Here is a 72,089-nt window from a genome sequence, read left to right as displayed (position 1 = left end):
AGGAGACTGGGTCCTAGCAGCATTTGGGTTTGAAAGCGAAAACAAAATATTCATTGCTGTGATACCTGCAAAGTTGGAGGGTTACCTCCTATTACCTATTAAAAACCAGAAGAAAACAAAAGAAGTGGTCTTAATTTTATACATTTCCATTTCCAATTGTCTTAATGGCTTTTTGTTAAATATATGTATTTCTGTGGTAAGTAATTTTTGTCATTTAGCCAGCATTTTTTAATTCACTTGTGAGCTAACCCATCTTGACCTTGCAATTAAATTTTTCTCTGTGAAATTTCATAACTTACATAGAAAAATGACGGGAAAATTCTCCTTTCCAGAATTTGTGACTTGTATTATGCAAAATCTTTATATTCCCAGCTGGGCATTTATATTAATTAGACATGAATGACAATGATGTAAGTGAATTATAATAGCTAATGTAGCTATTCAGAATAAATTTCCATACAGCCTCTGTAGATAATTTGAAAAAAGGAGGATGAATTAAATACATAACCTACACTGACTGTTTCCAACCCAAAAATTTTGCAATACTTGCCAAATTTGATTATCCAGAAATTTAGGTTCATCTGTCTCAAGTTCTCAGGCTTTAATACATGAAAATGGATCCTTTTGTTTTATTGCCTCTAGAAATCACATTTTCTCTGCAACTATAAAGGATAATTAAAATTGCATCACATATATAATTATTGGACCCTGGGAGCTTTCAGAGAAACACCAAAAGGACTCAAGAAAACACTGGGGGACCCAGGCTTGCTTCACTATGCAGCAGGGTGCTGAGATGGAAGCCCATTGTTATCAGTTGCAACTGCAAATTATGCAAGGAGAAATATAAAACCAGCAAGCACCCTTTCTTGTATCAGTGCCATAAAAAGGGTTTTCACCTTTATTGGAAAGGATTATGGAAAACGCAAGGCAGATAGCTGTTAAAATGAAATAAAATTGCCTGTTGCAGAAGGAAATACACGTTGGCTTAGACTGAACTTTGTTTCTCTTAAAGTTACAAAGGCTGCAGTGATCTTCCAAAATTAAAACAACTTATAAAGAACTGCTGATCTCAGTGTAATATATTTAGTTTCCTGCAAATCTACCAAACACATAGTCATTTCCTTTGATGGTGATGTCAGCGCAATATCCATAATTGTGACTGAAATGGTATGGAAATATTACTATATCAGTTTTTTCTTAGTAAGTATTGTATGTACAGTATTATACCTGTGCTCTAGGAAATTATAATGCTCCTTTATTAAAAATTACATAATGATTTAACAGAAAAAAATTCTAAACCTTTCTATCTCACTGTTTATCCTAAGAGGTTTTCTGCTATCTTTCATTTATGGCTCTTTCTATGTTGTACTAGCTAATTCTCATTCTCATCTAATGACCCTTTTCAGGTCTTGCCCATTTAGAAAATAATGCTGTCTTAGCATAGGAGACATGTGGAAAGACTTTCTAAGACTGCACTAAAAGAATGGCAGTGGACTGTACTGCTCTTGTATGTTACTGAATTTGGATTGTTACTGACAGCATAATAGGCATTACTTGTCTTAGATCCTAGACAGTTACAATTAATTATTATAAAATGAAGAATGAAAGAAAAAGAAAAAAGCTCTCTTTAATCATAAATACTGCAAGCACCAGCTGTAACCCTTTCTTTTGAAAGAAGAGGTGTGGAATCCTGAACATCTTTGTGCCTAATACTGGTGCTGTTAATGCAATTGTCATGGAAAGTATCACAGTATCACAGTATGCTAGAGATTGGAAGGGACCTCAAAAGATCATCTAGTCCAATCCCCCTGCCGGAGCAGGAATACCTAGATAAGGTTACACAGGAATGTGTCCAGGTGGGTTTTGAATGTCTCCAGAGAAGGAGACTCCACAACCCCCCTGGGCAGCCTGTTCCAGTGTTCCGTCACCCTCACTGAGAAGAAGTTTCTTCTCAAGTTTAAGTGGAACCTCTTGTGTTCCAGTTTGTACCCATTACCCCTTGTCCTATCATTGTTTGCCACTGAGAAGAGCCTGGCTCCATCCTCATGACACTCCCCCTTTATATATTTATATACATTAATAAGGTCACCCCTCAGTCTCCTCTTCTCCAAACTATAGAGACCCAGCTCCCTCAGTCTTTCCTCATAAGGGAGATGCTCCACTCCCTTAATCATCTTAGTTGCCCTGCGCTGGACTCTCTCCAGCAGGTCCCTGTCCTTCTTGAACTGAGGGGCCCAGAACTGGACACAATGATAACATAACCCTCCTTAATAATGAAATACAAATTAAAGTAAATAATTTTTGTTTGTTTCACCAAGCATACATAAGAATGGAAATGCAGAGTTTCTTTGAAACAGTTAATCCTGTTGAAAATATGGTAACACCTGAGGATTTTCTTGGCTAAATCTGTATTAAGGAACAAAAAAACCCTCTCGAGTCAGATTTAGTTTAATAAACTTCTGATTTAAGGACACTTTGCATTGCTACACTGGAATAAAAGAAATTTAATCTAATTATGAATATGACCTTTATATTTTCTTTTTTATAAAGTCAACTGAAATGTACTTGGGCTGAGTCCTTAACTCAAGTCCTGTCTGCTAGGGCACCATGAAGCCAGTGCCTTCCCTCTGGGCCAGGGAATGTAGGCAGGTGTGCAGTGCAGGTCCTTGCTGGATAGAGTCTATCCCATCTCAGTAGGCAATTTCTAAGGCTTTCCCTTTTGGGCCATCATTTTCTGTTGTTCATCTAAAAGGGTCAACCTATGCATCTTAAAAGTGTGGTTATTGATTGTGTGGCTGCCAGACTCAGGGAAAAACTGTCAATAATCCAGTGGCTGAGAATGGCAGCGATAGAGCCAGTAAAATGTTCGACAGTTTTATAGTGAGTTATACTTTCCTTCTACAGTAGAGTTGCTCCTTGGTTAGTTAGTACCCAGTGTAAACAAGACAGAAAATCTCGTCTTTAATTTTCTGCATTGAAAGACAAGGGTTTTGCTGTTTCACAAAAGTGAACAATTCCCTGAGTAATTGGAAGTAATTTATTCTGTACTCCCTGCCTTTAAATTAGGGGGATGTACTGCAGGTAGCTGTTCCCTGATTTTGGCAAAAAAGCTATCCTCTTTGCTGTGGTGTCACAGTAGGAATAATGGCCCTAAAACGCAGATCAGAACTTGTTTGAGGGCCTCCTGAGTGACAGGTTCCTTTCAACATGCCGTTGAGGTTTGCTGAGAATCTGAAAATGCTTTTCAGAATAATCACAACTGCAAGGGCATCTTATCCAAGTATGAAATAGCGATGATAATTATCTCCTTCCTCATGAGATTATAGGTCTGTTAGCAAATAGTTTGTCTTTACAGAAGTGATTCTGTAGACCCAACTGTTGTTGCTGAGGATGGATATCCACATTATATTCATTTAGTGGAGTAGGAGGTTGGTTTTTTTTTAATTGGCTCTTGTTCCCTGAACTGAACACCCCTAAACTGTTGGAGTGCATTGGATGCACTCTTGGGCTCATCTTCTGATTTATTTTCATCTAAAAGGTATTAATTTCCTGTCCTCCAGAATCATTCCATGATCTGATCCAGATCATTGTAAATGGGGATACTTGAAAATTTGTTTGAAAAGTGTGTCCAGCTCCAAACTGAAATGCAGTATAAATATAAATGAACCTCATAAGAGTCTCTGTTCCAGGGCACTAGAGGAACAGCACACTATTTACTGATTTGCTTTGTCATTCACCCGCTTGTTGTGCTCTACCTCTGCTACATATTATGCAGCATGAGGCTGGGTACAGACTTTAGGAAGTGCAGGTTATGACTGGCTATTTAATGAGCTCCTTGCCATATTAAAATGCTATTTCAAGGCTGGCATAGTACATGACGAAGTGAGTGCATTGTTTATGAAGGTATACTTGGATGAAACTCAGGTTTGTGTGGTCAATATAGATCTTATATAACTGATGGTACTCTTCAAAAAAGGGTGTTTGAATAGCAGCTGGGAAATTGATCTGATTTTTCAAAGAAGACCGGGTGTCATTTAGATACTTCAGCCATCATTAAGCAAATCTTGACCTGGCTTGAATCCATTCATAGCAAGCCACCACAGGAATATTCTGGTTTTGTTTTTGTGGGTTTTTTCGGGGTTTTTTTTTGGTGGTTTTTTGTTTGTTTGTTTTTAATTAATAACTTCTTATAGTTTCAGAACACTGATGAGGATGCAGAGACTGAGAGGAGACTTCAAATTTGTGATAGTGAATCATGATAGCGTGATTCTCAAGACAGCATTAGTTTTGTAGTCTATGTAATAGATTAGGTAGCATACCAGGACCAAAAAAATACCAATATTTGATAAAACTCTGCTCATAGACAGGAAAGCTGCTGAAATTTTCTACAAGTAAGTTAAAAATTCAGATTTGCCTTGTGTGCCTACATGGGTGTATCTCCACGGAGCACAAGGCTCTGTATCTGGATTATCTGCTGGACTTTGGTTCTGCTCCTTGGCTGGTAGCTGAAGATTGTTTGTACAGCCTGGCTTCCTTTCCTTAGCATCCCTGTGAGTGAATGAAGTCTTTACCTTTGTGCTTGCTCAGGAGCAGAGATTTGTTTTATGTACCAGATCCATACTTTGAAGAGCCTGGACTAACTTCTGTCTCACTCTTCTCTGGAAAAGTCTGTTAGGAGTTTACATTCAAAGAATGGGGGAATGTGTTCCAACTGTGCTTCAACTAGCTTTACTTATATTCGACAATTCTCCTGTGTTCCTAGTGTGTTATGTCATCTCCTAGAGCTATTTTGGTCTCTGCACAAGCAAGCTTCATACTTTCCTGTGGTTTAAGCAACCTGTCATTTTTTATTTACACTTGAACCTTTGCTTTCAAGTGTGGCCCAAAATGTGTAGACATCAGGTATAAAACATAGACTGGGCTCAGACCTACCTATTATTTGTCGGAAGTGCTACTCTGCCTATTGACAGATATAATTGTCATGAAAATAGCAGGGGGAACTTAGTCTCAGTCTTGCTCCCCTGTTCATCTGCAGTGGTCTGTCACAGTGTTATTTACCAGTAGAATTCTTTGGAAAAGACAAAATTTAACCTTCAATAGGGATGTAATGCATTAGAACCTGAATGGTTCCTGTCAGCATACAAAATTCCGGGTCCGGCAAGATTGTGTAATATAACACTTCATCCATATTCTTACATCCATGCAAGAATCCCAAAATCAGTCCTCCAGTATTGCTTGAAAGACATTATGTTTAAGGTGGTAGTCACTTTAAATGTATATAATAATAAGAAAATTTTTAATGTATTTTTAATGTTTTTTACATTTAAATTTTTTAATGTAATTTTTTAGGTATTCACACTTCTAAAATGCATCTAATGGTGTTGTTTCTTCTGTTTTTATCTTAAAATGCTTAATTTATTTCTGAAACTACATAAATTTTGTTGTCTACATTTGGAGACTTTCAGAAAATAAGACTTCATATCTTGACGATTGTGATGCTTGCAAGTTTTACTTTTCCATGATGAAGACTGATAGAAGAGTGAGTCTTAATCATGGAATAGTCACCCATGCTCAACAGTACGACTTTAATTCACTGAAGTTAATCAAAAAACAATGTTTACTGAATGGTCCACCAGTACAGTACTGTGACTGTTGGGGTCATCTTAAAGTTTGTGACACAGAGATGGTGCTTATGCCTTGAGGATGTTGAAAAATAAGAAGGAATATTCATCTTAATCAGATGTTCAGCATGGCCAATTTTGAGTTGAACCCTGCATGGGTTCAGGTTATTAGTGAGGAGCCTTACAGTTTTTTCCTCATAGGGTATCACAGAGACAAATGCTGTGACTTCTGGGTTTTTTTGAAGAGAGTGAAATGACTTAGAAAAAAACACTAATGCACTTGGAAAGAACTTGCTTACAGTTTTCTTCTTGAAACACTAACACTTGACTTCCTGTACTAATATACAAAAAAGGAATCATGTTATCGATGTAGAGACAAGACTGGAAGAGATTTCCTGAATCACTGAGCTGAGTGTCCTTATCCTGGCTCCTGGCAAGATAGCATCTATTCAATTTCTTATGGGCATGTTTCTTGCCCTCACCATGTTTATTTCCTTTCCTTGGTGTTGTGGTTTAAACCCAGCTGGCAACTCAGAACCACGCAGCCGCTTGCTCGCTCCCTCCTTCCTCTTTCTCCCCCCACTCCTGGAAGGATGGGGAGGAGAATCGAAAGAATGTGACTCCCATAGGTTGAGATAAGAACAGTCCAGTAACTAAGGTATAACACAAACCACTGCTGCTGCCACCAATAATAAGAATGATAAGGGAAATAACAAGGGAAGAGAACACAACTGCTCACCACCTGCCGACCGATACCCAGCCTGACCCGAGCAGTGATCTAGCCCTTCTGGGTAACTGCCCCAGTTTATATACTGGGCATGACTTGCTGTGGTATGGAATACCTCTTTGGCTAGTTTGGGTCAGGTGTTCTGTCTCTGCTTCCTTCCGGCTTCCCCTCCTTCCTGGCAGAGCATGAGACTCAGAAAGTCCTTGGTTAGAGTAAACATTACTGAGCAGTAAACAACTAAAACCATCGGTGTTATCAGCGTTGTTCCCAGGCTGAAAGTCAAAACCACAGCACTGCACCAGCTACTAAGAAGGAGAAAAATGACTGCTACTGCTGAACCCAGGACACTTGGTGTCTCTGTTTCTCTGCAGCCTTTGCTTTTATTTCTTTTCCTAGGTCTCTCTGTTTTCCTTCAGCCTTTGCTTTGTTCCACAAACCAAGCTCTTTCAAGCTCCTGTGGTAGAGTCTTCATTCCTGTGACTCTTACAGAAGACTGTCCTCATATGTTTTGTGGGTTCAGTTTTTCTTCTGTGAACATGGTTGTCCAAAATTGTATAGATTCATACTTGTCTTTCTGTGTCTTTATTATATCATTTAGTAATTTATAGGATTTGTCTTTTACACAGCCATCTTGTGTCATATTGATACTGATGTGCTCTTGCTGATCAACTAAAATAAACTAGTTGTTTTTTACACATATTGTTTCAAATGGTGAATTCCCAACTTCTAGTGGAAATGTTATTAATCCCTGATACTCTCTTTCAGTACTACTTGCTGTTATCGCACCTGGATCTACCTTTCAGTTCTTATAGTAATCCACGGAGTCGTTGGCTTAATATGTAAGCTCCGGAGTGACATTGTAGAAGATACTTTATCTAAATCCAGACAAATTATGTCTACTTCATTTCTTTGTCTGGAAAATCAGTTATTATTAAAAAAGCTGTCAAGGTAGTCTGGCACAATCTACCCTTGGCAACACTGCTACATTTTATCCTATATTCTATTTACTTCTCTGTCTTTAATTTCTCTTTTTCTCCAAAGCTTCTTCTAAGCTCTTGCAAATTGAAGAGGTCAGACTAATAGGCTTATGCTTGCCCAGATCATTTTTGTCGTTGCTTTTAAATATGGGCACTCCAGTTACCATTCTCCACTAATATTTGATGATTTGGAGGCTTATCTCTACCGCTGCAATGGCCTTTATGAAATCACAGTATACCTAGTGATTCAGGTCTCAGTAAGACATTCTGTTCAAAGCCTCTTGAACAGTTATCCTTTTTTCCCAGTTAAACTTTGATTGGTTGGTGAGATATGAATAAAGAAAATTCAAATAACCATCTGCAAGAGGATTACATAGAAGATATAAGCAAATACTACTGCCGTGATGATTAAGTGAATAGATAGTACCCCCTACAACTTAAAGCTCCCTTAAGCACAGAAACTGGGAGAGGAAGAGTTTAAAATGGCATAATATTATCAGACAAAATTATGTGAATTGGAGCCTAAGTACTTTCTAACACTGAACACTTAACTGCAAAAGCTTATTTCACAAGGGTGTAAGATACCACTGGACAGATTAAAGACATTAGAATATCTTAGCTGTTTAAATAACCTGTAATGTTTTATGTTAGCACTTAAAACCACAATGGCATATGCAGGTCTAGTGCTAGCTTATTTTATATTTTCAGAAATACATAGAAGTACAGAATCTAACCCCACAAAAATTTGTGAAATTTTCTTTCTATGTACTTAGTAATATTTCAGCATCAATGTTTATCAGGTGAATACTCTTTTGCTGGTCCTGATGAAATGGTCATGAAAGAAATTTAATGTATACTCAGTTAAATGCATCTGTATTTTTTGAGTTGAAGCTGTCTAGGAGAGCACTGCATTTCCTGTTTACTCTGTGCTTGCTTTATTGCTTTCAGTTAGATGTTGCATCTGAAAATTAATGAAGGTGAAAGTTACAATCAGTTATGTCTAGAAAGAACTGGTGATAATCCAGATGCAGGCGAGATGAACAGTGATAGCAGTTTAGAGGGAAGGCCATTAATCAGTATCATCCGAGTTTTCAAGGCAGTATCATTGCAACCATACATACCCTTTTGGAAGAAAAAAGTTTTCTCCCTAAACTCTCAGGGTTTCTGGCTGTGAGGTAGGATGCAGCTAGGTGCCTAAGCATTTTATATGCCTGGCAATTTAAGCATTCATGGTTATCAGATTTTGGAAACAATAATATATATGTAAATTTCACATCCAAGTCCTAGGGATACTGGTGGCAAATGTAATTACCTGTATGTGCATCTCTCTCCAGTTTCTTGCTACTGGGAAACTAATTGCAGCATGTTAAGACGAATGGTGGGTTTTTTTGTTTATTGTGTATTTTCATATATTCTATAACTTGTTTCCCCCAGATATTTGAGATATTTTCTTTTCTTGAAACTGTCTCTTTTTACAGAAGCACACTTACTAACCCACTAATTGTTTTTCAAGAACTCACTTTGGTACATACATCTCTTGGATAGTATGAGCTTAAATTTAAGTATGTGCTTTAGTCACACTGATTTAAATAAAAGACAAGTGTGGGCATGCATGCCAATCATATGCTTAAGCACTTTCGGGAAGAAGAATTCGTTTTCCTCAGTGTCTTCAGTCTTAGCGCAGTAGCCTTTCTAAAGCCCTCCTTATGGCACTAAGCCTAAAATTCTTCAATCTGCTTCCCCTGGTAACACTTCAGCTGAAAGTAACAGTGACAGCCTTACTGTACTGCTCTACCAGCAATGGTTTAACTGTTTCTGAATATTTCTCAATGGTGGGACTAAGCTCTCTAGGGCTACTTACTCTGTTATTTAAAGATCCGTGCTGGTCAACAACAAATTTTGGAACAGCCCCTTTTCCCTCTCTCCAAAACCCGACAACACCAACCCCTTTTTCTTTGCATACAGAGATTTTCCGTGTGACTCCTACATAAGACCTGCATGCTTTGCTAGGTTAAATGCTTATTCTCTTTTTTTCCTTGCACACCTAGATCAAAGAGAGTATCTTATGAGAACAGGTCTGTGTTTTACCCTCAGATTCATTTCAGAATCAGAATGCACTTTGTGTCTGTTACAGGCTGTGATGTATGAAGCAGAAAGAAGATTTATTTTCACAAGCTACCTTGTACCTGAAGTAATGAGAGTGGCAAATTACTTGTTCACTGAGCAAACATGACGGGAATGTCATAGAGGGAATTTATATATACGCAAACACACAGGGGTCACATCGGTGGTTTACAAAGTGACCTTACCCACCAGAGGGGCATTTTTAAATCTGCTTTAACTTACACAGGAAAGGCTAAAGAAAACTGCAAATACCTGCAATACGTGGGATGTAGAAACTAACAAAACTAATAAATAATGTAAGATTCAACAGAGTACAGAACATAATTTAAATGGCTGCATTATTTCTGTACAAGAGAGTTGGGGTCAGAAATCAGTAGTGATTTCTACTGCTCATTTAGGGTTTCTCTGAAATAGCAAAATATTTGTCATGAAAAGTAAGAGAATGTGGGACTAATCTTCCATCTATTTTATAGCAGGTTTTTGTCTCTTAAACGTTTCATCAGGATTCAGTAGAGAAGTAGGCTTACACTTCTCTTTATGAGCACTTGCATTCACAGGGTATATGTGTTTGCAGAAGACAAATAGATCTTACTGACACTGAAAGTTTCTACATATGTAAAACATTCTATGAATGAATTTTGAACAGTTTCACAGAAGCTAATGTTTGTAAAGAAAAGAAAGAAAAGGAGAAACAGGGAAAAATGCTGTTACTCCTAGGAAACAGACAAGAATTTTATTTGTGTATAAGCTCCTAAGGGAAGAATTAAAGTTGTTATTTCTGTTGTGGTTTTTTTTTTTTTTTTTTTTCCTTCAACAGTAAAGATTACATGAGGTTACACTTCACTTAGAATAGGAAGGCAAGGCAATTCAGCACTGGCCATACAATGTAAGCTAATTTCCATGTGATTGTCCTTTATTGCTGAGCTGTTGGAAAGATGGCTGATCTCAAGCCCAGCAGCAAAAAAGGAAGAAAGTAGAAACTCGGGAGCTTATGGATGCTACACTGCTGCAGTAAAATTGAAGACAAGCATCTGCACATGGCAGTTTCTGTACAGCCAAGTAGTTAGGACTCGTCCACTGTTGGAAGAGGCCTGACAATGAGGAGCAGCAGTGATGAGGAGAGCCTGTGCAACCTATTAGTGTATTCACAATTTGCTTCTGATGACCCATGGAGGCCAGGGGGAAGGATTTCTGCTGACACAGCAGTTTGGGAAGCTTCTCTTCAGGTGTGGTTTCACCCTGAGGAAAAAGTCCTACTTTTTTAAACCTATTTTTGTCACTGATTACTGCAACAGTTTATTCTTGAGTCCGTGATACCAGACTGGTGATGGTCTCGTGGAGTGTTCTTCAGGGAAAAGGAATCTTAGGGAGCAAAAGTAACAAGTTCTATGAATTTATTCATTGTGTTATGGTGTTAATGAAGAGCTGGTCATGGCAGAGTCATCTCACACTCAGCCACTGCCCGTCTGAATTATGTGGGTGATGTCTTTTTGCTTTATTCTGAATGTGTCCCTGGAACTACAAAATCATCTATCTTGCTTTTTCCTTACCTTGAAGCACATTAAAAAATGAGCTCAAACATGATAGCCTTTCTTATCCTTTTTTGCATGAAAGTGCTGAGAATTCCTTGGATTTATTTCCAATATGTTGGAGTTAGATACTGAGGACATTTTTGTTACACATAAAGTTTGTATTTTTGTGCAAAATTTATAGTCAGATGTAGGCATCTCCTATAGCATGGCTATTCTCAGTTTTGATCACCTTTGGCTCACATGGCGCTACTGAAGGCTGTGAGGGTCACATCGAGGGAGAGGTTCTGCAGAAAAGAAAGTAAATAGAAGAGGAAAAAGTCTTACAGAGAAAACCATTCAGGTTAATAGCTATAGTTTGTCTGTGGAGCTCTGCATCACCCCTAGTAAAAGCAGACCTCATTTCAGAACTCATTTGTTCTGTTTAACACAGCCTGTTATGTTAGTGTAATAACAGTACAGTACAGAAATGGACAGAATTTCCCTGATGCGTTTACTTGACATGGATCAAGGTTGCAAGAGACTAATAGTTAATTTCAAAGCAAAGGTCAAATACTGTTTAGTTCCAGTGTCTTCTCAGTGCTCTATCATAGGCTGTTTTGCAAATCCACAAAAAAATAACCGGTTTCTCAGCCTAGGTGATAATGCATGCACACAGATACTGAGCATATCTTCTGGCCTCTCCTTGTTATCTAGCTGTTTGCCTGCTTTGCTGATGATATGCATCCATCCCAACCGTGAGTTTCTTGGACTACAATCCCTTCATTTTTTATTTCTGGGGCTGTATTGCTGCAGTGTGGCCTCTGTAGCAGGACTGCTGGGAGCAGAGTGCTTTGCACCTACTTTGTGCTTATGCAGCCACTCATCTGTCCTTGGACTGACCGTTGTGAGTAGCCAACAAACACAACTGCAAGTCTAGTGTTATACTGTATAATTAGTTTGAAATTTAACATCATCTTCCAACTTTTTATTTGAGCTCCTGTATGTTATGAATACTTAAACTGCTGAGGTAGTTATTTTGTACTTCTGCTGATGGTCTCTGAACTATGTCCCAAGCTAGAACTGCTACTTTCACTGAGTTTTCTGTTAATTGTGCCTGTTATGGGACTGCTGTAAGGAAAAGTTATGATTTTTGTCCTTCTAAAGGTGAATACCGCAAATGAGTAATGCAGAATAGTGCAATAAGCTTGCAGTACAGAAATGGTGTGTTGTTTTTCTCCTAACTGAAAAACCTGGCAATGGCATTGAGCCCAGGTTTTCTGTGTTAAAGCTGAAACTCCTTCCTTTACTTTGCAGAACAGTCTCTTCTGTATTCGGTGTTGGCTTACTCCTCATTGGTGTTCTGAGCTGAGGGCAGGGGTTTGTATTTCATTCTGCCACCTACCCTGAGGGGCTTTTGTTCAGAAGCAGATAGGTTGGTTTTCTGTCTTTCCCCCTACTGCTACTAATTTTCCTTATATATCTGCATTTTCTACCCTGCATTTGTTGCCAGCCTTGCAGCACATTGAATTAATATGGCATCAGCAGAGCACTAGAAGGAGCAGTGTTAGATTCAACTTTGTTTAATGGTGCAGATCCCACTGGGTTTTTAGCAGTGTTGGGTAGGTGAGGAAGAATTATTTGATTTTAATGAGATATGACTTGGCACCAGCATCACAACAGGTACAGCACAAGGATCCAGGAGGGAAAGTGTTAATTCATATTCTGTTCACAGAGACAGCTGTGGAAGAGCGTATGCTGAATGTGCATTCCAGTTTCATTTCTTTTGTTCTTATTTACAGTGACAGTGTATTTCCGTTTAGCTTTGATTACTTCATAAACCTGGAGCTGATGATGAATATGCAGTTTGCACTCCAAAGGCACTGGAATCCATGCAAGAAGACAGACCTTGATGTGGTTCATAGCGCGCTGTGACCTCCACCCTGTTTATTAATCAGTCAGGCTTTTGAGGGCACATCCACCATCCTAGATATAGCATTTGCTTACTCCTCTCTCTTTTTCCCTGATAAATGTGATTATCTCAGCCTCTGGGAAAAACACTGTACATGTGTGACTACTGTCAAAGGATGCTGAATTCTCTTTGCTCTGAATTCAGGTTTAAAAGGGTTTGGTGTATTCCTCTGTGGGTTCTTAATTTGTGTCCTAGTGTTTTGTTACACACAGCCTGGTGTGGAAATTTGTCAGTGCTTAACAAGGTCTCATCAGTCTCCTGAAGAGCAAGACTGGCAATTTTTAGGGAAGTGGCCTGGTTACAATTCTGGAAATCATGACTGGAGTTGTGAGGTGTGAAGGGAGTTGCCTTATCACTGTATGGTGTTCTGTTAGAAAGCAATTTGCTGTGAGGCAAGGATTTGCTTTGAAGGAATGGAAAAAGATTTGGGACTTTGAACAGTCTACTGGTTAATTCTGTATTAGAGCAGTCTGACTTTCACAGATCTGTGGTTGCCCAAGGTGATAGTGTTGTACATGAACAGAGCAAAAGAGATGCTCTTAAAAGCTTTTGGGCTTCTTACAAATGTGATAGGAGACAAATGTGCAACCATAGTGAACCAATGCAGTTTATTCTGCTCAGAAAGGCACCCTAGTTCCAGGCATTACAGGAATAATATTGTGTAAGTGATCAAATTTGAGCTTTTCTGGTATAAGTGATTTGAAATAGGCATCATTGTCCTATTGACCTATCAGCAGAAATATGATCATTGTGCCAAGCTGTTTTGTAGCCAGCTCCTTAAAGCACTTCTACAGAGAAAAGTGAGAGAAGGTTTCATTATTATACCCTTGCCATTCTCCACACAACTGTAATCCTTAAGCACTAGCACCTACGTTCCTGAACTTGTCTTTTTGTCAAGTAGAGGGGTATTTTATCTTTGGAGGAGGTTACTGAGAAGTAAGTGATGTATTACCTTGCGCTTGAACCACCAACGGTGGCTTGCTGTCACAGTGAAAACATCACTAAACAAGATGAGGGTAGCTGTGTGCAATTTCCTTTGGTGCAGTAAATCAAATCTTTTCATTACCCAAAGATAGACAGGGGAGAGACTAGTGAATCCGCAGTGCTTAAGTCCATGTTTCTGAACCACTCATGACTTCTGTACAGGAGGGTTGGTACATGTACTGGAGGTCTATTCAAATCTGTTATTGCTTTATGAATCATGGGCACAATCCAGAAACAGCTGCAGTCCCAAAAGCTAAAAACTCCTCTGCATGGTCAGAGAGAACCACATTGACCATGACTGGCTCTAAACACACCAGTGGAACTGCTCTGCTCATCAAAACCTGCTGCATAGCTGCTTGGATTCATCCTTCTTGCCAGCTTTGGGGTCTGCTGTGGTTATGAACACTCCTTCCTGCCTTGGAAGAAATGTGATGAGTGCAGGAATTATCTCGGGTACTGACCAGAGTGAAGGAATGCTGGTGGACCAGGAACTGAGGTTATACAGATGCTCTATATCATGTACCTCATTTAGAGCTAAGCAGAATTTAAGACTAAAGGGTTATCAGCCAGACACTCACAAAAACTTCTTGAATTCTCCTTAAATTAGGTAAAAAATGTTTTTTAAATAAGTATCAAGATACTTATTTTTGTGCATTTTTTTTTTTTTCAGGATGAATAAGAGGTACTTACAGAAAGCAACAAAAGGAAAACTGCTAATAATAATATTTGTTGTAACACTGTGGGGGAAATTAGCATCTGGAGCAAATCATCATAAAGGTAAGAAATTCAGTTCTGTTCTATTATACTGTCATATCTGTGGCCTCTGCCAACAAATTCAGAAGTGTCCAGTTTATGTGAGCTTTTTCTTATGTGTATTTGTGTCTCCTTGTATTGTTCCACTAACCAGTACCAAAGGAGGAGTCTTTTCAATGGATAGACTTCTATTAATTACTTGAGAATTTAAGTATATCAGTCCCATTTTCAGCATTCTCTGATTTTAGGTCATTTTGTAATGATGGTAAGAAAAGATGGTAATGTAAAAAAATCAAATAATGAATACTGCTCGTCTCATAAATACACATACATGTGCTACAAATGAATTCCTGAAATGAACATTAGAAACAATTGTTTTTTTGGTGTGTTTCTGTAAACCCCTACTGCAAGAAACGAGCTCTCTAGATTCATATACTAATATCTTTTTAAAGACTAATATAACTTGAAATGTGATTTGCAGTGATTTTGATGTCTACTTCTTATCTTCATATAGTGTCTATTGGCTGTTTATCTGCTTACTCAAGACAAGAATAAACTCTTAACAGCTTGGGTAAAGAAAGAGTGGAACATGAACATTACCAAGATCTAAGGAGTTAAATACTGGGAAAGGATTACAATAAAACCAGTCATTTCATCTCTCTGTGTTCATGTACGTTTTATAATGTTCCCTCTGATGACAGGATTTCATGGCAGATATTTTACATATCTGGCTGCTAGATATTTTTCTGCTGTGTGAAGATAGCTTTTTTAAAATACCTCACATATTAAGGACTTCAGGAAACAGGGACTTTCTGCAAAGTCTTTTAGTGAGTTACAATTTGGCTGCAGATGAAACATATTCTGATGTGGTCCTTCAGGCTGCAAAAGATGGCCATCATGCCAGACAGGAACCATGCTGACACCCTTTGCTTAGCTTTTGTCCCCCTCCAAACCTGCATATGCATTTGTGGCGTGGCTTGCCAGTTTAGTTGGCTACTGGAAAAGAGCCAACACATTCTAGACTGGATTCAGAATTCTTTCACCTTTGATTGTCTTTCTTTAATAATCAGAAAGCCCATCTCCAGACCATTTTGATTCCATGCACAAGGGCTGGTCAAGCTGTGTTTGCCTTAATTGAATTCAGACTTGGCCAAGTTATGCTTGCTACTTTTATTTGTTTGTTTGTTTTTTAAAAATAACCTGATGGATAAAAGTTGTCACCAAGTATTTCATGGAAACAAATTATAATCTTAAGGACTCTTTGGGGAATTAGTGCTTCATAACTGAGAATCAAATGATACCACACCAATTTTAGCTTTCCAGATATATTTATGCAAGGGAAACCCCAGCAGAGCTATACCATTAATTATCTGAACAGTACCTGGCATTTCAGTCCCAGCCTCAGAGTAGAAATAACTTGAGAAATATTGAATTTGATGTTTTTAAACTAAAAAAATAAGCATATGAGCTCCCCTGTGAAATCAGGTTATTAGCTGTAGGGACTTCCTTATATCCCTGCAAATTAACAGAAAATTTAGGTTCTTCCTTTTCTTTAATTTGTAACTCTTCACACCTTTAGCAAAATATATGAATTCTGGCAGGGAACAATAATAATAAGCATCATGACTTGAGTGTTTAATTTGGGAAAGCAGTTATTGTACATGTTCACATTGTTTTGGAAAGCAAAATATTCAGAAGGATTTTGGCTTGTGGATTTAGTAGGTCTTCAAATCAGTTGCACTCACTGTATATGGGGGATTATTTTATAAAGCACAAATCACAGTTACGCAGCTCAACTAACATTGATTTCCAAAGATACTGGGAGTTTAACTAACCCTTGTGTCACAGAAAATCTTCCCCCTAGTCTCACAGTAGTAATGGAGCTAAGGTCCATTCAAGGAGAACTGATGCGGTTCACCTTTGAATGGAGTTTCCAAATACTGAAAAATATGAGTTTCTCCAGTGATAATTATCCCTAGCATCATTAATCTTCATTTATAGAAGTCCTTACTAACATATTCACATGACAAACGCTAATGACTTTGAAGGAGCCCCTACAATTTCAGAAATCAATAATCTACATTTGAAAAAATCTTTACTTTCCTATTGACTTAGTCATATTATTCATTAGTTGCAACAATTCCTAAACCCATATAACTTTCAGAAGGCTATTGCTAAAGAAAAGAAAAAGAAGGAAATATAAAAAATGTGTGAAAAATTGTTTAATGTGCACTCCACTCTCCAGACAGACTTCAGCAGGGATATAAACAGCTCACTCTGACAGGCTGTCCCTAGGTTCATTGCTCTTATTTCAGGGGTATGGCACAAATGAGAAATCTCAAGTCAGCAGCCAGAAAAACAGGCTGAGGAAGGGCATGGGGAACCAGGCTCTGAGGTCCAGTTGAACAGCCACCAGGGTTACAAACTGGGATTTCAGATGACAGCTTTTCTGTGTCAGGTGTGTGAGTGCCAAGTCCATCCTTCTTTCTCTTTAGTTGACTGCTTTGAATACACTTCTGCCCCCTTTATCTTGACTGATTGTCAAAGTTTCATCAATCTGGACAGAAAGTCCAAGGGCTAAAATAAATAAGCACTCAACAGTGTTTGAAACAAAACAGAAAGCTCACAATTTTTTTTTTTTTTGCCACACATAACATTCTGAGTTCTCCTGCATAGTTCTTGTGTGTGCACATACTTATATTCAATTTATCCTGTCTTCTGGAAAGAAACAGGAACTCTGCTTTTATTCTGCATTGTGCTGGGGACCCTGATGTGTGATGTGTGCGTTACCAGAGCACATGCACTGGGAATCAGCCTGCAGTACCAGATCCATTTGTGCTGCAGTAGCTATGCATGAGAAGACAAGAGTGGCATATCAGCCTCCAAAAGGATATTATCAAGGTTATGAGTCTAAAACCTGATATACCTTGAGGGTGGTGAAATAAATCTTTAAGGGTATTTTATTATAAGACTGATCCTGATCCTCTTACTCCTTGCTCGCCTGTGGAAAACAAATAGACCTGTGCAAGCATATAGTGTTCACTGACAGGAATGGCAGGCAGGCATCAGTTCAGCATCACTACCTGTTTGCTGTTCCTGTCATAGGGAACATGAATTGAGTTGGTGACCGTTTTATCACAGCCCATGTTTAAGGTTTCAAGTGTTGGACTGGTCCTTTTCAGAAAGAAATATACTGATAGCCCCTTACAAGCACTCCTTTGTAGACAAGAGGCCGCTTCAAGACACAGTTTCTACCCTAAAACTCAAAACTTTTTCAGAATTTGGATTTCTTTGAACTTCTTGTGATTACTAAGTTTTTTTCTAGATTTATAACAATAAGATAATCTAAGTAAATTATGGGTGCTTTTGAATCTGAGAATAGTTCACCATGCCTCAAAATACAAACCAATAAACTTTATGCCAGAAGGAATTCATTATGGAACCAGAAAACACTCCAGGTAGCTAAATAAAGTGATTGAGTATTTTTGGACTTACTAGATGAAAAATCATGATAATTTATTTTCATTTTAGAAATTTCATGCAGAAGCTGAAATTATTCATCTGATGCTTATCATATAGTTAAACCAAACTAAACTCTTTATTGTTTGTGATGCAGAATTGCTGCTCCTTATTTGTGACTTTGCACCAAATTATAAGCCTGAGGGAATGTCTTTCTGTTCACAAGCAGAAAATGAATCTTGGTTTCTCCTTGCAGAGTAGAAGCTGTTCTGAAGCCCAGTCAAATGAAGGAGCCACTGAGCTCCTTTGGATTGTAGCATTTGGCAGGGCTCTCTCAGCAAGCGCAGTAGTGCTAACGCTGCACTGAATCAGCATATGACAGGCTCCTGACTATGCCTGACCTCCAGGCTATGGAATTGATTTGTCTTGAGGAGAGATAATACAACACTTTGTTAAAAGCTACGGTAATGGCCTGTGTGCATTGCCTCAGTGCCCTCATGCTCATTTCATGCACAAGGGGTGAAATTCACTGGTGAGTTAGGACAACTGCTTAGACAGCTTAATAGGTGATTTATCATAGGATCATGAAATCATAGAGTCATAGAATCATAGAATAGTTAGGGTTGGAAATGACCTTAAGATCATTTAGCTCCAACCCCCCTGCCATGGGCAGGGACACCTCACATTAAACCATGTCACCCAAGGCTCTGTCCAACCTGGCCTTGAACACCACCAGGGATGGAGCATTCACAACTTCCCTGGACAACCCACTCCCACAAGCCCAGGTAGATGACATTAACTGCCCTACCCCTGTCCATCAGTTCTGTAGCCCCATCATAGAAGGCCACCAAATTGATCAGGCAGCATTTCCCCTTAGTGAAGCCATGCTGGCTGTCACCAAGCACCTCCTTGTTTTTCATGTGCCTTAGCATGCTTTCCAGGAGAATCTGCTCCAAGATTTTGCCAGGCACAGAGGTGAGACTGACTGGTCTGTAATTCCCCAGGTCATCCGTTTTCCCCTTCTTGAAAATGGGGGTTATATTTCCCTTTTTCCAGTCATCAGGAACTTCACCTGACTGCCATTTTTCAAATACCATGGACTGTGGCTTAGCAACTTCATTCACCAGCTAAACTTCATTTGCCATCATAGAATGGTTTGAGCTGGAAGGGATCTTAATGATCATCTACTTCCAACCCCTCTGCCATGGCCAGGGACAAAAGCACATCCAGATTATACATCCAAAGAGCAAAATTTAAACAAATTAGGTTAGAAGAAATTATTTCTAAAAGTAGTTTCAAATAATCAGCTAACTATGCCATACATGTAGCTAGTGAAAACCATTATATGCATTTCAAAAGCTGGCAAGTAGTTTTCATTTGTTCTATACTTGCAGCAATATTACATTCTACATATAGATGACATGTCAGGGCTATTCCAAACCTTAATGTCTCTCCAGTATTTGGGGTTCTTTTGCATCACTACAGCAGTATGAGGGACTTAAGGCACGCTGGTGAATCTGGTGCAATGCTTTCCAAACTCTTAGTGTTATGAATTATGACTTAAAGATGTCATTGATTCTCTGATCCTTGCAATAGATTTTCTCCTAGCCAGACTTTTTCTTACAGTTACCCACTGAATGATATTCATCTAGTAGCCTATGTGTAAAGCTATTGCTGCATGTGTGACTTTGTGTTCGATATCAGTATTTAAAGTCCAGTATTGGCTTGCACTCCTTAGACTCCCGGGACAAAACTTCATTATCAGAAGTACTGTATATTATGATGTGGGCAAATGTACCTTGAACTTTACTAAAGGCGATGCCTAAGTGGAGGTGCTTATGAGCACTTATGATTAGTTCTGCATATTTGACTTCCTGATTTGCTGTTTGCTGTGTGTTTAAATTTGAAGCAGCAGAGCAGAAGACCTTGTTTTTCTTGTGATGACTGCTTGCTATAGACCAAATGAAACTGTCTTGAGTGGGCTGGGAGAAAGCCTCCAGAGAACAAGGCTGGTCAGGTAGAAAGGAGAGAGGCTAGTTGTCATAAAGCCTATATATAGCAGGAGCAAAGACTGAGGGACAACTTAGAAGTCTGTTGAAAAGACAAACAGCTAGCCTTTTGAGGTTATGGAAGGAAAGGGACTTAAGGAGCCAGATGTGACTGTGTTGAGGGGTTCTGGTCTGAGGGCAGACTTAGAAAGAGGAATCCAACCCACCAAGGGTAGATTTTTAAGATCTTCCATTTCTGTTCAACTTTACTCAGCACCACTGAGTTTTCTTTGTTTTAAAATACGTTTGTGTCTAGTTTATAATAATGACTTGAATTGTTAGTCTTAGTTTTAGGGTACTCTGTAATAAAGATCCACAACAGACCTCTGTCTGACTTTGATCTTACTGCATTTTGTATGAAAGAAGTTCTTGAACTTCAGCTGGAACATTCCAGAATATATGTAACTGGTTCTACTGCAGGGAATCACACTAGAAGTTTCAGTCATTCAGAAGGACTTTATCAGCCCCTTACTGTGGTATCTTTTTATTGCACTAAGAATGTTCACATTACTGACCACAGTGTTCAGAAACTTGCATAAATACCTACAACATATTGCAGCTGAATAATGTTGTCTAGTTAAGAAAATTAGGGGATTGCCTGTAATTTTGTTGTTTAAGATCTACATTCCTAGAGTTTTTTTCTTCAGTTTGCACTTTTTTGAAGTGCCTGTACCATAATATTTGGTAATAGATCTGACCATGTGGAGAAATTGTATGTGTTCAACATGCACCTTTTGTTTGTGTGTGCCTGTCAAAGGATAAGAGTTGTTCTGCGTATTCCCATGTTCTTTACTGGATAAATAGAAGAAAACTGATGAGGGCAGTTGCAAACACACAGATGTGTGTGGATGCCTTAAGAGCTACCAGGTGAGGCTGGAAGATGTCGGTGGGTTCTGTCAGAATATTAGATGGAGGCATCCACTACTATTGATCTGTCAGTCTAGCTTCATCAAACTTTTTGGTCATATTTGCTAAATGTCTCAAACATGGATAATCTTATCTCTTGTGGAAGTTCATCCCAGAAATAGATTCACTTAAATGAGAATGCTTTGTGTGCAGCTTTCACTAACTTAATTCTGAGTGTAATTAATGTTTAAATATAGAAACAAAGGAAGATAATAGTTATTTTAGCAGACATGGGGAAGAAAGATATTAGATGTTCTTATCTAGCTTGGGCATTAATTGAAAGTTTCAGTTATATCAGGATCAGAACCTGATCCCAAAATTGCCATTTGCTTGAAGATAAAATAGAACAGTCGAACACTTTCATACCAGTATCTGTCACTGCAGTCTAAAATGTTAATACAGTATCTGTTAGAATTCAGTAAATAACTTTTCTTGGCATTCTGCCAGGGTATAAAGGAAAATAATTTTCTCTGATTGCCAAGATGCCAATGGTTTGGATGGTTCACTGCCACATGAGTGCAGAAATCATGGCAATAGCAGAGTTATGCCTATTTCTTCTCTGTGCTCCTTTATTCTTCCAGCGAGGGAAACACAGTGCTTACATTTGCATGCCACAGTTTTGCCTCAACCCATAAAAATAGTAAGAAGGAAACTGTTAGCCCCTCTAGATGGCCATCTCTATTCAATTAGTGTTGGTTTAATAGTATCATTCTCTTGGATCTGTTGATCAGAGTTTTCCTTTTTGTTTCATTAACTTAAGTGCTCAATTAATGTAGCATATAGTGTATATTTTTGTTAGCATTTCCAAATTTAAGATATTATTTTCTGGGCTTACAGTTATATTCTGAGTTTTTAATTTGCCTAAATGTATGTCATGTCATAGATAATATCTTAAATAAACTTTTCCTTAGAGTAGAAAAGGAAAGCAATGAATGTTAGATCCAATTGTGATCAGAGAGGAAGAGAAGGATTGTTTAGTCATGTGGAGACTCGTATGACACCTAATGAAGCAGGATGCTGTGTCACAGTAAGGTGATGGGGTTGCTGTGTCTGCCTGTGCCCACTCCCTAGACCCATCTCCCTTTCTGGAAACATTTTTCTCATTGACTGTATTGGCTACACTGTCTTTAAAGAGGATCCTTCCAGTACAGATGGGTAGGATAGGAGTTGTAAATGGGAAAATTATTACAAAATTTCAATGGTAAGTATCAGAGTGAGTTTTTACAAATCAGACCTTTTGAGGAAATGCTATTCTCTGTCTATTTATATAAATATTTAATGCTGGTAACAACAATCTACAGAGTTATTCCAAAAGTGTGGAACCTTATATTCAGGAAAGCTCTGAATGTTCCTTCTGGTTGAAATTTCAAGCCTTGGAATTTGACATGCATTGTTGGAGATGTGTTGGGGACTTCCAACAGCTTTGCAGCTCAGATGGTAGGATTATCTTGAGGTATATTGGAAGGTCGTGACTAGTACAAAGTTTATGTTTAAGACTATGAAGTCAGATTTCTTTGGCAAAGAAACCAAGCAGTTTTTTCTTCACTGGTGTGACAACTTTTTCCCCCTTCTTTTTCCTCAGAGAAACACTCAAAAAATTGTATTAATATCTGGGACTATCAAACAAGAATATAATTGAAAAGAAAATCTGAACAGTTTACAGTTTCCCTGACATTATATTTTCCCCAAATACAACATGTTAAGATCATGTCTTTTTTATAGGTCAAATATAATGAGTCAAATATTACATTATAATTAGATCCTTAACAGTATCCAGATATGTAAAATTACTGTAATTGCAGGATTAGGGCAAATTCTTCAAAGTCCAGATCTGGTTTCATGTATGGAGGCCATGTATGACAGTACTAGTCTTAGGGTTGTCTGCATTGTCCCTCAGGCTCTCCAATATACATTCCATACATGCAGTATGGAATACCTGCCCAATATGTATGCTGGTATCTACTGCACACCATCATTATCCAACTCAGGGGATTTCACATACTCAGGTTGGGAAGTTTGTGCCTGGAAAATCACATCCCACGTGGAGATTATTTCTATAGCATTCAGGGGATATGTTAATCTAATTTTCATCTGCATTAATTTTCTGCTGATTATGTCTAAAGACTGTGGCCTAATCTCTTGACAGGCTTCACTGAATTTGTAGCAGTCTTAAGTGATTGATTGTACAATGTCGTATTTTAGAACAGCTGTTCTTTGGTCATGCAAGTGCCAAGGAAATATTCAGAAATAGTCAGCTATTCTGAGGAAAATCAGGAGAAAAATCCTTTCTGTGTTTTGGGTTGGAATTTATGAAGTTCCTTCTGAACAAAAATTTTTAGTTCTGTTCTGAGGAGGATTTACCATTTTAAGGTTCACTGGGGCAGTCTTCCACTGTTGTAGAGATTTAGAATCATAGAATCAGTTAGATTGGAAAAGAACTTTAGGATCATTGAGTCAACTGTAAAGGACTTGATATAAATTTGTAAAAGGGTCTCATCTTTTCAGAAGGTAAGAGAATTGATCTGAGCCTAAGCTCCACAAACCAACAGCTCCAAAGCAGCAAAGCCTGTGTATGTATGTGGGCATATGAGCATGCCTATGCACACAGAGGTATGAGAGACTTGGGTGAAAGAAAAATACACAAGGTCATCATCACTGATGAAATAGCTTATGTGGACCGTTGTAGTGTTTTAAAAATGCTTATCATTTATTCATGGGAGCTTTGCAAAGTACTAAGTGCTTTTCAATCTTAATTGAAAACTCAGGGAATTTTCCACAGTGTCCAGTTTCAGGCATTTCTCTTAGGTGCTCTGAGTCACCATTCAGAGCTCATTCCTTTCACAAAGTGGGAAATAAAGCCTTCAGTGTAGGTGTGAATAATTTCCTGAATTCATATACTAAAGAGTTTGCAACCTGTTGGAAAGCTTCTGGAACTTTTGGGAAGTCTTTTAGCAGGAGGACTCACTTTGGATATTGTTCTTTTGTCTGCCTAGTAATTCTTCTTCTGTATCAGGGTCATAATGTTGGAATAAAATTGTAAAGGTCTAATTTTATTTCTACTGTTCAAGTGGAGTCTCATGTTGCAATTCAGAAGCCAGTGAAATTTGGTCTGTGACAGATTCATTTATATCTGCATATCATTCTGCAAATGTCACTCTGTTATGTTAAAAAAGATTTGGTTGTAAAACTTGGATTTGATGTTTGCTCCATTTCTCCTTGTTGAGCTGAAATACATAGAAAGTCAGGAAGAGTTCTTGAAATTTGAAGAGGTATAATACAAAATTTTTGACCTTCCCTTTGAAGTGTGAAAGTACTATTTAACTGTGACCAAGAAAAAAACTCTTCTTCACATAAATGGGAGCAAATCCATGGTATACTTACAGGAGAATGGAGGCTAGCTTGGGGTTTTAGATGACAGAAAACAGGAAAATCATAAAAAAGCAGTCTGCTTTGTGCAGCTCTCTTTTACCAGGCTGAGCAAGAATTCTGTCTGTAGTGATGAGTAGGCAGAGGCTGGAGCTGCCAAGTCAGTCTTGTTCTTTTTTTCCCCATAGATTTGTATAACTCTTGTACCCAAATTGTTCTCAAGCAAATACAGTAGACTTAGAATTCTTTTTGCAAAATACTTCTGGCTTCTATTTCAAGCATCCTTGAATGACTGAAGTATAAAGTTGAATGCATGGGTTATTCTGGGTGAATGCAGAGCTGTGGAAATGATATGCCCAAGAAAAGCATTCTGTTAAGGCCAACACAAATCTTGGATGCATTGTGTCACTGTATTTTTAGGTGTAAGGTATTAGAATTGCTTCAGATGAGTGTGTGATCCAGGACCATGTGTGGAGGAGAGATAGGTGTTATAGGAGACTAAGTCCCTGGGAAGGTCAGAATTTGTAGGATCCAGAATTTGAACCCAAGATGATATAATATATGTCTATCATGAGAGGAGAGCAAGGATGAAGCATTTAATCCTGTAATTCAATCTCAGTGAAAAGAATGAATCATAGAAAACACTGAAATCATCGTTAGATTCCTTCAGTGAGCTGGAAGACTGAGGAAAACCAAAGTAAATTTTTAAAAGGAAGACAACAGAAAGTATTGTACCTATGAACAGCAAAATGAAAAGTTTTTTACAATAAATACTTATTTAAAACTTTGCGCAGCTTTTTTATGGTATGAAAATTTACTGCTGATAGAAATGAAAGATTACGGCTGCTAAACTTTCATCTAAGATGCATTGGCATGTGTCAGATTAACTGTGGAAATTTTGTGAAATAAAACCCAGAAGGTGTGCTAACTGCTATACACCACAGAGTGGAAAGTAAATATATTTCCAGTGAGTGAATATTGAGCAAATAAGCATCTGGAAGAAATAGGAAGTGAGTGAATATTGAGCAAATAAGCATCTGGAAGAAATAGGAATTTTGGTTTCTTAATTGCATCATTCACCCCAGTGCATCTTCCAGAGATATTAAGAGCAAATATAACTGTATTTGAGAGAAGATGCAAGTTTAAATAAGGAAGGAGGAAGAGTAATATTGTGCCTTTTTGTTACACTGCTGCATGCTGTGCACATGAAGGCTGTGTAAATCTCTCTTCTTTGAGTTTTGGTTCAAAACCACCTCAGGAGAAGAAAAATATTGTTTGCATGATTATGTTTACCTTTTCAGAGCATGGGAAAATCCAGAAACTCTCATTTATGATAAGTTAATTATCCATATTTTTGCATATTTTGTTCCTCATCATAATAATACATAGTATACTAGAAAGCTGGGTTGCAGAAGACAAAAGGCATCCTGCAGAGAGTATGTCATTGGAATCTTCAGAGAAAAGAATTAAACTTTCATCCTACTTATGCCACTCCTGTTCATCATATAGTTTAAATGAACACAAGGGCTTCTTTACTATTTACTGTCACACCAGCCTGGAAACTGGTTTTTGGGGATTGCAAGAATGAAGCGTAGGCAGGCACTCTGCCTAATATTAGGGAAGAAGGTGTGACGGGATGGGATGTAAGCAGCTAGAAAGTGGGGAATTAGGGTGGTCACCTAACATCAGTGCAAGTACAGTGCTCACCAGCCTAATCTCGTGCCTTCTTCATTTTCAGTTTTTGTCCTGCATCATTAGAGGCATTTTCTGCTAACTGATTTAAGGACAGGATGTATTTCTCACCCTCTTTCAATGTCACAATATCACTGTCATTACGTTTTCCTGGGTTGTCGAAAAACAGTTTGCATAGAGGAAAACAACTGAAGAAAAAAGGTTAGCTATCAGAGAGGGGTTGGTATATTGTACTTCACAAATCTGACTTAAAAACTACATGTTAGAGAAAAAGAAGGAACTTTTAAACTGATAGGGTTTTTTTATTTTTCTTTAAAAAAATTAAATTAATACCAGAAGGATCACTGCCTACTATTGCCTGTAAAAATGTCATACTCTAGAACAGCTGGTTTTTAGGTACAGAAATATCCCAAAAATTTTCAGAATCAGTAAGCTGTTTTTGGAAATAGCAAACCCCAAAAATCTTTTAATTACTTTGGACCAAGACCTCCACTAATAGTTCATAGAATCAAAGAATCATAGAATAGTTAGGATTAGAAAGGACCTTAAGATCATCAAGTTCCAACCTCCCTGCCATGGGCAGGCACCTCACACTAAACCATGTCACCCAAGGCTCTGTCCAACCTGGCCTTGAACACTGCCAGGGATGGAGCATTCATGACTTCCATGGGCAACCCGTTCCAGTGCCTCACCACCCTAACAGTAAAGAACTTCCTCTTTATATCTTACTCAAACTTCCTCTGTTTTAAGTTTTAACCCATTACTCCTTATCCTACCACTACAGTCCCTAATGAAAAGTCCCTCCTCAGCATCCCTATAGCCCCCTTCAGATACTGGAAGGCTGCTATGAGGTCTCCATGCAACCTTCTCTTCTCCAGGCTCAACAGCCCCAACTTTCTCAGCCTATCTTCATACGGGAGGTGCTCCAGTCCCCTGATCATCCTTGTGGCCCTCCTCTGGACTTGCTCCAACACTTCCATGTCCTTCTCATGTTGAGGACACCAGAACTGTACACACTCCAAGTGAGGTCTCAAGAGAGCAGAGTAGAAGGGCAGATTATCACCCTGTAGTAGGCATTTAGAAATAGAGGATTTTTTGCTGAAAGTCAGAAGAGGACTAAATTAGAATAGTCTGAATTGCACGTGGAAGTTATACTCATTTCTTGTAGTTCATGTGGGTTATGTGGAACTCCCATTTAAAACTATCACACTAAATAGTGGTGTATGGAAAAAAACATGTAAAAAGTCCCACTTCAATGGATCTTGGCTGTCAGGGAAGCTCTCCTGTAAAGGGTAAAAGAAGGTAAAAGAATGTCTCCTTCATAGGTTGACCACCCAGGAAGGAGAAAAAAGATGTATAATTGCTAAGCACTTGTATTATAGATAAAGTACTGGCCACTTTTCTTGTTCAGCAATATCCAGGGCCAGCTGGATGGCTTTCACCTCGGCAAACTGACTCGATTCACCCTCTCCTTCAGCAGTTTCTGCAACTTGTCGTTGAGGATTCCATACAGCTGCCTTCCATCTCCGATGCTTTCCCACGATACGGCAGGACCCATCAGTAAACAAGGCATACTGCTTTTCACTTTCTGATAGTTTATTATATGGTGGGGCCTCTTCAGCACGCATCACCTCCTCCTCTGGTGACATTCCAAAATCTTTGCCCTCTGGCCAGTCCATGATGACTTCTAGAATGCCTGGATGACTGGGATTTCCTGTTCGAGCTCGTTGTGTAATTAGTGCAGCCCATTTACTCCATGTCGCATCGGCTGCATGATGTGTAGAGGAGACCCTGCCTTTGAACATCCAGCCCAGAACGGGCAACCGGGGTGCCAGGAGGAGCTGTGCTTCAGTGCCAATCACCTCCGAAGCAGCTCGAACCCCTTCATAGGCTGCCAGTATCTCTTTCTCAGTTGGGGTATAGCTGGCCTCAGATCCTTTGTATCCCCGACTCCAAAAGCCGAGGGGTCGACCTCGAGTCTCCCCTGGAGCTTTCTGCCAGAGGCTCCAGGTAGGACCATTCTCCCCGGCTGTGGTGTACAGTACATTTTTTACATCTAGCCCGTTCCGGACTGGTCCAAGGGCTACTGCATGAACTATCTCACGTTTAATTTGCTCAAAGGCTTGTTGTTGCTCAGGGCCCCATTTAAAATCGTTCTTCTTCCGGGTCACATGATAGAGAGGGCTTACAATCGAACTGTGATTTGGGATGTGCATTCTCCAGAACCCTACAGCACCCAAGAAAGCTTGTGTTTCTTTCTTCCAGATCAGTTTCATGATCAATTTTTCTATTGTATTACAAGTCATTACCATAAAATACAATGAGACAATAACCTTAGCCCAAGCCCCACACTTGAAAAACACTAACACAGCAAATACCGGCTCTAAGTAAGCTACGGCATATTGAAACTGTGAGGTCAAAAACAACAACTTTGAGAGCCAATAAATCAGCATTGTGATGAGTGACTATTAATCCAAAACACTGAATGCTTATCACAAATACGATTAGACACACTCCGGTCAGATCTGTCGTTATCTCAACCCTTCGTGCCCCACGTTGGGCGCCAAAAATCTGTTAGATTGTCCAAACATATCTGTAGGAGTGGTTATAAACTAATTTGCTCTTTGGCTGAATGCTAGGTATACAACAGGCTACACTTAAACAGCGTTATGACTCACACTAAAAATATGAGAAAATGCCAAATTATGGTTTATCCTAATAAAGTTGTTGTAGGAGAAGGAATGTTAAACTATAAAATATCACTCAATTTTTCATAACAGTAATCACTGGGGGGTAACAATTTCAATAGGTTTTAATGAAGTTTTTTATGTTTGGCATTTATTTTGTATTTTATTTATTTTATGGAAAAATCTCCTATGTTCATGAGTAGCAAAAATGAATAATTAAGGAGGAGATAGATGGGACACATGAGATTTCTTTCTTAGAGACCTAGAGAAAAATGTGGAAATGTTATTTTACAGCTATAGAGTGGGATTTATAAGCTTCAGACTATTTCTGTGTCCCTTTATTAAAGTGAATTGTCTACAGCAGGGAAATAAATCAGTGATGTATTTTAAATCTAGGAAGTCTGTCTGAGTCTTCTAAGTTTCTTTTTTCTTCGAAGGAGAAAGTTCACTGTTTAAAAAGCTTTGAAAATAAGTCTAGATTCCCTGCTACCGTAACTAATAACATTCTGAAAACTGAAGTAATAGCTAGGGGAGTATGTTTCTCAAACGTCCTTTTGCTTCTTCCTCTGACTTTAGTGTTATATTTGGACCTGCAAGTCACTCCTCTGCTGAGCCCTGGCAAACGTCTGAGATCTTAGAGGTCAGCTTTACAGTGGAGTATAAATCAATGGATATGTTTTAGCTTGGTTTAGTGATACATATACGTTATCAGTCCTAGAGCAGACTTGGTCACAGAGAGCTGACCTTCTCTTGGGCCTGTTTCAGTGTTGTGGTAGTGTCAGATCCTCATGAGGGCAATCTCCCAAAATAAATGACTAACCAGGGGCCAAGTCATGTCACTGATGTAGCTCTTTTCCTTAGAGAGGGATCTAATCTTGAATGCCTAAAATTCAGGGTGTGCTTTTTCCTCTAGCTCTGCTTTGATTATATAGGTATGTCCAGCTTAGATTAGATGCCAAAACTGTAAATATTCAAAGTGTGGTGACAAGTGTATTTGCTTTTATAGAGAACAGTGGAAATCCCAGTTTTAAATTGTTTTAATAATCTAATAAATGACGGTATAAAGATTCAGAAAGTGAGCAAAAAGTCAAGATGCATTGCTATGTTAAAGTTTTCTTCTACTTAGAGATACTTTCTTACATGTCCTTGACTGTATATATATGTATGTATGTATGTATGTATGCATGCATGCATGCATATGTATAATACCTGGAAAAAAAATAATCAGGGACAAAACTCCATCAAGTCTCTCTAGTTTGCAGGTTCAGACTCTGCTGTGCATTGCTTTTGAGGTTCTGAACCATGAGTGCATTGCTGAAATTTGGTTTCTGTTCATTCAGCTGACAACGTATTCAGGTGTTGATACACTCTAAAAATGTCTATGTGGGAAAGGAAATGTAGACTAACGTGCCATTCTCTTGAAGAGGTGAGACAGAAGATCAGAAATAATCAGATGGCATCCGTATTATGCAGCATGTTTGCTAAAGTAAAAATCCAAGTGAAGAGCCGTCCCAAACCACAAGTATCAGAGTAACTGCATGTGAAGTAAAAGGAAATTCACAGTGTTCATGTTCACTTTTTTATTATAGATCTTGTTCCTTAGAAATTATAGGTGCCCAGTCATAATATAACTCCTATGCAATGCAGCAGTTTCATGTAAAGAATTAGGTGTTAAAGCAGAGCTATATCACTGAAGTCAGGAAAGGCTGGCTCACTCTGCTGCATCTTCAGTTTCTGATTTCCTCATCTTTTTATTTTGTCATACAACACTCAGCTAACTACAGCTGCACCTGGAGGATACGTACTAGGATTATTCTCAAGATTTCCCTGACTTGTGAGCCTGGTGAAGATAAAATTCCCACTAGATTTGTGTGTGTGATCAGACAAGGTATCTCATGAATGGCGTTTTGTCAGATCCTACAGTGTATCCCCTTGCTGTTCTGCTTTTAAGACGGTGAATTGAAGGGGAAGGCAATTCTTGTTTTGTGACAGACTTTCACATGCTAAAGAAGATTATGCTTGGCTCCCTTCACAACATATCAGTGCCACATACCTGGACAGCTATTTAATGCTCATCTATTTTTTCTGGTGTGCGTTTTAGAACTAAAGCAGTAAAAATATTTGTTGTGAGTCACTGTAGATACTCCTGAGGAATTGTGGGTGGTTGATTATTTCCCTGTAACAATTTCATCTAACCTTGAAATGAGGCACAGCCTTCCCGATATTTATAAATGGCCGCTCTTCTGTTGTCATTTTTGACAGGTTGTTAGGCATTGGAAGACAAATACACCACACTACTGTGTATTGTATGTGGCATTCAACTTTGCATTTGGGACTTTGAGAGCAGAAGCAAACTAGCCCACAGAAAACATCTGCTCCTCAATCTACTAATGTTTCAGTTATTTAACTAAAATGCACTCTTCAGAGTGATCTGAAGGTTGAAGTTTTGAGGTTCTAATGTTGATCACCTTTGGGAAAAGCCTATGTTAAAGTAGCAAAAAGATAAAAGACTATGCAGCCATAAAAATGTATATAGCCATTATATGGGTGCTGTAATTTTATGTGCAAGTGGTCATTTGCCTATATATAAGCGCTTCCTTGCAAGTTCCTATTAGCAACATTTGAATTAAAATTTGACCATTCAATTTTTATTTATTTATCTATTTATTTATTTATTTAATTAATTAATTTTCACTGGTCCATGAGGGGCTACACCTCTCCTTGTTCCCCTTTGCACTTTCACAATGGTGAGAAAGATGTAAGAACTGTGGACGCTTCTTCAGACTGTCCCTTTGGCATGAGCAGTTTCTGGCATCTTGGAGGGTGCCTCATTCCCAGCAGCTGCGGGAGCATTGCTCCAGCTGTTGTGGGGGAAGGATGGATCTGAGTGTTGGGTAGCATGGCAGAGGAGGAGCTGTGGAACCTGGACCCAATGAGGAGTGGGAAGTTTGCCTTAAACAGCAGCCCATTCACCAGCCCTGTAAGCTCAGCAGCACAGCACAACAGCCTTCCTCCTGCTCCGTGGTAGCAGGCACGGTTGCATGGTCGGCCTGTTAGTCTCATGTTTAGTGCAGGAGGCTTGACCTCTCTGGCGTAATGCAAAATTAGTTTACTAATTAATTACCTACATCCTTCTCCAGGTATGCTTTTTATGGTCCCAGGAAGCTTATGCCCAGGAACTGCCAAGTTCTGCTGCGCTCTTTGCTTGTGTCTCAGCAGTGGTCTAGATACAAAAGGTGCCTGGCTTATTTCAAGGATAGGCAGTAATGAAAAGGGATCCTGAGCTGGTATGGCATGACCTATTGCATCCCTGGGTGCAGTGTATGAGCTTCCACAGAGATACAGGGTAAAATGCAAAGCAGGAAGCCATGTCCTTATACTCTGAAAAAGTCCCTCAATAATTATGGTTTCCCCCCATCTTGGTTTTTAATAGGTCTTTCTTGAAGGTGTGAATTACTTTGGATGCTTTCATTACCTGCCAGCTTTTACACAGTGTGCTTCTGGAGTTCTGGGAACTGTGATATTTTTGCAACTTCTGACTTTTGATAGCAGTGAGAGTGGTATATATGTTTCCTATCAACAGCTTCTATTAACCAGAGTTCCTTCAGAAACAAGTGCCAAGGAGTCTGCTGGGAGCATCTTAAAAGGTACCTTTTCAACAAGAAGAGATATCTGAAAGTATTGTCTATTGGGAATCCTTGAGCAAAAGTATCCTTGATTGCATAGCTCTGAATGGCTCTTCTGGCAGTTTCTCCTCTTTTACTTGTTGAAATGTGCTTTCTTTTCCTCTGTCTTGAAGAATAGCCAGCCTCTTCCCAGGCCATCCAGTTTCAGTTCATAGACTCTTGTCTAGATACTTATTGATTCATCATGCCCATGGCTTAGAGACTTGCTACTTATATGGAATCAATAATGTAGAGGGAAGTTTGTAGCAGGGGAGATCACTCTAAAAGAGAGGATTTCACAGGACTAGTCATGTGCTTTGTTAGCAGTTTTTTTCTAAAGGCCGGAGTTAAGTTCTTCCCCTGACTCTGCACTTCAAAGAGCTTGCCTGGGGCTCTACAGAAGCAAGCCAAAACTTAAAATTAAGATCTTTCTTTCAGATGGTGAACTGTGTGCTGGGACATCCTACAGAGTTACTCTTAACAGAAGTGGGGGAGTCCAAAGCACTGTGGGGAAGTCCTAGAAGGGAAGGGTGGAAAAGAAAAAAACCCAAACAACAGTTACATAGTTTTCAAAAAGGCAAGTGTGCACATATGTGCCTGCAGTTTATGAGAGGAATTTTCCAAGGTATAAATGTGTAATTTACAGATTAACTGAAAATGCATTACAGAGTTGCAAAATGGAATGTGATGCATTATAAAAATACATTACAGAGTTAAAGAAACTTCAAATCAGCACAGAACTCCAGTCATGAAAATAGATAAGACAAAACAAAACAAAGCCAAACCAAACCCCTAAAGAAGGAAAATTGACATGCCAACTAAAACTCTGTCTGTAAGAAGTGACTAGCCACATGGCCAAGCAAGCAAGCAAACAAGCAAAAATCTTGGAGAGGTTTTAAAATGTGGAATTTCAAAATTAAAATGTCTTTTATAGATAAGTTATGTTAAATTTCATCGTATTTTCTATGTGATGAATATGCACACACAAGTGAATGTAGAAATGTACTTTCATATTCCTATGGTATACTTTTATTTAAATATCCTTTCTAAAGGAATGGGTGCACAGGTGTGCATAGCTGCCTTTCTGTTTAGAAGAGGTTTACAGAGTGACTCAGTATTCTGAGTGTTATGTTTGGAAAGATCCTGCACAATGAGAATCTTGAAGTTGGCAGAATTTTTGGAAGTCCGCCTTGACCTCGCTGTGTGGTTTCTATCAGGTTATCACTAGAGTCCCGAAGTCCTACTGTTATATTGTATATTCTAGGCTTGATCAGCTTAACACTTCTTTGATACAGATATTAGGCAATGTTCATATGCATCCTTAAAAATATTTCTTTGTGCTGCTTATTTGGAAGTCATTGCTTTCTCTTTACTCTTTTGTGGAATTTATTACTTTCCAAATAAATCTGTGGGGCTGTTGCTTTTCTAACCTTGAAGAATCTTAGCATGGAATGAATAAGGGGTGCTGAGCATAAATTTTCAAAAATAACAGTGGAATAAAATACAAATATTTTGATGATGGAACTCATAGTGGCATTCAGGTGCTTAAATATGAAATGACCTTCTTGTTACTGTGACCTATTATCTAAATAAGTTTCTTCACCTTAATAAATAAATAAATAAAAACTTCAATTGTGGAAACAAGGTTGTGCATAAGCTACTAGACGTGTGTTGAGATGGAAACAGAGCATAGGGACCCAGCTGCATCCTTCTTTGGGGAAACCATTATTGTCCTTCCCTACGCTTCAGTCATTGTCTCCACAGAGCACCTGAAGTCCACTGAGGTGCTTGAGCTATTTTCTAATAACCATGAGAATTTTGAAAGCAGCCCATTTAAAAGGACTAGTGAGTTTGCCTCTCCATCTTGTTATACTCATCCTATTTCATAGAGATTCCCATGCACAGGACTTTTCTTAAGATGTTACTTCAGGTGAGGGTTGTGTGCCAGGGGGTCATGCAAATATGTAGGGGTAGAAAAAACTTTATTATCTTTTTTTCTTTCTTACGCATCCCTGAGAACATGTTAATTTGTCATCCGGTTCAATGTGCCCTGAGACCAATTGGGTCAGCTGGAAAGAAAAGAATATTAATAATGGGAGTCATCTAAGGAAACAAGGGAAATGTATTTCCCATAATGGTGTAAACTACAGTCTTCTGAAGCCCTGAGACTGAGGAAAAATGTGGAGGTTTTTGCATTCTGTCAGATGCTGAAGGCTGCTCTGAGACATGTGCTACTGCTTCTTGCTGAGTCGAGATATTTGGCAGAAGGCCCATAAAGAGAGTAGGAGAGAATAAAAAGTCTTTGTGCCAAATGTTCTTTTGAGTGCCTGAGAGCTGGATTGGTCTTTTTTCTCTGTGAAATCATATAATTAGTAATCTCAAACCTCAGCCTGGTAATTTACAAAATGTCTGCACACTTTAATATATCGTTTGCTTAACATGTTTGATAACAACCTCAGAGATACTTGGGCTTTTGACTTCTTCTGGTATTTATAAACTGCGCCTTGCCCTGGGTGTTTCTCTGCCAGCTCTACATAAGCTCATCTTGTGGATGGTGTCAGCCTGCAGCTGTTAGAGAAGAAACATGGGAAGCGTCTTGCCTGCAAAAAGCAAAGCATCTCCATTTTGGGCCCATAAGGAAACATGGAACTTTTGCTGCCATCAGCATCCTCTCATCTGCTCCACTGCTCAGCAGGGTGGGGTGGCTATGGTGGAGTGGCTCTTCTTTGGGCACCTGCGGCGGGAGGTGTGAGAGACCAAATGGGCTGGCTATAGCCAGGCAGCTGAGCTTGTCATGAGGACTGGGCAAACCTGCAGAAGCCTCCGCTCTTCCTCTTCCAGCAGGTGAACATAGAAAGAGCTGCAAGATCCCAAAAGATCACCGTTCCTGATCTTGTCTGAGTCCTCTGTGGTTTTGTGAACCTAGCGAGCATCTGATTTCAAAACTGAAAGCAGGTCTAGAGAGGGCAACGCTCCAGGCTGCGAGGGGGTTGTACGAAGAAGAGGGAATTATCCTTCAGGCTATTTGAAATTAGTTGTGTTTTGAGTCCTGTGTCTTTGGCTAAAAATTTGGTGTGAAGGCATCATTTATAGCCATTGCCATAAACAGGTTCTGGCTTTTGTGAGAGGAGTTAAACTTACTTGAGTAAGACTACCTCACTCCTGCCAAAGGACTGATTGAATAAAATTCTCAGTAAGGCCAGGAGGATAAAGTCGGATGGCTGTGAGCTTTCCAGGTCCAAGGGATCCTACATGAAGTGCTCCATCTGTGGTTTTATGTTTGTAAAGATTGTGTGACCAGCTGGGACTGTGCCAACTTGCTGCGTTACTCCAGTCAGTCTTTTTCTGTCTCAGTGGAGAAAACTCAATCCTTCAGCCCATTTTGGTGCATAGGTTTTGCTATGGGAATATCTGAAGCTTGATCTTAGAGGGTCATTAGTGAGCTCTTCTCAGAGGAATGCTAGTTTTCTTTGATTTTTTTCCAAAAGAGAAAAAGTCTTCCCGCACAGATGGCTATAACTGGTGGCTGGCAAGCAAACTGATGGATGAGATTTTTCTTTGGCACTGTGCAGAAAAGTATACTTGGAAATGGGACTGTGGCAAACCATTCGTTAGCTTGGCTTTTAAAGGCTACCGGAGATGCTGTTAGCCGGGTGTTGTCATATGAACTTTGCTTAACATCCTTCCCCCACGTGGACTAACCGGGTTAATTGCATGGTAGAGGCAACCCAATGAGAGGAGCTGAGCTAACATTTGCTAACAAGAATCACTTTTTTAATTTAAAATGCTTCTCTCAGAAGAGAAAACACCACATCGAAACCAGGAAGGATAGGAAGGGCTGCAGTTAGCAGGATCTTTTGAGTATGTGTTGCCTACAGGCAGCATTGCAAAGATTATCAGTCCAAGCAATGAGCTCTGTTTTTTAACAATTCGCCTGAGAACCTTCCCCGAGATGCAAGAGACATCAGAGTAAGAGAGAAATGAAAACCAATGCTGTACTTTTAAGGTAAACTGATTCTCCACAGGTGTAAGTAGAGTGTAGTGGGTGATCTGTCTATTGGACTTTTTTAGTGCCCAAGGTGACCAAGTGACTTTTAATAACTATAGCTGAGATGCATGGAAATGTGAATGCAGTAAATAAGACCTCAAAGTCCTGTCTGTAAGGTGTGTTTGTAGTTCTTTAGGAAATACTGAGTTGTGCACATCACAGCATTATCCAAATCAAGCAAAAAAAAAAAAAAAAAGGTTGCATGGGCCATACTGTGGGATGGACTGCTGTCATCGAACAGGGCAACTGCTCTGCTTGACTCACTGCAGTGTTTTGGCGTGTGTCTCTCTACAGCTATTGGTCTGCTGACCTAGAGGTAGCCTGTCTAATATGAGTGAATTACCTTGACAGTCTGTGTACATTTATTTCTTAGAAGAAAAGGTTGAGGGTTAGATGTGATTTTGCCAACTGCTGCCTCTGTCTTCCTTGCCTTTTTTTCTTTTTTTTCTCAAATATTTCTAATGCTCACATCTCTTAGAGGTCAGTGAATGCAGCAGCTGAGTAGATGTGAGGCTGATGCAGCTCCTTATCCCCAGTTTCTGCCAGTGGGGAGGCTGAGCATGTATGCTCTTCTTAGACACATATGGATGGACATCTAGACTCATATATGGGCAGTACAAACAGAACCAGCCACACAGATCAATGTATACAAAACAGAAGGCTTTTCCTGGCACCCATGTTAATGCACACAGTAATCATACAATGGATGGAGCAGTCCTCTTCCCTGGCTAATTAGGACTGAAGTCTGCTAATGGAGGGAGATACATTTATGTATACAAATACACAAAATAGATCACTCCAATAGCCGTTCTTAGACACAGCCTGACTGGTAGCTGGGCTGAGGTGCCCGATATTGCCAGTTGCTTTCACTTGGATTCACGAGCCCATGAGGTTTGTGATCCCATGCCAGTTGCAGGTAATCATGATCATGATACCTTAATCTATCACCAGCTAGTCTGGTTTAAATTTCCCTAGCTTTCACGCATACCCACTCAGAGAAGAGAGTTTACTCGCAAAAAAAACATAGACATGGGATTTACTGTGAGTGGAGGATAACTTGATGTGTTCAAGCACAAGTCTTAGCCAGGCAAGTGTACTGGTCAGTTGCTGTTTGTACTTCACCGGCCCCTCTTACCCTGTCCACTTTACTGTTTTACGCTTCTTCCTCCCAAGTCCACCCTGACTGCTTCCCTCCCATTCCCTTCCCCTGGTCCTTCCACTAAGCATCCCATAATGAGTCTCAAACATTTCCACAAAATGTCTGAGGGCAAATACTAAACAATCTCAAAATTCTGCTCCCCCTTCATCTGGTAACAGGTCCTAGAGCCCTGTCTGCAGCACTCCCTTTAGTCTGCAAGGCTTTCTGGAGAGCCAGTTTCTTGTGTTGACTCACTTAGGTGGGTTTCACATGGGGCCCATGGGCAGGTTGTTCCCTGGAGATGGTGCTGGGATCACCAGGTCAGGGTGCTCTGCTGGAACTCATTAGGATGCTCCGGGGTCCTCTGGACACCCAGGGCATTTGTGTTTAGTCAAGGGCCATACTAAGGTGAGGGTTATTCAGCACATCCTCAGTTCTAGGTATTTGGAAACAGGACCATCAGGAGACACAGAGAGCTGCTTTTCACTACAGTAAATTCTCTCTTTAAAATTAAAATTTTAAAGAGAGAATTAACTGCTGGTTTTAGTTGTGTACTACTTCTAAACTATGTGAATGTTTTAATATGCATGGCATCAATGGAATAGATAGCTAAATAAGGTTTCAAGTAGCCATGTGAAATGTAATGATAGTGTAGAATTGCCATTTTTTCCTGCTGATTCTGTAGTGCAACCTCGTGTATCATCTGGAAAATAAAGCAGCATGAGTGCCTTTTCTGAGATGCAGCACAAACTGCCATGCTTCATTGTCACCATTGAGGACACAGGAGTTACTGCTGTGTCTGCAATTGATTTTTCACTTCACTGGCCAAACAAAAATAAAACCCAAACAAAAACCAATAATAAAGCACAAAAAAAAAACCAACACCAAAAAACCCCCCTAAGTAAGGGTTTTTTCCAAATAAAATAAATCTTGCTTTTTTTGAAAATTTTTACAGTTTTAAAAATCTCTGGTTTGTCATAGCAATAAAAAATGTTGTATTAAAATACAATTAAGAAAATGTGGAGACAAATTCTTTTGACCCCCCCCCGAGCATTTTTGCTTTTAGGTTCAAAGTCTAACCAAATTTTACTAGATTTCAAAAACAGTTGCACTGCTTGAATACTGAACATTTAGTAAATGAACTGTTTGATGAAAAACACGACAGCTGTTATGATGGTTTTAAACATAGAATCAAAGAATCCTTGCAGAAGGAAGTTGTCTTCCACACAATTGAGGAACCTCGTGGATTGCTTGTGCCAGGCCGTACCTTCACTCCAACAGGGTGGTTGAAGTCTCTGTCGTGGTTTAAGCCCAGGCTGTAAATCAGAACCACGAAGTCCACTTCCCCCCCCACCTTTCTTCCCTCCGCTCCTGGAGGGACGGGGAGGAGAATCAAAAGAATGCAACTCCCATGGGTTGAGATAAGAACAGTTTAATAACTAAGGTATAACACAAATCACTACTGCTACCACTAATAGTAATAATGATAAAGGAAATAACAAGGAAGAGAATACAACCGCTCACCAACCGGTATCTCACCCCCACCCTGCCATGATCCAGCCCTTCCGGGAACTCTCAGTTCTACCTCCTGGGCATGACGTGCTGTGGTATGGAATACCTCTTTGGCTAGTTTGGGTCAGGTGTCCTGTCCCTGCTTCCTCCCAGCTTCTCCTCCTCCCTGGCAGAGCATGAGACTCTCAAAGTCCTTGGTCAGTCTAAACATCGCTGTTATCAGCCCTGTTCCCAGGCGGAAAGTCAAAAACACAGCACTGCACCAGTAGAAAAAATGACTGCTACTGCTAAACCAGGACAGTATCCACTCCTTATTCCATACCATTCACGTCATGCTCAGATCCCACATTTTCAATATACCATCACTCTCATCTCAGTGCACTCTTATCGTCATGCACAGACCAATCCCTATAAAGCGCTGAGTCCATTCGGTCCATGATGGTGGGCTCCATCTCTTGTAACAGTCTTTCAGAGTAGGAGAGGCCCATTGCAAAGTCCACCCCTCGATCATGAGTCCATCTCTGTGTTGCATCTCTGCCCTGATGGCCTGAAGTGCCATGGGCCCATCAGGCTCAAAATAATTCACCCTCCCCTGCAGCAGTCTCTGCAACTTGTCGTCGGGGACTCCACACAGCTGCCTTCCATCTCCGACGCTTCCAAAGCACTGGAGGGGCCCAGTGGATTAGATACTCGCCCATACTGTCCCACACACCCTGCCCCTCATGACTGTCCAGCCTTGGGGAAAACCTCTCAGTCCCCCTGTATTGTCTAAACCCAGACAAGACTCAAACCTGACTCTGCTTAACTCTCGGGATCAGACAAAATGGTCGTGGGTAGAACACACTCTGTGTGTGTGCCAACATGGTGATCCCCATCACAATCAGCAGGCAGGTCCCAAGGGTACCCAAAGGCCATTCAAAACCTTCAAAACTCTCAAATGCTGCTGCTGTACTTGTCACTGGTGCTAGTATAGCTGTTGTGCTTGAAGGCTTTCTCACCACCAGCTTCTCTTTTTCCGAGTCCAGATCTTCCTCCTCTGCCTTGCTGGAAAGTGCTGCGGGGTCTCCTGCATCCTCCTGCGGCTCGGGCTCATGAAGCTCGGCGGGCTGCTGCTGGGGAATGCTCTCGGCTGCCGCGGGGCTGGGCTCGGCCGTGGGGCTCGGCTCCTCCGCCGCCTCCTCCCGCTGCTCAGCTGCTGCCTCCTTCCCCTCCTCGGCAGCCGCCTCCTTCCCGGCCTCCGGCCCCGCTCCCACCGCCGCTTGGTCCCCGGGGCCGCTCCTCCGGGCCGCTTCGGCCGCCGGCGGCTCCCGGGGCCGCTCCCCCTCAGCTCCCCGCAGTCTCACAAAGACGGAGGCGAGGACGAGGGCCAGGACAGTGAAGAGCAGCGGGACGGCCAGGTACAAGTCCACGGCCACGTCCATCCCGCCCTGCTGCCGGAGCCCCCCCGTATCGCAAGCCATTACCATAAAGTACAATGAAACAAGAACCTTAGCCCAAGGCCGACACTTGATAAACACTAACACAGCAAATACTGGCTCCAAGCAAGCTACGACATACAGAAACTGTGACATCAAAAAGAACAACTTTGAGACCCAATAAATCAGCATTGTGCCTTGGTCAGTTCTGTCGTTATCTCAACCCTTCCTGCCCCACGTTGGGCGCCAAAAAGAACTGTCGCGGTTTAAGCCCAGGCTGTAAATCAGAACCATGAAGTCCACTTCCCCCCCTACCTTTCTTCCCTCCGCTCCTGGAGGGATGGGGAGGAGAATCAAAAGAATGCAACTCCCATGGGTTGAGATAAGAACAGTTTAATAACTAAGGTATAACACAAATCACTACTGCTACCACTAATAGTAATAATGATAAAGGAAATAACAAGGAAGAGAATACAACCGCTCACCAACCGGTACCTCACCCCCACCCTGCCATGATCCAGCCCTTCCGGGAACTCTCAGTTCTACATCCTGGGCATGACGTGCTGTGGTATGGAATACCTCTTTGGCTAGTTTGGGTCAGGTGTCCTGTCCCTGCTTCCTCCCAGCTTCTCCTCCTCCCTGGCAGAGCATGAGACTCTCAAAGTCCTTGGTCAGTCTAAACATCGCTGTTATCAGCCCTGTTCCCAGGCGGAAAGTCAAAAACACAGCACTGCACCAGTAGAAAAAATGACTGCTACTGCTAAACCAGGACAGTCTCTCATAAGAACAAGGGCCTGTGACATGATTTAATAATCTTAATTCATCATACTTCTCAGTCTCGTAGACTAGACTGTATATCATCATTTGCTCAATCATTGTAATAGGTGCTGCAACTGCAATCATTGGAATAAATATCTCAGTTGCAAACCCAGATGTCACCTTTATTGAAAATAAAGAATTTCATTTTATCATTGAAGTTGTGATCCAAAACCATTGATCAAACCAACCCACTGATTTCAAAAGGATTTGAATCCGATCTTTAAATGTCATGTTCACTAGGATTCCTCTCAGTGTGTGTCCACCAGTGCTTCTCTGGGAGTCAGTGGCTTGGTGCATGCCAGAGGTAGTAACTGTAATGAGTATATGAGATGCCTCTGCTTTCCCTTATGTCTCAACTGCCAGTTCTCCCTCTGGCTTGTTCATACAAGCAAACTGAAGCTCGTGTTCCCAAAACCTTGTCTGCTTTTTTCCCAGTTACTGTAATGACCGGTCAAATCAAAGGTTTTATGTTTAACAAAAAGCTTCACATTGCTTATGTTCTTAGCTACACAGCTGGAGCAATATCAGCACAGTTGCGGATCAAATATGAATAAACTAAATTTAAGTTTTCCCTTACCAGCTGATAGGTGGATATAACAGAATATATTAAAAAGAAAAAGGAATTAATTGAATGAAGGAACTGTACAGTGTATTTCTTTTTATATATCTGTCTGATGTTTAAACAGTAAATCCTGGTTTTGCTGTGGTTGTACAAGATTTTGATTATTTAAATGTGGCAGCTGCTAACACTTATTGAACTATTGAAAAATGCAGCAATACTGTATGAGTGTGTTCTTGTGTGTGAGAAATTTTGCAAGTTTATTTGTATCTTTACTATCTACAGTGACACACGGAGACTGATATGACATTGAAATTGCTGAAGTGTAGCAGAAAGATAACCTACATTTCTTTTCCATGTCAATCAGTATGAACAAAGCAAATAAATAGACTATGTGAACAAAAAACCCCGCTTTTTTCCTGGTCACTTAAGAGTAGGACAGTGATTTAGAGCCTAATCTGGAAAATGTTACATTATCACCACTAATTTTATTTATTTGATATCCACAACCTACCTCTGTTTAATCACTTGTTTGAATACTGTGGTATAGAATAGTGACAGATCACTCAGGGAAACAGATGAAGCAGGTTGATAATCTGCTGAAATATTGTTTTTCCTTGCAGATAGTTATTAAAAAAAGTAATTCCATTATAGTCCTTAATGCAATTACTTATGTGGATATGGTTTACATGAATAAAGACTACTTATGTGCCTACTTTGAAAGACTGGGTTACTATAGTATTTCATATGGGACATCTTCGAATTATACCCAAGGTGACAAAAAGGCAAAAGTTTGTATAATATTAGATGTAATATGGATTGAAACTCATGGTTTAGAGTAATTGCCATTCCTCTCTTTCTTGCTGATCTGTTGCTTCTTGTTTCAGCTAAAGCTTTGTTTTTTGTGAAAAGCTTTAAAACCCACACAGACACAATCAGACAAAGCTTTGCACACTACATAGTCTCTCTGATCTCGGAGGAATTATCTGCAAGAGAATAAAATGCATTTATTTCAGGTAAGAGTGCAGAGATGCAGTGCCTGTAAGCCAATATACGAGTTGGTTTCCCCAGCAGTAAGCATGTATCTAAGGCTGTCTGCTCCTGCTGCTTCCTTATGGCTGAAGCTGCTTCTCGCTAGTCCCTACACCCAGTTATGAAGATAAGCCTGCAGAGAACTAACCCTACCAAAAAAAAAAAAAAAATTTATATATTTATATTATTCTGCCAGTCTGCGTCCCTAGTTTACTGTCGTCACCATCAAATGAGAGCGTTCATGTAAGCAAGGGATGAAGGAGTGTGGGAAAAGGGACAAGGGATCTTTTTCTTCCAGTAGATGTTAGAGATTAGATGGGTTTTGCTGTATCACCCGGTTGTGCTAGTGTCTTTGCAGAGAGCATATAATAGAGCCTTGTTGATGTTTGTTTGGTTGGGGGTTTTTTACTGTTTGTATGTAGCTACTGCAATGTAGTCTATGGCAACATGATTTCTTCCTCTTTCTTTGTTAATGGCCAGTGTACGTGTTAATGCATGGCCTGTGCAACTTACAAGAAAGAAAAGAATCAAATGGCTGAGAAGACGGGTATCAGAACTGAACACCAATGTTTAAGTGGTGGGGCTGGGAAATAGCAATGATAACAAACAATGGAATTCAGAAGACTTTGCTTGATTTAATGCTAGGTTTGTGCATAACTTACAGCTAGATTCACCATGAAAATATGACTGAAATGTCATTCACCTGAAGGAAAAAAAAAAGTTGCCATGAAGGGACAAAACCAGGTAGAATTTATAAGTATTTAAAGGTTTTTGCTGTGTATGTTTATGTTTATATGCTGTGTATGTATAGTCTTTAAGTGCAATTTTATGTAGACTGAAAAATAATAATTACTTAGCTTTATTTTTTTTTCACGATCATGAACATTTAAGTTTTTTGCTGTACTACTATCATACTGATTTATGAGATAACTATTGATGATTTCACTCATGAAAAATGTTATAAAAGTGGCAGGTTAATTATAGGATATACTGTTCATGGGTGAGATATGGTTATGTCTGTTTTCCTACTTATGCACTCATAATACAGTGTTACATCTTCTGGAACATAATATATACATACGTTTTGTTATGCATAATCATTGGTAAAATTTCACAGTCTATACACATAGATATCTCTTTCTTTAGTCCTTCTTCACATTGATTTCAGGAAGGATTACTTGCAGTAGCAGAGCATGCAGGACTGAGTGTTTGCAGTGATTTTGAATAATGAATTTCTGTAGAATTCCAGAAAGGACATTTAGTTCCTCAAACATTTTCTGCAAAGCAAGCAGCATACTTTGAAGTCTGTACTAGGAGAAAAAGAGACAAAACCAAAATGTGAATCTCCTAAAGTACCATCCTTCTTTCAGGGAATGTTCAGTGGCTTAAGGGGGTTAATTTGTATTAAGTTGTGGGAAATCCTTTATCTACTGTGTAGAGGCTTTCATTTCACATGAATGTGACAGATACTGTACTTACTGCACTGGAACTTAATTATTTGATAGCATAAGGAGCTAAAATCCTACATTTCCTCTCAAGGAATATTCTTTGTGTACTCTAGATGCTAAATAGAAACTAGAGGATGGTTGGCCTAGATTTTCAATGCTTGAAATATCTTTGTATACTTTTCTAAGTTGTTTTAGTTTTATACCAAAAATTTCAAAGCAGCTTTATTAAAGGTTCTCCAAATACTATCAATAGTATGGGATTATTTTTGTTCTCCACCATTTTTCACATCTTTTCATCCTCTGAGATCCTTTCCTGTATAGTACATGAATGTGACTGCTTAATTTAATTTAATTTCACTCATTTTCCATAGAAGTCTTAAAATGCCTGATATTCTCTCCCTAATTACTACAAAACAATTCTTTCAGAAGTTTTGTTTCAGTGCGAACTTTTCCCTCACAGAATTTTGCAACAGCTCTTTTCACTGGTTTCCATTCCAGATGACTCTTGGTGCTCATTGTATTTTCTCTTAGCAGTTATGACATTTCTGTAGACCTGGTAGAGCAGTGTAAAGCTATTTAATAGAGATTGAGGAGACAAAATTTCAGGATCAGTGATACACTTCAGAATACAAATAATGACTGAAAACTAATGTAGTGAAAAATTATATGGGACAAAGTTCACCTCTTACCACTAAATTTAGTTTTTCTGTAGATTCAGTGTCTGTTTTTTTTATGTCCTTTCATATAATATATGTTAGTGAATTTCTGTTAACGTGTAGGTATAAGAGATGTAATTGCCTATCAAAATAAAAATTGATGTGAAATTACAAAAGCAGCATGTGTTTGTTCTACTATACATTATATATTCAGAATATATCCTAGAATATATTTTTGCCATATTCACAAAAAAAAACCCCTAATCTTACAACTGTTTTAGTGAGAAAAAATAATATATTTGTTTAAATTGTTTTATTGGCATATATACCACTGAAATTGTTTGGAAGATAATTAAAAGTAATTTTTTACAGCAGACTGTAAAAATATTTGCTCATCATCAAAGGTATGAAAATATCAGAGATTGCAAAGTACAGGCGGGTAGTGTGAATTGCTTTCCTCATCCTTTCTTGAATTAGAAATGATAAATAATTAAAAACCAAAGCAAACCGATTTTAAGCAAAAAAAAAAAAAAAAATCCTCCTAGATTTCTGATTTTTATGTGACATTTCAGCATATCTCAGTATGATGGATCATGGGTTAATAGTTCACATTGTATCATTTCAGCTGTAGTGCAGCATGATGTGGTGGAGTATAATGTAACCTAACAAAGTACGATGCTGTGAATAATCACAAAGATCACAGACTTTTCAGTGGACTTTGTTCTACTGAAAATTGCCTGAATGAAATGTTTAGTAGGTCATGCTTTGTTGATGGAAGACCTTGCTGCTGCCTGTTGCTTTTGCCTCTAGGCACATTCTTGGGGTCCATAGCCTACATCAAGTTTGTTTTCCTTCTTCAGGTCTTTTGGGAACTGATATTATGCAATAGTAACTGAGTGCAATCAGAGATCAATGTTTGCTTGAAAGCCTGTTAGTACGGCTTTCTCATGGAAGCTCCTGTTTATTATTTGCCATTTGGAATATAAAAGGTAGCTGAAGCATTCATTACATAGGCTGTGCATAAAGCGTGCAAAAAGTTTAACAGCAGCGGAAATAGAGAACTAAAGGGTACTCTTAAAACACGTATTGCATTGCATGATTAATATTCCTCCCTATCAAGGTTGTAGGTCAACACCAGCCAAAAGTTCAGATTTCTTTCAGTTCTCAAAAGGGGCCTATAAGAAAGATGAGGAGAGACTTTTTATCAGGGCCCGTTGTGATAGGATGAAGGGTAATGGTTATAAACTAAAAGAGGGGAGATTCAGGCTGGACGTGAAGAAAAAACATTTTATGATGAAGGTGGTAAAACTGGCACAGGCTGCCCAGAGAGGTGGTGGATGCACCACCCTGGAGACATTCAAGGCCAGGCTGGATGTGGTTCTGAGCAACCTGATCTATTTGAAGATGTCCCTGCTCATTGGTTGGACTAGATGACCATTGAAGGTCCTTGCAAACCCAAACTATTCTATGATTCCGTAATTCTGTGATTCTTTCTGATGGAAATGAACTATCCCCAGAAATACCTGATCTTGTATCAGTAACCACTGAAAGTTTAGTTTAAATTGCTCTTTTTGAACTCCAGATCTTTTGGTAACTGGATACTGAAACACAAAGTGTAGTTTAGTAAGCTCCCCTCTTAACAAGCTGTTCGTCTCATAGGGCTCCAGTAGCATGATCCTGGTGATGAGTTAGAGGAGCATGGGTGAGGGTGATGTTTACTGGATGTGGGGGAATGAAAATTGTCCTGGTGCCTCCTGTGTTTGAAAGACTCGGTTCCCCATGTTCCCAGACTTCCTTTGCACTGCCAGGCAAAAATCAAATGTGACTCTTTAGATTTTATTTCTGGGTTTTGTTTGAGGGCTGTCCCTGTATCCTGCCAGTTCTTCTCTTTTCATCTGTAGGAAGGTTTTGGGGTATCGTATCAAAAACTGCTTCTGCCCTGGACATAAAGTCTGGAGACATAGATTCTGAAAAATGGTGCATGCATGGGTGTTTCAACATTGAAACACTTCCATTTCAAAGTTTCTCCCTTAAGGTGAAAAAAGATCTTGGTAGAGTTGTACAGCTGTTTGTGGGAGTCCAGAAATTAATATATTTTCTAGGTTAGTTTTATGTTTCTGCTTCCTGCTCCACTAGAACTGTCCCATATGAAGCCTTCTCCAACTGTTTAACTTTAGGCAGTGTTTTTTGCATGAGATGGTTATACTACATTTGTAAAAGAAATGAACTTCACATTCTAGTGTTAGTACCATTTTAATTCTAGTTTCATGCATGGCAGATTTCCTTACAGAGCCAAGTGTAATGCATTTCTAATTAAAAAAACCTGAAGTAATATGATGCTACCTCACAATGTTGTCAAATTGCTCATCATCTTATTTTCACAGCTCACCATGTTAAAACTGGGACCTGTGAAGTGGTGGCACTCCACAGATGTTGCAATAAGAACAAGATAGAAGAAAGATCACAGACAGTGAAGTGCTCCTGCTTCCCTGGGCAGGTAGCAGGTACCACCCGGGCAGCTCCTTCTTGTGTTGATGGTGCGGCTATTTCTATTGCTCCCTTTTGCTGCATGTTCCTAGGGAGTTTTGCTGGCTTAATTTCATCAGTGAGAAACACTCCATTGCAGTTAACTATTTAAAATGCGAGTAGAAATGCTGCTGCATTTTGAAGGGCATGCCCAAGGTGAATGAGAGGAAGATGGCAAAAATGAATTATTTGCTACTACTCTGTGGAAATGCTAAGCAAAATTATTAGATGCTGGTGAAAGAGACTTCTTGAGATGCTAAATTTGATCTAACTAACAGGGTGCCCTACGAGTTGTATGAAATTTACTCAATTAAAAGTGTTTATGCAAATCTATATAAGCATATAATTTTCATGTGTTGCAGTCTTACATTTTATTTATATATTTATTTTTATTATAGAGGAACAAACAAGCAAACAAACAGAGAACAGTTCTGGCTGTTTTTTAGTCTTTTTAGACGAACACTGTTTTTCTTATTCACAGTGCAATATTAATGTTTTACTTAACAAATCTGGCATAGGCTCATATGTTTTATTTGGGAATATAGTAGCTGATTTTTCAGCAGGATAGATTCACTCATTACATGATATCTTTACTGTTGATGTGTTGTTGGCTGTCAGAGAAGCTGTAAATATGTCATCATTGGGGAATAATTTTAATAAGGCTATGCTAGACTATATAGTAGATCAGGCAAAATACAGTAACTCAAAAGAAGAGATTGTACTTCAGACTTTGAATCTGAGGGCTGAAAAAAACATTGCTTTGAAATTAGTTCCTGAACTGCAGTAAATTAGAAAGAGAAACACAGTAAAGAGATTGACTTCAAAGCACATAGCATCTTGTGCAAATTGAGACCTAATTTCTTATGAAGATTCTGACCTGGCTGAAAAATCACAAACTAGCTGTTAGGCAATACATCTCTAACATTTTCCTGAAAAATAAATGTTGCAACACAATGACATTAGAGTGTTCATTTCAACAGCATGCAAATATGTCTCTTTTCCTTTCTTGTAGCTTCAATAGTGGAGCAGAAATGGTGGTGCCACATGCAACCATGTCTTGAAGGGGAGGAATGTAAAGTTCTTCCAGATCGTAAGGGATGGAGCTGTTCCTCTGGGAATAAAGTGAAAACAACTAGGGTAGGTATGATACCAACCTGACATGTTACCAACAAATTAAAAAAAAAGTGCACAGGAAATTTGGTGCACACAGAAGACATGAGTTGAGAAGACTAAAGAAGTGTGGAAAGAGTCATACTGAGATTGGACTTCCTGGTCCTGCGCACTTTTCTCAGCCTACTTTGCAATTGCTTGAACATGGTAAGCAGTGTGCCAGACCTTCTCAGGTAAGCAGAAGTGACAGTAGAGTTGACTTCTTCTTCAACTACCAGTGATGATCAAATGTATTATAATATATGTATTTATCTTTGAAACCAGTTGTACAAAGTCTGTACACCTTGCTAACTCTTCATTCACAGGTTAGCAAACAAGTGCATTTTTATCAATAACATGGATTTATCATGTTTCTACATAGAAGCTTTTGAGTATGGTAAGTATTGGGTGCATCACTACAGTATGATCTTCTAGTTCCTCCTGTCTTGTATGACTGGGATTTAAAATTTTGACAATTCTTTTTCTCCATTTGACACTTTTTATATTATCAGTTCAAAACTACATTAACAGAAATACATGTAACATTCATCATATACAATGCCTGAAAACAAAAGTGCTGTCATCTCTGCTTTTTAACAGGTAAGAGAAACAGGAGAATTACAAATTCTTCAGATAAGCATTAAGCACTCAAACTTCCTAAAACTACAGTGTTGTATCTCTATATAGTCCTAGAATCATAGACTAGTTAGGGTTGGAAAGGACCTTAAGATCATCTAGTTCCAACCCCCCTGCCATGGGCAGGAACACCTCACACTAAACCATATCACCCAAGGCCTCATCGAACCTGGCCTTGAACACCGCCAGGGATGGAGCATTCACAACTTCCTTGGGCAATCCATTCCAGTGCCTCACCACCCTCTCAGTAAAGAACTTTCTCCTTATATCCAATCTAAACTTCCCCTGTTTAAGTTTGAACCCGTTACCCCTTGTCCTATCACTACAGTCCCTAATGAATAGTCCATCCCCAGCATCCTTGTAGGCCCCCTTCAGATACTGGAAGGCTGCTATGAGGTCTCCACGCAGCCTTCCCTTCTCCAGGCTTAACAGCCCCAACTTTCTCAGCCTGCCTTCATACAGGAGGTGCTCCAGTCCCCTGATCATCCTTGTGGCCCTCCTCTGGACTTCCTCTAACAGTTCCATGTCCTTTTTATGTTGAGGACACCAGAACTGTACACAATACAGTGCAGTCTCATGATTGCAGAGTTAGAGGAGCAGGATCACCTGCTTCTGGTCACGCTCCTCTTGATGCAGCCCAGGATACAGTTGGCTGCGAGCACACACTGCTGGCTCATGTAGAGTCAGCACAGTTCTTCATCAACATAAAACAGATTAATATGCACTCTGAGGACATACACGTGTGTGTAAGCATGAACATCTGCACCCCATCATGCATACTGATGGCTGGTTTTGCTTGTAAGTAGTAACTGTTTGCAGTGTCAGGCCATAATTAGCTAGTGTGGTATTTAACCTATGCTGGTGTTTGTGTCTCCATGTTGTTTTATTGCAGTCTTCCTTGCAGAGGCACTAAATTTCTGGTACACTTTGGTTGTAGTGAAATGTAGTGTGTACTGAATGGATTATATTCCTTCTATTCCACAGAGAGATCTACATGTCTCATTTTTCTGCATGTACAAGTCTTTAAAGCATTTTGACATTCTTTGAAGGAAGGATACTTCCTAAATGTTTGATATACAATTCCACTTCCGAATCCTTTCTCCGATGTGTTTCTTCTGAAGTTAACCTTGCTTGAAGGCTGCCCACACTTAACTTTGTACATACCAATGGAAATCTGATTATACACATGTAAAATGTGTGCACATGTATAATATAAACAAAAAGAACTAGATAGAACTTAAAAATAGCAATAGAAATAGAAAAAAAAAAAAATGCATGTGTGCTTCAAAATTTTTCCTGGCTAGTATTACATGGCACTATTACTGTTAAAGAATGCATCCCATTTTACACATATTGTGAGCATTTGACAAGCAGTAAGTAAAAATTTGTGTCTGGATTACATCTGCATAGGAAAAAAGAGGTCCCAAAAGGGGGAAACACCAATTAGAATCACCTTGAGGAGACTTCTTCCTAACATTTTGTCAGAAGATATGTTTTTCTGTATTGATTGAGGTTACGAAGTTCTGTTCACTGTGAGGATGTGAGGAATCTACAGAAGCCCAAGGCTCTTGTTCTCAAGGGCTTATGCCTCTGTTGCAGACTCGTAGGTCTGGCTTTTTTCAGGATTTTGACTTTTCTTGTCCTCCATGGATGGCAGCAATCCTCAGGACTCATTTCATGCATCTTCAGGGATGATGCTAAGAAAAAGCCAGACCTTTTCTCTATTGGCCATCATATGTGCTGATTCAGTACAATGGCTACCATAACCTGCTTGCAGACCTGCCACCCACTAAAACAAAAAAATTAATTGCCTTAAAACCCCCAGTTTTTGTCCTGCCTTCTAGTTTGTCCAGATACTGTACGTTGTGCCTTTCTTTGTTCATTTCCCAGACAGCTGCAAAGCTGTTTTGAGACAATAGCAAACTGGAATTCAAATTTATGACTAAAAGTTGATCCAAGCTATTGAAACCAGGTGGCAGGTGAATGAAGGTTTTTCCAGATTTTAATAGACATAATTCAGATGCCCAGAAAAATATATATTGCTGTTGGAAATGTGAGTGCTTCTTCGTGTTAAGAGAATAGCATATTATAAAAAGGCAACTACTTTTCCCTAACATGTAGTAAGTACAATATTTTTGTAGCTCCTCTTTCTGCTCCCCAAAGTCTACATATGTAAAAGGAAAAACTCTATAAAGTGCTCTGTCGTCTCAAAACCACTTTTTTTTTTTTTAGAAAAATGAACTGTACAGAGAGTCAGTATTAAGAAGTAATGAATAATAAGTTTCTGATTTTCAAATTAAATAACCCATGTGTGATTATCATGTATAATGTAAAAGCATAAAGAAACAAAAGGAACTGAACAGCTTTGGTGATGTAAGTATATTGCAGAAAAGCCTTGTGAAGAATTTCCTGAAAGGTCTAAGAAAGTCTATATTCACCTCCAAGCATTTTCTGTAAGTTTGGATCCTTCATGTGCAGAAAAAGTAACCCAATTAACTGCTGAAGTACTATCCTGTCTTCTACAGGATACCAAGTTCAAAAGCAGCACCTACATTTCCACATCTCGGGCTGTTATTAGTTAAGCATTACGTTAGAGATAAAACCAGTGGAGGTAGGAGGTTTTTCGCTTGTCCACCTCTGTAAGCATATTTAACCACACTATTGTAAAAATTGATGCTACCAAATTCTTAATACTTATGGTATCAGTCACTAAGCAAAAAAGTCAAGTGAATAATGAGAGAAGACAAATTGATTTTTAAAAATGTGGTCTACTTGATATTTTGCACTTTGTTCAGATATGGGGATCTAATAGGGTAATACATGAATAATGAATTAGAAATAGCATGAATGCTATGGTACTCAGAATTCAAATGTTAAGAAAATTCAGGTGGAAATTATTTACCATCAGCATGCAAGCCCAAATATTATGGAAGGATTAAACTGTTTTTCCTAATTTGTCTGCATATTAAAGGGCTGACATTAGGAGTTAGCCATGGAAAAGGAATATAATAAGTCTGAATATGCTGGGTACTGACTTAACTTGTGATGTTTTAGAATTGACTCTTTTGAGTCTATGTAGCCTGCAGGAGGGGGTAGGAGGAAAAAGGCAATGATAATTTAACTAAAACCAAAATTATTTTTACTTCATATAAAGAAATGTGTGTGTTTGTGTTCCTGAGCATTATACCACAGCAAAACAGGATGTTCAGGAACACCTGAGGACAATTATGAAATGATTATGTACATAGGTGAGATTTACCAGGCACATTGTGGCGTTCTCCTCTAGACTGAGAAACTGTTGTGAGAGGAAGCAATCGAATTTTTTCTATATGTTTGGCTGCAATATTTTGATAAATAAACATAAAAATTTGATCATGCTGCCCTATCTAAATGATTAAAAAAGGGGAAAATACAAAGAACTATTAATTTTTTAACTTTTAATATATTTTTTCTTCTTACAACCTTTTTGTAATATAATTATTTTCATTGAAAAAGCTGGCCACAGTCTTGGCTGTGTTTCCTTTCCTTTTTGCAAAATAAAGAAAATTTCTGTTCAAACCAGAGGAATTTTACCATCAGTTGAAAGCTACAAAATATAGCAGCATTATGTATAAAATTGACAATGACATTAAAAAAATGCTAAGCCTTTGTATTAAAAAAAGGAGCCCTTTAGAAAGACTAGATGTCAACATTTTGCAGTCAGATAAGAGCTGAGGAGAAAGAATTTATGTTTCTGTCAGTTATAGTGTGTATTCCCCACAGGAGGTCTCTGAAAAAGTGCGCACTGGAGTGGGAAAGTGTCCCTCAGCTGGTATTTTATGAAGACATAGAGAAATATGCATTGATATTTTTCAGGTGAAATAGAATAGAGTAGAATTGGACAGAGCAGATTGTTTCAGTTGGAAAAGACCTGGAAAGGACCTACCACAATCATCCAGTTCAACTGCTTGACCAGTTCAGGGCTGACCAAGTTAAAGCATGTTGATAAGGGCATTGTCCAAATGCCTCTTAAACACTGTCAGGCTTGGAGCGTTGACCATCTTTCAAGGAAGCCTGTTCCAGTGTTTGACAACCTTCTGGGTAAGGAGGTGCTTCCTAATGTCTAATCTAAACCTACCCTGATGCAGCTTTGAATGCAGTAATGAAATAGTACCCTGTCCTTAAGCTTTTAGTTTGATTTGGTGGAACTGCTTGCGGAATGAGGCATAGTTTAACATGAAATATTACTTACAATATGTGGAGTGCGCTTTATGGGACTTTGCATGAGTTAGGACTCTTCTAGAGTGGCGTGACTAGCCTGAGCTCTAAGGTATCTTTTTAGTATTGGAGCAAATTATTCAATTTCAGAGGGCTATTCAGTTTCTCCTCAGATAAATCAGATTAATTATCTTCTGGAGATGCTTTTGTCTCCCTGATAACTTTAAAGGAAAGCTGTGATGATTAGCTTACCGCCCAGCATTGAGGTACTTAATGTTGAATAGGAAGATACTCTACAGTGTGGTCTTCAGTAGGAAGATGAGCAAAAAACCCCCTTCATTCTCTGTCAGTTTGGGAAGCTTTGAATTGTAGTGACTATCAAATGCAATATAAGAGAAGTTTAAAAAATATTCATGTTCTGAGGAGGCACAGCTATGAGCTGTGAAGACAACATAGTCTTCATGAGTCTATGAAGATAACATACATCACAGAATGAATCATACTATGATAAACAGAATGACCCGTATCTATCATTCAGCAAAAATTGGCAACCAGTATATGTGCTCTAGAATTGACTTGGCAGTATGATGCTAGTAATAATGCTTATATTAATAATACAAAAGAACCAAAACCATCAGGTGTAATGCATAACAGGTATTGATTATTAACCTGTGAAAATCTCTAGAAGGTGAAAGTGAACAACATTTTCCTATGAACAAGTGAAAGTATTTTTTTCTGATGGGTCATAAAGGACCATCTTTTGGAAATGAGCATCCGGCTTCTGAAATAGCTGAACACCCACACTTTTATAAGAAGCAGAAGCAACTACAATTGCCACTCTGAAAACTGGCTATTATTTTTAATATGTGGGGAAAAGCACACTGCAGAACAGAAAGAAATCGATATCTAATATGTTACTATGTAACTATATGCCAAAACAATATTAGAAATAGAGTACTGGGGGGAAAAAAATAAAAGGATAAAATAAATATTACAAGGACAGAAAAAAATAAAGAAATACTACCAGGCCAAAAATAAATCCATATTGAGTATATTTATCTACATTCCAAATCCAAATCTGCTATCGAGATCAATACCAGAGATAGACAACTAGTGTGAAAAGAACAGAAATATTGCCAGGATGGAGAGAAATATATACTGAGAGTGTTTATCTGTGTTCCAAAACAATATTGGAAAGAGCCTGAAGTCAGATATTTGTAATATTCCATTTAATCTAATTTAACATTATGGCATCCAGAGTTTAAAAGAAACTAAAAATTGAATAACATCCTTGGAAGACGAGAAAGTGTACCATCCAAACACACCAACTGGCTGCACATGGAGCCAAATGGCGTTCAGTATGTGCATTCTGCAACTCTGAATCAATGCAGTTCTGTTGCTACCTATAAATACTGCTTACATTTTTATACTGACTACTCTTTCTCACTTGCAGGTTCTGGATTGTTTCTAAATTAATTACAGCTGCTTAAAGGAGAGGCATTAATTTTATTTATGTTTCAATTTATAAAATATACCTTTCCGGTACAAGGCATGAGCTCTGTTAGCTACCTTTACATAGTAATGTTTTGTAGTGGGCTACTGAGATTCTCAGTATTGGGAGGCAGCATTAGTGGTGACTCAGCTAGCACCAGTGCTGTCATAACCACCGCTTGAGTAAGACAACATAATACAAGAGAGCTAAAATGTGTCCCTGGATATGAGAAGAAAATGGCATTTTTCTTGTAACTGAGCCTGACATCAGTGTAAGCAGTGCAGCTACGTTAGTAGTTGATCTCTCTTCTCCGCCTGAGCAACAGATGGGTAGGCTCTTTAAGCAGCAGCAGAGGGATAAAAATGGAACAAGTATTACTGTTTTTTCTGCCACGGTTGAAAAGAAGTATTGGTATTGTGGTAGCCTCTTCACTCATGTATTTATTCCTCTTCCTCCTCCAGGTTTTTAAACTGGCAGTAGTAATGATACATAATTAGAAAAAGCAGAAATTCATCATATAAATATTGTACATAGGTTATTCTAGGATGTTTCCGATAGGCGAGACATATGGTGGTTGTGGTCAGTCAGTGCTAATAAGACAATGTATTTCTCACATGACATTTTTTTCACTGTAAAACTGCTACTAACTTTCATCACATGAAAGAATTTGGCTTTTGCTTTGACACTGTGAGATATGAAATACTTACAGGATAAATCAATGATCTGCCATGTGTCAATAGTAAATAATGATAAGAAGTGCTTCTCCTAATATTATTTAAGAGGCTGTATGAATAAATTAAGAATACAACTGCTCTGTCTATAGACACCTCACCTTAATTTCACGTAAAGATTTATAAGAATAATACACATATATACAGTGGCTAGCAATGCCTTGTGATTCATAAAAAGAATGTGATTGCAATATAAGTAGGTACATAGACTGTAGCAAAATACTACCCATAGAAAAGAGTGATTGCACTTATGACAGCCTCTGTGTAGCTATGGTATCTCTTTCCATGCCTTTGGTTAATCTCTTACTAGGAGAAATTTGCAGCTGTCTCAGCATGTTTCTCATTGCTAACTCACAGACCACTGTATCTGTCTGTCATTAAAATAGACGTGTTATATATACAGTTTCCTAAAAACACATACAAGTTTCAGAGGGCAAATGAGTTAGTAATGGAAATAGGATGACATTTTCTGAGGTCAAGTTAGCTTTTTATATTAGTCAGTAATTATTATTTTGATCTAGGATCACAATTCTTTCATACTGAAGCTCTGTATTTTTCATAAGGCACCTACACCTTAATCCTTTGGGACACTTTGCTAAAAAAAGTTAGTAGTCCAGCCAACACATGTTACAAGGATTCACCAGTAATCAGCACTGTGCAATTTGCCAATTTTCTTAAAAATAGCTGCTATTTTTAATGCCAAATTTACTTCTTTAATGTGAAGTTGGTGAGCCCAGTTCTGTCTTATGAAAAGGTTCCTGTTGCAAACAGAAGTTCAGACTTATGGCTTGATGATGATCATTTGTAGGTCACAGAAATATAGACAAGTCATACTCCTTTCCCCAAAGAATGTACTTAAAAATACACACAAAACACAAGTTAAGGTGTAAAGGATTGAAGGAGTAAGTGTTGTGATATGAAATGTTATAAGCAAAGTCATAGTCTTAAAGGTCAGTAAAACTTGTTGGCTAAATGAAGATAATTCAAACATTCAACACCCAACACATCTTCAGTCTCAGATTTTGTTTGGTTCTGTTCTGACTTTGAGTCCTATGGATACTGATATTAAAAATTGAAAGTGAGAAACGTCAAAAGTGTTGTGATTTAAGCCCAGATGGTAACTCAGCACCACACAGTCATTTGCTCAGCCGCCTCCTTCTCCCCTCCAGGCAGGATGGGTAGAAGAATCGAAAGAAGGTGAACCCCTTGGGTTGAGATAAGAACAATTTAATAACTAAAGTACAGTATACTGCTGCTACCACTACTAATAATAATGAAAAGGGAAATAACAAAGGAACAGAACCTAAAACTAAAAGGGGAAAGGAAAAAAACCAACTCCAGTAAATACAAGTGATGAGCAAGGCAATTGCTTACCACCTGTTGACTGATACCCAGCCCGACCTGAGCAGCAATTGGTCCCTTCTGGGTAACTCCCTCAATACTGGGCATGACGTGCTGTGGTATGGAATACCCCTTTGGCTAGTTTGGGTCAGGTGTCCTGTCTCTGTTCCCTATCAGCTTCTTGTGCCCCTCCTCACTGACAGAGCATAAAACTGAAAAGTCTTTGATCAGGGTAAGCGCTGCTCAGCAACAGCTAAAACACCAGTGTGTTATCAGCATTGTTCTCAGACTAAAGCTAAAACACTGCACCGCACCGCACCGACTACTAGGAAGGATTAAAAATAACTGTTACACCTGAAACAAGGACAAAAAGAGAGAATGGGTTAAAGGTACAATGCATAGATACAGCTCTTTTGGAAAGAGGGAGCCTGTTAATGCAGTACTTGAAAGAAAATTTTTAAAAACAGAGTAGTATTTTATTATTAGCGGCTTTTGCCTAGAAGGTTTGCAATTTTCAATCCCTTGCTGCACCTGTTTGTGAATACACTGAATCTTGTCCCTACTTATTCAGAAGGGTTATTCTGAGGTTTTCTTCGTGAGTAGACACACTGTACAAATCATGAGAAATGAAGTATTTTGCAATCCCTTCATCACACTCACAGAGTGTTAGCAATATATGATGTAGTTTAGACATTTTTATAAGGGAATAGTTTTTCCTGAGGTGGGACTGCAGGGAGATCCATTGTAGAGCATCATTTTAGCTTTTGCAGAACTTGAAAATTGACAGAATTACTCTGAAATCAAAGGAAAAAAAATCTGCAATATTTAAATAAAAATACAAAAGGATTTTAGTTGCATGTCATTAATTAACTAATCAGTGATTTTTGCAAGCATCACTTTCTTCCACGTGGGAATCCTCCACTCCATGAGACCAGCCAAGAGGTTTTCTGCCTTTGTCCCAAAAGACTCAACTTGTGATTTATCTTTCTTTATTTGCTTTTTCCCCCAATTTTTCCCTTGCTGGCACATTTGAGCTATTGACCTCATGCCTGAAGAATAATTTTCTGCCTCTTTGATGGAAAATGAGAATGAGTTTTAAAGGCGATATGTAAATTACTTGTTTTGTCCACTTCTCCACAAAGTGGCAAAGACCTGATACCAAAATTAAAGACATTTCCACTCTCATTTGCAGCTCCATTCTGCCAGTCTCTTTGCCCTTTCACAGCTGTGCAAGAAGAGCTCTGAATATCTAGAAGTGGGTTTTAGTTTTCCTAGAAAATCTGTCAGCTTCTACTACCTACCCCACAAGTTACCATATAGGGAGATGATATTCAAATGCCAGTTTCATGTGAGTCATGCTGGAATGCTCTAAAACTAGTGCTTCTTCGTTGTCTCACCCTCCTTTGCAGCCTGGAAGGGCTTCTTCGGATCATTTATGCAAGTCAGAAATGATACATTTCAGCTCACAGGGACTGGAGTGTTCTGAAACCTTACATTATCTACTACTTAAATAGCTGCAGGCAGAACTCTTGCTTCTTTCCCTGAGTATTTGGCACAGGCTTCACAAACTGTGTATCACTGCTTAGTTGCAGAATTCATATGCAGAAAAGTGCAACCCGACCTTCAAAAGGTAGTACTTTCCATTTTCCAAAGTCCCATAATTTTCTTGAAGTATTTCCTTACTCATTAGGACTGTTTATAGAAACTTCAGAATTACCATCCTGTCACAGCACTGCTTTTCTGCTCTCTAAGAGGGAAGGAAGGAAATGGATAATGATCAATATCAAGCAGAGAAAGTCAGTCATACAGAGCATTATGTACAGTTACTACTAGAGGAATGAACAACTTTCAAATATCTGAGATTACTCAGATACTGTTCCCTTGCAGAGCAAAGTGAGCATGGTTGTAAATCTTACTTATTTCTCCGTAAGACTAACGAAGATAGTCCTGCTCTGAGAACTGTTCAAAATGAAAAGAAAAAAAAAGTATTTCAGGCAAGAATAAGTGGAAGATTGATGTCTAGGACTAAATTAAAAAACAAAAGGACCAATATAAAATTAATTTGCATAAGAATTTTCAAGTTGTTAATTTTTTTTCATATCTTGTAGTTTACTCCTTCCGCCTTGGTGAACACCAGATTAATCTTAGGAAATACACTACTGCTTTGTATGGAAAAAAGGCTTCAAAGGACTTTATATCTTCTATAAAATGGACTTTGAGCTTTCCTCTACTGCATTATTAGCATACACAGTTGATTCCTTCTCGAATCTTACCATCCTGACTATCATTAGTCCCCTTTCGTATCTGCAATAAGAAATTTCACAGAGCTCTGAAGTGGAGATTCTGAGCGAAGCTACAAAATCCGCAATTCACCATGATGTATTTGTTTGGTGTGACCTGCAGAATTATACTGGCAAGACCTCTAAAACCAGAAGTGAACCAAAGTGTGTCTTCAGTTTATGAAGATGGATATGATCTGAAGGAAATGATGGATTGTGTCTATCAACATGTATCTACAAACTCAGCAGCAAGAGAAGATCTGAGAATTTTAATGGAGCTGCAAATTTTAAGAGGTCCAAACCTGCTTTGCCTCTTCAGGTTCAAGAATGCCAGAAAATATTACTGACACCAACTAGAGCTTCAGCTTATTCCTCCATCTTTAATTTAAGCCTTGTGGCTCAGGAACATGTCTCTGCCAGAAGAAGAACAAAAGATTGCCTCTGCTTGTGGTGGTATTAATTCAGGCAAATCCACAGAGTACTTTTTCTTCTAGAATTCTGAGGTCTCTCTGTCCTGCTTCTTTGCCATCTCTCCAGAGTTACCTTGGAAAACAAGAGCATAGTAAATTTATACTCTTCAAGGCACTGTTCTAATTCCAATTATCAATAATTATTGTTCAATATATTCACGATACGAAAAAGGAACAGGAGACTTTCTCCTAGAGTGCAACTTGGCAAATTTGAAGGTGTTTATTTGCAAAGTAAATTTCTTTTGGAGGGTTATTAAAGAAATTACCAGAGTCCTTTCTCTCTCTCTTGACTGTAAAGCAAATCATTGGTACTTACATTCCTGAAATTTGAAGGTAACAACCTCTTCAGAGCCTTTTGGTCTTTCCTTCATTACTTGAGATTTTAGAATACCAGTGTTTAATTGTGATTAGCTACTCCAGTTCAGTCATACTTACCTTGTCTTGGTTCATGTACTAGTCAAAAGATAATGAGGAGATGAATGTATGAAGACAACTGTCCAGGTTCTTTAAGGAAGACAAATTAAATTGAATAGCAAAGCACATTGTTCGTCACATTTCAAGATACATCTTTCCTGTGTGCTCTGAAGTTCAAAAACAGTATGAAGATGATCCCCAGTGCAGAGGAATTACAGGAAATTGTAACTTTCACTTGGAATTGTCCATAATACTCAAGGAAGGTGACATTTCTAATCCATTCAGGAATGATGCGTCACTTTATCATGAGTCTGTGGCAAATGCCAGTGAAAACACCAGTCATGATTTTCTGAAATTAACACCAAATCGTTATGCTATCTTCTTTCAAGAATCCTACAAGAGTTTGTGACCATTACATGTAAAAAATGCAAGAGAATGACAGTAAAATTTTATCATCTACACGCAAGTACAAGCATGGATGGTTGATATGCTCTCTGTTTTGTGTTCAATTTACCTACTTATGAAATGGACAGTACTAGTTGCTTTTTTCCCTTCTTCATCTCCGAGGACCAAGATGACTATAATTGTTAGTTGGGAATCAACAACCATAATCTTGACTACTTCTCAGTGATCCAGACTTTTTTGCATTTTTCCCTAGGCAATGAGAAATCCTTCTAATTGTTCATCTATGACAGCTTTTACATGAAAAGCCCTTGCATCTTCCTTTTCCCAATTCTATTAAGACTTGAGAGGGGGTGACAGGGATTTTTCTGACATCCTCCAAATCTGCCAAATTTCTTCAGTTTCCCCTCTGTATTAGAGTGCTGGCGTGATGGGTACTCATACTGGAGAAAGTTAAAATTAAATTCACTTAAAATAATTTTATATTCTCTGAATGTGTCCTCACTACTCTGTCAGCACCCATGACTTTGGCTAAAATTTCTTCAAGCCTGAGAAAGGCTTTGTTCACGTGGAGATTCTAAATGGATGCAAAGAGAGAGGAAAATGATCAAAGGTTTCCAAGTTGATAACTGATTCATTGGTTTTAAACATTTTTTTTTTTCCTGCCTGGATATTGCTCTGCTGTTTTCTAACTTGTTTTTTAGTTGTCTTATATTCCCTCAGCTGTGGCAGTATTCCTGGAGCCAAATGTGAGTGCACTACCTCAAAATGCCAGCAGTGGAAGCTGGTAAGCAAGTGGGGGAAAAATCACCAGAGGAATCACTGAAGCTTGGGACAAAGGCAGAAAACACATCAGTACTGCACTAACAGAGCAGCAGGTACCCTCATATAGAAGATAAAATTAAAGGTAAGGAAATAATTTCCATTTCTATTTTGGTCTCTTCCAAATGGCTTGTTACTCTCCATTCAAAATCCCAGAAAAAATAACACACAATAAACATATAAAGAAAAAAAAGAAAACACATGTGATGAATTTAGAGTACTTGATTTTTTTTAGTGAGGACAATTCGAAGTTCAATCTTACAAATTTCTTGGGAAAATGAATTAAAAATGGAAATCCATTGTATCTATTTGGGAATTTAAAACCTCAGCCTAGTTTTAAAATAAGGCTTGGGAATTTTTTTTTTGTTTGTTTGGTTTTTGTAGCTTTTACATTTTTAGAGCATTGAACACAGAAAGCTGCTTGCTACAGGTTTTGCTTTCCAGTCAAGAACAACAGTAGACTTTTCTTTGTAAAAGTGAGGTCAGATAAAGCCAAAGACAGAAGGACTCTATTCCTATCCCTTCTTCTCCATTTACTTTCTCACAGTTGGAAGGGTAGCATGACTCTTTATTATGCTTCAGTTTTCTCATCTGTAACAAGGAAGGAGGTTGTTTTTATTTCCCGTTTGAGATGACTAGATGGAATCAGTGGTGTAAAAGAGAAGAAAATTACATTTATTTAATTAATTGTCTTGCAGTCTTTTATGCCGCCGCGCTAAAGTCCCACTATGGAGTTGTGATCACCACAAAAACCTCAAGAGGATATATCCTTGTCTGAATTGCTACAGTTATTATCTGTTACAGAAAGTAAAATAAGGTTTTTCTTTAAGTCTTCTTTTAATATAAAACTGTTGTCTGCAGTTGAAAAATTTTGTTACGTTAAAACAATTCTACCATAAACTTAATTTCCACTCTCTGGTACAGCAACATTGGGAAAGTTTAGGTATGTGCATTGTAGTGACATTACCTTTTAGAAAAGAATAATAATGAAGTACATTCAAAAGACTGATGAACTAGATTTACCTTTGACATAAATCATGTGTCATCATCAGATATACACTATGGTTATTGTCCCAGTGAGTTGTATCAATTAAGTTTATTTTGTAAACTATCAAGTTCAAAGAAATATGAATACAGAACCATATTAACTTGCTTCATAGTATTTAAATGTGTAGAGATCTTATTAAAGCTACAAGTTATCAAAATTATGAGTTTAATCTTGTGATGTATATTTCTAATTATCTGCAGCATGACATTTAAGTTGAAAAGCCTAAAGGAAAAAGAAAAAGAAAATGGTAATCTTTTTGTAAGCATTATTTAAATAAATTAGGTGATCTCTTGAGGTGCTGTGCAACCCTTTTCGAAAGCAATCATTACCATCAGGTCCAAAAAATACCTCAAATGTCTAGATAAGGAACTAGCTGTCTGAATTGAATATTGTCTTTTGAAATGTGTCATCTGTTAGTTTATGTTTTTTTCCTGTAACCTACTAACCATAGAAATGACTGTAAGTAGAGTTTTCAAAATGCTCACTCTTTTTCAAAATCTAAACTTTCTTGTGTTTTTTTGTTTGTTTGTTTTTTAATATTTTTTTTTTTTATTTTTACTTAAAACATATATGGGAAAAACACACTCAAACCTTTCATTTGCAAGGAATCATATTCTGAGTTCATGGCTTTTTTCTATACTGCAGGTCTATCCATGGACTCATTTTCAAAGAACTTTTTAATTACTGTTTTATCATAGTTAAAGATTACTGCTGTAATTGCAAAAAAATGAGTATTATCTCTCAGTTTCTATTGTTCTTTGGTGAAAAATCAATGAGTTTGATTTTGAGTACATTTAAACCTTTTCCTTTGGGGTTACTGTTATTGCTTGCGGATGTTTTTGAGGCCATGCTCTTTTGCTAAGAGAAGTTGCTCTGATTCTGAAATGTTTTTTCTTCTCATCTTGTACTTTTCCTTATAAGTTAAAGAAAATTCCATCTATTCCGGTTTTGTCTTCTGTAACTAATTCCATAACACTGTAGTACTTGACATGTGTTTGTTTCTTAGGCAAACGTGTAAAACTCCTCAAGTCCGAATGGAGAAGTAGAGAAAGGAGGTTTCTGCTGTGCCTGATGACAATTTTTGTTTTTTTCCACACACACAAAATATTCTGGCTCCATGTTGGAGCACTAGTTGTGATGAATCCTAGTCTTGGTCGGATTCTAAGGAAGGGCCAGAACGTTCGTTGAGGAATAAAGAGTCAGACCACTCCAGAAAATGTGTTCCAGCCCTGGTTTATTACTCACAGAGCAGCAGGTGTGTACAAATACAGGTTTACACAGTACTAATAGGAAATGTTGTACCTTATTTCTCATTGTAGTTGTTTAGTTTGCTGCAGATGCCCAGGAATCATGGTTTATTTGGACAAAGCTTCAGGAGGGTGGTTGGAGAGACTGCACTGCTCTCCTAAGCAGCCTCAGTCTGTCAGTCAGATGCTTCTGGGAGCCTTAAAATGTCTTTCTTCACTTTCCCTTCAAAGGTAGAGCCAGTTGATGAACTTAAGTCTCTCACTGTCATGGGAAAGCAACAGATGCTTTGGGGAAGAGAACGGCACTTAGAAAGGAAGTATGTCTTGGTACATGGAGTTAGGTGTCGCTTTGTAGTTGAAAGCACAACATCCCATATGGGATTACTGAAAATTCATAAGAAGCTGAGAAGGGAGTATTGCCACTATATTCCTATGATTGCTAGGTGTTGACTGATCTTAAAACCATGTTTCAGATAAAGAACTGCCATTTTCAGGAATGTATGCCATGTTCCAAAGTATATTTCCTTTACCTATTTTTCCAGTCCTAATTTTATTTGGAACAAGTGAAAAACTCAATTTTCAAGGGAAAGGTTTCCAAAGCCTTTTAATTTTAATTAAAATTTTTAACACTGATTATCAAGGTCTTCACTTTATAACCAAAAATCTCCTGCTGACATCATTAAGAGCAATGAGGAAACAAGAAATACAGGATTATACTTCAAATGGCACTGTGTGAAATGAGTTTTCAGCATGTTTGTTTCTTCTTAATGGAAAATACTAAGCACAAGAATTTTCACAAGTGCAATTCTGATTAGTCACAGTGTAATAAAAGTAGGAAAGAATTAAAAACTTAGCTCTGGTGGTTATCAGACATCGGGAAACGTTTGAGACATTTAGGTGTACTGGGAAATGTTCTGTTTAATTAATAAAATGAGGTAGAGATGTTTACCAAAGGATAGACCTGACGACCTAGAATTGTAAATTGCTCCATTACAGGCTTGGGAACATGGTTAGACTAACACTTTTTATATTGCAGTGCTGAAAATAAAGTTAAGGCAAAAATGTAAAGCTCTTGAGTCTTGATATCAAAAGCTAGGTAGTGAAAAAGTTTTATGAGTAGGAATGAAACATTTGGAGACTTGAAAAAATTTCCATCAATATGTAACCTCTGAAGGTAAATAGATCCATACAGTTATCACTGAATGCCTGTTTTCCAAACTGCTGAAAAATCACTCAAATTTTGCCTTTTGTCATTAGCCCAAGTCAAATAGCGGTCTGTGATACTGAAACAAGGCCTATTTCCTAATTCACAGTTCTCTGCTACAGTTACTTTATCAGGCATACCCTTGAATCACCTTAACATTTTTCCTACTTTTGAAAGAGTTTCTTGTGCCCCCAGAAACTTAGTTATCTAGCTTATAGTTATCTATAAGTTATATACATGGTTATCTATCTGTTATGGTATTCTACGATCGTAACTAAATACCACATTCACCCAAATCCATACCTATCTACCATGAGGTGCATATGCATATAGGAGCCCTCTTGGCAAAAGTCTCATTAACAGGTCTTTTGTTCAGTTTTCCCACTTCTTTAGAAAACAAATTACAGAATTCTCAAGCTTTGAAGAAATTCTGAGCCTGTCCTCTGTTAATGTTTGCAAAGTACTTTTGATTATCACTGGTACAAGGTAGTATTAATAGATCAGAAGCATCTTCCAAGCTTGCAAGTTGAACTGTTTCAGTGAATAAACGTGCACAAGTGGCAATGCAAACTGTTATTTGCTTTCATAAGCTACATATGAATGATAGTGCCTGGCAAAACATGTTGTCAGGATTTTGAAGCTCCAGGAAATAGCGCACTTCCATCCATTCAAAAGTTTCATTTCTGACCTTGACTTCATTTGCAGAGGGCATAAGTGGAAAAAATGCATTGGCAGATGTTTGTTTCTGGTTGTATGGGGCCTTCTGTTTCTGCATTGTAATATTCATGTTAGGTATTCAATACCAAAACAAAGTTATTTATAGCATGAAAAATACAACTGATACAGCCTTCTTCAGGTCCATTCCTCGTTAGGAAACCATTCCTCATTAGGAAAGGTTTGCTAAAAAAAACCCCAAAACATAAATTGTTGACCATGTTTTATTAATTTCTTTTGTAGTCTCTTTATGTTCAGTATAAGAAAGAATATAAAAATAAGGAAATGAAATGGATGGAAAAGTATACTGAATACAACTAAGGGCTGTCTTGGTACAAGATCTCTTTCTCATCTTAGTGTCTTGAAGGACAATCCATACCTAGGCATTTCTTCAAGCCATTTCTTATGCCTCTTTCTTCAAGCATTTATTTAAGGCATTCTTGTGACATTCTTTGTATTTAGCTTTCCTCATGATGGTAATTAAATACATTTGTGAGACCCTTTTGATTTTTTTCTAGAAATCCCCACACCGTTTTGTTTCCCACAGACCTTTAATATTTTACAGAAGAATGGTAGGAGTGACAAGAGAGCTTTTCTTTGTCTCATAAAATTCCACTTAGCTCAGGGTTTGCTAAAAAAAAAATAAATATGGCATGATGATTCTTGAGTGTGCTTAGATGACACTCAGGCTATGACCACACACAGAGTCCTGTACAGTTGATGGAACAGTTCTAATTGAAAAGAAAGCCTCCTTAAGAAGAAAAGAAAACCTCCTTCTTAAGAAAAGAAAACCTCCTTATTAAGACCTTAATACTGTCTTTCTGTTTCTTTGGGGAAAACTTAGAATGAAAGGTCCATCATCCTGCTGAATTATCTGTGGAAGGAAGAGATACTGTCTTAAAAATTTGCCTTTTTTTTTACTTGCGTTAATACATAGTCCTGACAGCAACATAATAGGCTTCCTTCCAACAGTCCTTCCCCACCAAGTTCTGTTGTTTGTACAATGGAAAAGGCACAGATTTGAAGTTGCAAGAGCACCTGTGGAAAAACAAGTTGCTAACTTTCAAGTGGTTGACTTGGCAAACTCAAGAGTCTGTTTTTAATATGGATTTTGTGTATGGTTTGCGATAAACACAGAAAAAAATTGAAAAAGCTGCCATGCAAAGAAATCGTGATGTACAAAATTGCGTTATGAAATGTTCCAGGATGTTTATTTTAATATACCATATATTGCCACCTATTTTATTCTTACAATATTAAATACTAATTGCTTATGTATGTGCCTCATTTGCGTGTATAAACTATTCTGTAGTTACCCAATAATTAGTGATAGATTTTTTTTTTTTCTGAAGGAATAGATGATTTGTACTATACCTGATTGGGATCCTGTAATTTTCATGTATAGGTGCCTGAAAGTAGGGAAAAGTACTTTACTGTTCAGAGAATATTCACTCAGCCAATCTTTACATTCTATAGTCTTGATTTTTCTCCCTTCCTCTTCTAAGGCAGAAGGAAATCTTGAGTAAAAGTATCAGGCTGGATTTTTCTTGGGAATCTATTCTTTTTGCCCTGGCAAAAGTGTTCTACCTGAAGACTGAACCTGTTTCAAATATTTATTGAACAGAAGAAATGTGGAAAACTTCAGTTGCATTTAATTATATATTGTTGTTTTAAAATAAAACAAGTGAGTTCACATACAATTACAGACAATTTACAGCAGCCACTCACTAATTTAAATTAAAAAGTCTGCAGCTGTGGAGTAATTATACTTTAATTGCTCATGTAGTACAAGAAAGTGAAGAAAGTCTAATGCATTGTATTTATGATATAACAACCATGTGAAAAAACACACTAGCATAAAGGGAGTAATTATGTTCCAAGAATGAGCAAATTAATTCAAATCAACACCTAGAATGCTAAAGGTTTTATGTCCTTTTTTTTTCATTTGTATTGTTAAACAGCAGCAAAGTTAATTTTCCATACATTTTAATTATTAACTGAAAAAATTATTAGACTTGATTTGCACATTTTTAGCATGTTACTGTTCTCTTAGGATTTTAAAGATCAGACACATACATCAGTCCCACTTTTCCTATGAAGACCTTTGTCACAATACTTTTGCTTCCCAGCCACTCAAACCAAACAGCTTTTACTATATCCAAAATTAAGCATTTCTGGGAATACAAACTACATATTATCTAAAATTTCATGCCTTCTTTATGAAACCGCCTTTAGCATTTGAGAGATCTATTCTTTCCCTAATATGTATGTATATGACTTCCATTTATGTTAATATCTGGTCTGTGCTTGCACATAACATAAGAAGTATTACCTTCTTAGAGGCAAATGTGGACCACTGTGTGTGTTACTCAAAGTAGCATTTTATGACCTGGAAGTTAACAGAAAAAAAAAAAAAAAAGAAAAGGAAAATAAAAAAGAGGGCAGGCGGAATAATGAAAATTCTGGCAAGGGAAAGCAGTTAAAAACTCCAATCATGCAATTGTAAAAACTAGGAATATGCACCTTGACTTCCTGTACAGTCTGTATAAACAAAATGACCTTTGTATATGATTAGCCACCTGTTACAGAGCAGAGATTTGAATGGATATCTGATTTGTTTTCTTCTTCATATCACCTGTTTATTTCATGTAACAGTGTATGTTGCTTTTATAGGGATATTTTTACCACACAGTTGTAGAGCTGGGGCGGGAAGTGGAGTAAGTAGGCCTACAGATTATGATTTTACTGAGTCTTTTTGTGACTGAAGAGAGCACATTTGAAGTTCCAAACAGCCATATAACTGAGCAGCCATGTATGTGTGAAAATACTGCTTTTTGCTAGCCACAGTTTATCACTTAGCCTATGCAATGACAGAGCTGGATGTAACAGAAATAATAAATCACTGAATGGTTGAGATTGGAAGGGACTTCTGAAAGCCCACTCCCCTGCTCAAGCAGAGCTGCCTAGAACTGGTTGGCCAGGACTGTGTCCAGATGGCTTTTGAATATCTCTGAGAAAGGAAGCTCTACAACCTCCCTTGGCAACCTGTTATAGTGAAATGTCATCCTCACAGTAAAAAAGCATTTCCTGACAGGGAAACCCCTGTCTTTCAATTTGTGCTCATTGCCTCTTGTCCTGTCACTGGGCATCAATTGAAAAGACCCTGGCTCCATCTTCCTTGCACCTCCCTTCAGGTATTTGTGCACACTTCTGAGACCCCCCTCTGAGCCTCCTCTTCCGCAGGCTGAGCAGTTCCAGCTGTCTCAGCCATTCCTCATATGAAGATGCTCCAGTCCCTTATTTGCTTTAATGGCCCTTTACTGGACTCTTGCCAGTAGCTCTATGTTTCCCTTGTACTGGGAAGCCCAAACTGGACACACTAGTGCAGGTGCAGCATCACCAGTATTGAGCAAAGGTGAAGGGCCACCTCCCTTGACTTGGTGGCAGTACATTGTATAATGCAGCCTGGGATACCATGAGCCTTCTTTGTTGAGAGGCAGATTGCTGGGTCGTGGTCAACTTGGTCTCTCTGAAGTCAGCTGGCACCCTCTCTTTTTAATAGCAAATATCTACTCTGTTGGTATGTAGACAAAATCAAGAATCCAGCTGAATTCCAGTGACCGTGCCTGTCCAGTTGTGCCTCTGAGGAAACTGTCCTCTGATTCTGTGTTGGTTTTGGTCTGCTCTGGAAAAGTAAGAAGCTTTGACCCTGCATTTACATGGCTTCTTTGGGAGTCTTAACACCTCTGATCTGTCTTTGCATCAGGTTTTTATGTGTATATCTGTATGTTTATCTATATATAGAGATACAAGTATCTCTCACTTTCAAGTGAAGCTAATAAAAATCCACCTGCGGGTAGAATCAGAAGATGTAGTTTACATGTAGCTCAGTGGCACTTGAGTCCATGAGTAGAATTCCAGCTTGTTACAGGAAAGCAAAATATAAATAACAGTAAGATTCTGTGTCAGCTGTTTGAGCTTTGGTGCAGGGCATAGAAATATGTTGCATGATTTTTTAATTAATTCTTCGTTATTTTTTCAAACAATCTTCCACTATAGAAGTGGCTACATGAGGCTGTTTTCAACAGCAAGAACAAACCAAATTAAGAGCAGTGTAATGAATAAAACCAGGTTTCATAAAAATCACAAAACACAATTTTATTTTTCTCTTCTTAAGTTCAGTTCCTAGAATCAATTTGGTGAAGGCAAACCAAAGTTATGAGCTCCTTGAACAGTCCTTTTAATATTCTGCTCTATGTTCGTGCTCTGCAGAGCCAACAAGAGCTGTATGCAAACGGTTTTGCTGAAGGCAAAAGAGTGTTTCATCGTTAAGGAGCAAGACCCTTCTCTCTGTGAAGAAAATTAAAAGCATATGCCCCTTGATGTCATGAAGTGTTATTGTGACCTTTCCAATGGGTTGCTCCTCAGCATTTGGGATGTTGTCCCCTGACACAGTTTGATACTAAAATGTTGCGTGATCATTAATTGTATCCACTGACACAGCAGAAATAGTCCTCAGTTATGTTATTTTTCTTTAAATGATAGATTTTTTTCTTTTAATATTTAATATCAAAATTATACACAAGGAAAGTTCAATTACTGTGAAATGCTTGGTTGAACACTTTTTCTCTGTGGTCCTTCTGTTCCACCCTTGTTTCATGATAGGTTGGGTGAAACCACTCTAAGTGAACTCCTTGTGAATAACAGGATCTCTCTCTCTTGTTTAGCTATGCATGATTTCTGTCCTGTTTCTTCACTAAGTGCTTATTGCTTGTTTAACAGGACATTGTCTTTTCCAACCTAAACAATTCTATGATTCTATGACCGTGTTTTAAAGTAATATGCAAAGAATGGAAGAACCCATCTCCAGTATCAGTCACTGTTATACACAATGGCTAACATTTTAAAAGCATAGTTGTTCCCATACAGAAGGTCTAACATTGAAAAATATTTACAGAATACAGTTTTTTCCTTAAAACCAATGCTTTTGAGATTTGTGGGTTGATAATTTGTGGCGTTCAGATTTTTTTTATCTTATTTTAGACGATGTCACATTTCAGTTTTATCTTGTCAAGTCCAATTCCAGCAAAGCACTTAAAGACAGAATTTATGTTGGGGAGCAATCCCATATAATACCACTTGGAATTATTCATTTGTTTAAAAACAATTGAAAGAGCTTTGCTGGACACAGATCTTGTATTTCAGTCTGTGTTTCCAGTACTTTGGAATTAGATTCTGTATGTACAGTTTTGATTTTCTGATTTTCTTTTTCTTTACAGGTAACCCGATAGCTAAAGACAAATCAAGTCAGTCTCAAGGCTGATAACATTAAATACAACACACAGGAATTTCATTCCGCCAGGCAATCCTTGAAGTGAAATTTTATACTGCTGGGGTGTATCCTTCAGAATCAATTGTTTCAGTGAGAACCTGCCTTGTAATCAGCAACAGCCTTGAGATCAAAACTATTGGGAAGTTATTCTGAACTTCTGTGTCACAAAGATTTCAACTGATTGAACTGTGTACACTTGTAAAATTGCACTTGCTGAGGAATTTGCAGCTGTAATCACAAGAGTTGATACTTAAAATGTGCAGAAAAACAGCAATCTTTTGGATACTCCATTCCAGACCAGTGGCTTTTCATCTTGATGAAGCCAACCTCCAAAATGTATTGGTTCCTTCTCTCTAAAATGATCCCTGGTCCACATTCAGATTGCTGATGGGACTGCACACTGCTTTAATTAAATTTCTGTTGCAGAAATTGTCGTTTGGCATGGCACAGTTTTAGACATTTTTATTTGTATTCTAATCCTGGAGCTCTCAAAGTTACATATTTCAACATCTTGAAGTTGCTTTTGTTATAGGAATGGAAATATATATCCATTGTTAATAATTACTGTTGACAAGTAATAGTTATCCGAATACATCAGTCATATTAGAATGCATAGTCAGGTTGACATGTTTCCCTAAGGCTGACCAACTACTGCAGCTCTTTGACGATTAAAAAAGTGGTGGTCAAAACTCAATTACCACTTCCATTATAAGGCATTTTATAACTTTAAAATATACATTTCCATTTAGTTTGAAGAAGATGAGTGTTCCTGATATGTACTTTACTTTCCCAACCTTTAGTTCATTGAAATTCATGGTAAGCATTCAATGGCAGTATTTCATCCCTTTTTATAAAGGTAGGCAGGGATGTAAATGAGTTTTGCAATTATGAAATTGGATGGTAATAATTCAGGATTTTGGGGGTATTTTTTATTAAAAAATAAAATCTCTTGCTTGAACCTAAATACTG

At 38.5% G+C, this 72,089-nt stretch overlaps 1 protein-coding gene across 1 annotated transcript; it reads left to right on the top strand.

The window, feature by feature from the left end:
- Nucleotides 1-14,584: 14,584 nt before the first annotated feature.
- Nucleotides 14,585-64,320, top strand: TAFA2 (TAFA chemokine like family member 2; the record flags this gene model as incomplete). Its single annotated transcript, XM_080610446.1, has 4 exons — nucleotides 14,585-14,690; nucleotides 47,501-47,653; nucleotides 48,655-48,779; nucleotides 64,102-64,320. 4 exons carry the CDS (start codon nucleotides 14,585-14,587, stop codon nucleotides 64,318-64,320), a joined length of 603 nt encoding a protein of 200 aa, XP_080466572.1.
- Between the last annotated feature and the right edge of the window lie 7,769 nt (nucleotides 64,321-72,089).

Source organism: Psittacula echo (assembly GCF_963264785.1).
Source record: "Psittacula echo genome assembly, chromosome: 1".
Classification (NCBI taxonomy): domain Eukaryota; kingdom Metazoa; phylum Chordata; class Aves; order Psittaciformes; family Psittacidae; genus Psittacula; species Psittacula echo.
Note: the sequence above shows the minus strand (reverse complement) of the source record. Positions and strands in the feature narration are given on the sequence as shown.